We start from the raw sequence: 68,355 nt of genomic DNA, 5'->3' as shown, positions 1-68,355 counted from the left end.
AGTAGTTTTCTTTATTCCTTGGGCGGATTTTATAGGTGATTTTTGGGCAGAAATGCTGATGCATGGCGAAGGCAACACATGCAGCGAGGCACCGGTACACGCGCTGATATTGCTGCCGAGCAAGAAACATGTGCAACCATAAACCACAGCCTGGGGAAACGGGCTGTGCTAATCTCAGACCTGAAATTGGGAGCAATGGGAGGTAAGAGGTAAAAGCTGAGATGTCCCAGCTGTTGCCTGCCATGCCTTGCTAATGTCACGGGGAAAAGGCATTTCTGTAGGGTCGTGGGAGTGATTTTATGTCTGGGCTCCTTGCTGTCCGCGGGGCAGGTGGAGGGGACCGGGCCAGGCTCTTTCCAGCAGATTTTTGCCTCCGGGTCTCCTCCAGCCCTCCCCCGTGTCTGCCCAGACTGCACAGCTGGGCTGCAGCCCCCACCGCCCTTCCCAATACTTGTTGGGGCCAGGGAAACCTCCTGGCTCCTTTTCTGAGCTGCCTCAGCCCCTTTCCGAGGCTCCCACGGCCTCAGCGCCGATCGTGCCTCCCTGCTGCAGGGAGTCGGCAGGGAAAGCGGAGAGGGAGCGGGCTGCGTATCCAAAAACCGCAGGATAATCCGTCTAAAATAAATAGGAGGCAAAAACCCAGCAGCGCTGGGCAGTGTCAGGAAAGTGAAGTGATGCTCCAGCGGAGACAGGACAGGCAGCCAACCCGCCGGTGTCTATGAGGCCATTTCCCGGGGGGGGTTGAGGTGGGGAGGGGGTCAGGGCAGCCCTGCCCCATCCCTGCAGCCCCCAGGGAGCGGAGGGAGGGGGCTGGTGGGAGCACGCCCTTCTCCAAAGAGCATCCATGCAGGAAAGCATCCGTGAAGCGAGCCCGAAGCTCCCGCGGGATTGCCTGCACCGAGCCCCAAACGGGCAGCATCATTTGTCCGCAGCTCAGTTTTTCCCCCCTTGCTCCAGATTTTCTCTCTCTGGGTTGGCAGAGGAGGTAGAAAGCTAAACCCTGAGGTCGTTGGTGCAAAGGCAGGGTTGGAGGATGGACTGGCTTAAAGGTCATCAAACACGTCCCCTCCCTCATTTATTTTTGGTAAACAGGAAGCTGGGTTTTCATTTCACCCCAAATCTTCGCAGAATGTGGCTGTTTTTATAACAGCTTTTATTTATTTGTTTCTTCCTTTCTTTGGGAACCAGAGATTTTGCAGCTGACGGAAAGCAGGGGAAGTGTCAGCTGCTAAAAAACTAGAATTATAAGTATATGCCGTGGCTTTCACTGAAAACCTAAAACCTCCTCCCAAGGGGAAGTAGGGGGGAAGCAGGGATGGAAAACGGGATAATGTTTCCTCCCGTTCCCACTTGTGCCAGTGCTGGACTTTGTTTGAGAAGAGGTGATGATTTACCTGGGGTGATCCCCGGGCCGATCCTCAGGCCGGGGGCCAAGTGCTGATTTAGGAGCAGTAAAACTGAACAGTCTTGTCTTCATCATCGGTTGTTTGGGGTTTTTTTTCCCCCCAGAAAATCTCATAGATGTTATCTTCCTTCCGGTAAAAATCCCAACCGAGCAGAAAAGCCCTCCCAGCTACTTACAGCCTCCTCTTCCCTGCAAAATACCATCTTGAACCCCGATTCCCACCATCCGACACCCCACGCAGACCCAGCCAGGGTCGTGTAGCCAAAACCCACCGCCCACCTGCAGCTCCCCGGTGGTCTGGCACCCTCCTTGCAACGCCCGGGTGATGGTTAACGGAGCCGCATCCGCCCTTCCATCCCGACCCCGCTCACCTGCATCCCCCGGGACTCCCTGCAGCACCTCTACCCAGCCGGGGCTGCCGGGAGGGAGCCAGGTGTAGCCAGAGTTTAATTTGTTTTAAATTAATGTGGGAGGTGTGGGGAAGGTTGGAAGGCGAAGGGAATATTTTCTGGGAAAAACGGTCTTCTCGGTTTCTTCGGAAAGCTCTCGCTGCATCCGGCGGGGAGGGAGAGGTCTGCGAGTTCACTTCAATTAGGAGTAACAAAGCTGTTTTCCTTCCCCCTTGGTCCTAGGGAAGTGTGGCATTAAGGCTGTAATGGGTTTAACCTGCTGCTTATTCAGGTGAGCCTTCTCCCATCCCAAATATCCAGAGAGAGCTCGCGGTCGGTGGCGGCAGGAGAAGCGAGAGCAGGACCCGGGGAAACTCCTGGAGATGCAGGCAGGTATGGTGTAAAGCGACAGGGTGCTGGTCGTTCGCGTCCCGTGGTGCTTCTGCTAGCAAAGAGGGGAGAAAATTAAAAAAAAAAAACCCCGTGTAAAATCTTCCATGAGCTCTGCAAGTGCAGCTATGTCTTTGGGATGAGGTCCCGCAGTTGGATTTTCCTGGGATAAGACTCCACTGCTGGGGATGGGGATGCGTTTTGCAGCATTTAACCTGCTGAGGCTCTTGGAGGTGCTGTTTTGGGGAAGGTTGGGGATGCCGAGGCCCGTCCCCTCGGGGTCTGCAGGCAGAGGTTTTGCCTGGATAGTCAAGGGAGATGGGGGGAGCGGCGTGTTTTGGGGGGTGCCACGAAGGTGTTGGGGAGGGGGACATTCCCAGGCTCTTCCCTGCTCTGGAGAAAAAGCAGGACTTGGCAAAAGGTGTTTTTTTGCGCAGCTGCAAAGCCAGCCCGGCGGGGAAAGCATGTGGGGTGACGTGGTGTTTGATCAGCGCTGAAAGCCTGTTGGGGACGGACAAACTGCCGGCTGACATTTTACCGCAGCCCCGGAGCATCGCGATTTGCTTCCCGGCTCCTCGGTCCCCCGTGCCCCGGAGCAGCCCCAAGGCTGGGGCTAAATTGTTCCCATCTGCTTTCCCTCCTCACAAACCGGGGGGGGGCTGATCCTGCTGCAGATGGGAGGATGCTGCCGGCAGCGTGTGCCCCGCCGGCTCCTTCGAGGCACCGGCCGTTCGGGGGCTAAGAGCTGAAGTGACAGCCTGAACTGCAGATGCCCACGGGTCCCGGAGGCAGCCGGCGAAAGGCTCTTTCAAGACACTTTGTCTCCCAGCTCAGGCAGCGCTGACGCTTTCCCAGTCCCAGCATCGCCCCTTTTTTGCACACGACGGCGAGACCCCGTGGGGACACGGTGCCGTCACGTCCCCGCGTACATCGAGCAGCCGGAGATGTTTTAATTAACCGTCGTGCAACAAAAATCACAGAATTGCCTCTTGGCGCTGAATGGAAAAAGGCGGCGCTGGGAGCAAGTCATCGCTTCCCCGCCGCCCCTAGAAATGCGTGAGCAGGTCTGGATCGCGGTCCCCGTGGTCCCGATCGCATCCCGCGGCTCTTCCCAGCAGCATCGCGCTGCCGGGGCCCCGCGGTTGGTCAAGGAGGGTCTGGGTACGGGGGTTTGTGTCGCTTGAGCCGTTTCTTAAGGAAAGAGAAGCGTGGCAGCGGGCAGCGGGAAATCGGAGCGAAGCTCTGGCCCTGGCTGGAAAGGATTTACATCCGGAGGCAGGTTGTGTCACGCACTTTTCAGTGCACATGTGTTAACCTCGCTCCTTCTTTATACTCCGGCCATTCATAGATGGGATGAGTCAGAGGGGCCAGGGAGAGATTTCTCAATTCAGATAAAAATTTGGAGGTCGTTTTTCAAGTCCCTGCTTTTGTGGCTGTGGAAAATGCTGCGGGAGAAACACAAAACCATGTGAAACTCGTTGAGGTTTCAGCTTTGTTATGAGCACGAAACTCAGACCAGATTTCTGCAGGGGCTGTTGCTGCGCTCGCCGCCCTCCCCGCAGCCTGGAAGTCAGAATTAGACCAAGTTTTTCCCCTTTTCTATTTATTCACTGCAAAGTCTTTAAACGCCTTCTATTTTTGATGCCTTTCATTTAGCCAAAGAGCAAACCGAGTCACCTGACGGATGAAATATTTTCTTGATAAGACACTTTTTTCCCCTTGTTTTGCTCCCCGAGGCTCCCAAGACCGGTCCGTCCCGGCCAGCTGCTGGTCCTCACGGAAATATTTGCTATAACTAAACGTTACACAGCTGTTTCTCACTAGGGCATTCTTCAGAGGTGGATTATTTGTCATTCCCCAGCTTAATAATAGTAATCCGTTAATGTATTTGTGTCATCCAATGAAGGAACAAAATGCTCCCATGTGTTTTTACAGCAACGGTGCTTTTCCACGCATGCAGATGGGGTTCAGGCTCTCCCTGCGCCCTGGCCCGACTAAATGCACTAAACAACTCCCGCAGCGCCAACTATTAAGTCTTATAATATGACAGGGTGGGTCAGAAGTGTATTAAAACCACTAACTAACAAGCATATAAAAGAGATGTAAAAGGGAAGGGAAAAGCGAACGTTTCCGACATGCCGGTGGCCGTGGGGATCCCCTCCTCCCCCCCCCCCCCCCCCGACTTGTGCTTCCTGGGAATCTTGTGAAAATATTTGTTTTTAATTCTGCGCTGGATCAGACGCTGTCCCACGAACGGGAGAGTCTGCGGTTCCCTCAGTGCACGCTCGATGTTTCGCAGCTGGCGGGCTGCGGGCAGATGTCCTCGTCCGGATCCATAGATCCATATGTGCTGCACCAAGCTGCGGCTCTCACCTTCCACCCCCCCCCCCCCCCAGCTCCGGGGTTTTGCCAGAGCAGCATCTCTCGGGAACATCCCGAGCACCTCTTAGGAACAAAGTCATCCGTTCAGTGGGTTGTTGGGTCTCTGATGAAAAGGGACCGCGCTGCCGTGGTCCCTTCCCTTCCTCAGGTAGGAGCGGTCCGAGCCCAGTGCCAGCTGCTGGCAGCAGAAATGGGGCATTTTGCCCTTTTTTTTGTTGTTTCCACTGTTGCCAGTGCCCTGGAGCCAGGCAGGGGCTGGGGACGAGGGTTCGCCCCCCGCCTTGGTGTAAGGACGCACCTACAGCTGCCATCAGCCCCCCGACTGCAACAACTGCAGCATCGTACGCTTATAACCTGGCCAAAATCCTCCTTGGCAGGCAGGACGGAGTGCGGGAGCAGGCTGAGCATCTCTCCGAGCCATCGCTGCCAGCAGCAGCCGCGCCGGCCAGCGAGAGCCGGCCTCGCTCAGCCCCGGCTGCCATCCCGGCGGTCACTGCAATACAGGGAGAGCCCTGGCAGAGTCGCGGGTGTGAGCGGGGATGGCTGAGCCCCAGGGCGTTTGGCAGGGTTCCTCGGGAACGTTGGGTCCTCGGCTGCATCATCCTCCCGGCCAGCGCTTCAGAGCCAAAACTCAGCGGTTTGTCTGCAGTTCCCGGGTCAGTGGCTTTGCCAGGACGGAGGAGCCAGTGGCCAGGGCTGCGGAGGGTTTTGGAAGCCCCACCTTGAGTTCTTGCTCCCCCAGAACATGTGGGAGCCAGTCCCACGTGTTGGGGTAATGCAAATACATGCGTTAAAGTTTCGGGGACACAGCCAGGAGCGAGGGAGGTCCGGAGGTCACGGCAGCACCTTGGGTGGTGGCTGCTGAAGCTGTCCCTGCGATGCAAAACTTCAAATGAGGGGTCAAATTCACCGACATCGAAACTGCTGGGAGCTGGAGGCAGCGTGTGAACGCAGCACAGAGCAAGCATCGATGCCAAAATTCGGGCGACTCGCTGTGCTTCAAGGAAATTAAAAAGCGCTTTCTCCTGTTCTTGCTTATCCAAACGCTCACAGCCTCAGCTGGCCCGGTATGCTGGAGGAATCAGCATTTGGAGCAGGCTTGGACTTTGATTTGTTTCTTACGGCTTCCTGTCCTGATGAGAAAGGAAAAGTTATTTTGGGAACCTCATGAATGAAACCCAAGAAGCGACCGAAGCATCAGCAGGGCGGGCGGGAGCAGCGGGAGCAGCCAGATACAATATTTCTCCTACCCACAGGAGAGATGCTCTGGAGGCTGTTTGCCTTTGATTCCTTCTCCCCGCTGCTTCTTGGTGGAATGAAGAGCAATTATCCTTTCCATAAAAGCCTCCTTATTTTGGGGGACTTCCAGTACTTCAAAGAAGGGGCAGGTTTCTCTCGGGAACAAAGTCATCGTTTCGGTGGGTTGTCAGGTCTCCGATGAAAAGCACCATCTAACGCTCGCTGCTGGGTGCTGGATCTCTGCTCTGTCCCCGTACCCCTGGTTCCGTTCAAAGCACGCGTCCCTGGAGGAAGATGCTTTCTATGCACTAATCCTACGCTGCAGGAGCCCGTCCCCAGCCGGGCTGAAACCGGGAGCACTGATACCCACCTCGCATGGAGCGATGGAGATGCCCACAGCCACGCAGGGATCTGCCGCGTATCCCAGTCCTCTGCCACCAAAGGGGCCGGTGGGGAAAGCACGGAAACGCCCGGCTTTCCAGCTCCTCCATCCCAGACAAATATTGCTGCTTCTTCTGAGGAAAAGGCAGCGTTACCAGAGCCGAGTTTGGCCAAGGCTCGGGATGTCAGAGGGAGCAGCGCTCGGTTGGATCGATGCTTTTTTTTCCTCCCCAGCCCTTGTTCTGAGCCTCCAACTGTGTTGAGAAATAACCTTTCCCAAGAGCCAAGAAATGCTGTTGCGGCTGAGGGATGCTTTTCATCCCGCCCTGGCAGAGCACCGGCCCTGGGCTGCTTGCGCGAGGGCCGAGTGGCATTTTTGGGCTTGTTTCTTGCAATCAGGAGGTGCTTCCCAGGCGCTGTGGGGACCATGAGGGGCAGGCTGAGCTCGGGGCTCAAGGGCACCAGGTTGGGGGGAGATGGCCGTGGAGGAATTAACCTGTATTTAGCCAGCGCAGCAAGCGCTCTGGGATGCAGCCTGGTTTCCCAGGGTGCTCCCATCGCCGGGATTGCCTGGGTTTGAGCTGCTTGGCAAAGCTGCTGAGCCCATTGTGGGATGTAACGTGCCAAAGGAGTTCTCATTCCGTCCCCTGCATCCAAAGGGGCAGCACGGCTTGGGGAAGCATGGGAAAAGCTGTGCAAGGACCAGGCGAAGGGGAACGGCTGTGGTTTTGCCTGGAGCCGGAGCCGCTCGGGACTGTGCTACCCGGTATAGCGACAGGAGGGAGCGGGTTGAGTTGCAAAGAGGCAGAAGGCACCGGAGAAACGCTCTGGTTTCGGGTGCCAAAGGGCCGAGCCTTGTCTACCTGCTGGCTCTGATCTTATCTCTCCAGGCAGTCTGCTCAGGGCAGGGGTTATCTCTGCTCCCCGGGCTGGTGGGGAGGAGATGAAAGCACCGTGGGCCAGGCTGCGTCCCCGTTTGGGGACCCCCAGTCCCCTGCCGCCAGCATCTTTGTCCATGGGGTAACCGTAGCTGGTGGCGGGGGCAGCCGGTGAGGGATGAAGCGGGAAGGAGAGGGCGAGATGGGTGTAATTTGGTAACTCAACCTCCCCGCTTTTCATCTGGACAAAGGGGGTGATTACAGTCGCCCAGGCTGGGATTACAGCGAGGAGGTGCAGAAAGGTCGGTGACCCACCTTGCCTCCCCTTCCCCTTCCCCTTGCATCCCCCTCCTTGGGTCCAAAAAGTCTCTGCTCCCCCCCAGAGTCCAGCAAGATCTGTAACCCCTGCGTATGGCAGGAGGTCAATGAAACACGGACTCCCCTGGTTTTGTGCTGATGCTCTGCAGCTTCGACCAGCCAGTTCCTCTAAGCCAAAACTCCCTGGACTAAACCATCACTGCTCCCCCACCTCCAGAGTTTGGTCTCTGTCTCTGGATTTCAGAGCCAAACATCCCGTATTTTCCTAACATCCATTTTTCTCCCGCATCAGCATCTTCCCTCTCGACGCAGCGCTAAGGCTTTGCATTCACTCTACAGCAGGGATGAGCGCAGCAGCCCAGAGGTGATGAGCTGCCAGGGAATGGGGGGCTTGAGCGGGAGATGGGGATGGGTAGGAAATCTTGGCAGAAGCCCACGAACCCTTGTTAAGGGTTTCTGGCACCCTTAATGATGCTCCAATCTGCTAATTGTCTGCATGCAGCCCCGGCTGAGTGCTGGCTTCCAGTTCGTGCTTCACTCACCCAGACACAGATGGGTGTGGGAACGGCTGGGGGGATCCACCGCATCCTCACATTGTATTCACCAGGGAGAAGGGGGCTGCTGAGCAAAGCAAACCCTGTGTGGGGAGACCGCAGGCATCTGCCCCATCGCCCTGCCCGGCAGCCGGGCCGGTCTTAGCAAAGCCACGGCGATGGCCGTGCAGCAGCCGCTTTCTCCCAGTGTGTCCCGTCATCCAGCTGGAATTCCCTTGACTGTGATTTAACCTCTTGCTACTTGTTTTGGCCCAAAAGGCATGGAGGTGATGATCCTGCAGCAGATCCACACCACAGGGTACTCCCCGGCTCCATATACCTCTCTGTCCTGGGTTAAGCAGCCCTGAGACCTTCTGTCCTCCCTTAAAGGTGGAGATTTGCCCCTTGGTTTCTCCATCCTGCCCTTCTCCTGCACAAGGGGGGACTCAGGACCCATCTCAGGTTTTGCAGCAACCTGAGTTGCAATCGCCTCCCCTATGGCTGAGCAGCAGGGGAAGGGTCATATAGCCACGGGGCTGGTGGGGGAGCCCCGCGGGGCTGGCGATGGAGCCCAGCTGGCCCCGCTTGCTGCCCAGCCTGGGCAGGAGGCCGGGGGGGGGCCGGGAAGGAAAAGGGGAGAGGGAGGAGGTGGTATGGTCGGGGACTGCTTGCTGGAGGGGATTAAAGGCTCAATCTTGAGTCAAGAGAAGGAAATTAAAATCAAATCAGCTTCTAGCGCCTGCTGGAAAACGGGGCAGGATTTATGGCTGGGGCGAGGTGGGTTGGGGCATCCCGCGGCCTCCCCTGATGGTCCTGGCGGGTGATGAAGGGGGCCATGGTCCCACCGCTGTGGAGGGTGGGGGGCCCGAGGAAGGGCCTGGGCTGGAGGTGACCCCCCCTGCTATGGGGACCGATGGGCTCCCTGCGATCTCTGGACCAAAATATCCTCAGCGGTGCCTGGAGCTGGTGGAAGGGGCAGGAGGTGGCGAGGGAGGGATGGAGAAGGGCGTCAGCACTGAGCTGTGCTGGATACGGCCATCTGCAGCCCGCCGCGTCCTGCAGGAGCCGGGTTCCCACGGGCGCTGGGTACAGCTGTGGTAGGGGAGACAGGGGATGCCCCGATGCCCTGGAGCAGCACCCGTGGGTGCCACGGGTGTGGCTGGTGGGGACTCAGAGCTGAATCCCAGGGGCTGAGCATGGGTGGGAGCAACGAGATAAAACACATCACCTGCTGCTCCCTTATTGCTCTTCTCTGACATTCACACCTTCCTTTTTCCCAAGCAGGCAGCTGTGTTTGCAAGCCCAGCACCAGGTCCCCCCTCTTCCCCGCTCCCTCCCTCCCCAAATCCTGCATTTCCAAACCTTTCCTGACCCCATTCATCACTTCTCTCAGCCTCCAACCCTCCTCCTCCTCCCTCTCCTTCCTGCCTGCAACCTCTCAGCTCAGCATCCCACCAGCCTGCCCAGAGGCTTGTCCTCCCCATCACCGAGCGGGGCTGAAGCATCGCCGTTTCCCCACACCAGCACCCTGGGGTGCTCTGCGGCTCTGCCCCCCCCCCCCCCCGGCCACATCACCCCCTGCACTGGGGTGGAAATGGGGCACCTGGCAGGAACCGCCTGTAAAATGAAGAAAGTTAATCACGGAGATAATTGAAACCAGTGGCCATGGCTGGAGAGCGAGCAGCTTTTTCTGAGCCGAGGGGAGGAATGAAGGGGGTGGGAAGCTGGAGCTGGGGGGGGGGGTGTCTTCGGGGTTTTGTGTTTGTGTTTTTTAAGCAGGGAACAAATCCATATGGTTGCACAGGCAATTCCCAGGAACTTTTAGCCTGGGCTCAATCATAAATGTTTCAATCCTTTCACTTCAAGTGTAAAATTGAGGCTCTTTGGAAGGAAATGGGTTGGTTGGCGGCTCTTTCCTGGGGCTGTGCAGGCAGCCCTGGCTGGGGGGGGTCCCGGAGGTGTGTGGCTGTGGTCGACACCCCCCAGGCAGCATCTGCAGGGGCTAAATATGTTTCTCACCCAGCCTCGGAGAGCGGGACTGTGCTGCTCACCCAGCCCGTGTTCCCCTGAGTGCCCTTAACCTGGGCTCCCTCTGGGGAGTGGGGCTGGGGGGTGGCAGCACATCACCCCCCCCATCCCCAGCCACGTTCCCGGGCACGGTACGGGACCGTGGCACCCATCAACCTCACCTCGCTTTTCATTCCTCTTCCAGCATCACCGGGTGCCTGGGAGCACCTTGCAGGAGCAGCAAAGAGCGGGGAGGAAGGTAAAGCAACATCTGGAAGGACCCCTGAGCCCAGAGCCTGGCCAGGGGGGTGGCAAGGGGGTGGCCCCTCTCTCAGAGGACGCTGCGGGTACGGGGGTTCCGTGCCTGGCTCAGACGGGCATTGCCAGGGCCTGGTGACTTTGTTCCCCTCCCCGCTAATTTTCCCACAATTTCGTTCCACCGATCCTGCTTAAACCCCCCAGCCCAGGCTGCCCCCAGCCGCATCGGGGACCCACGTCCCCCCGCATCCAGCACCTGGCCCAAGTGCGCAGGTACTTTAGGTTGCACCAGGTTTTAACCCAAAAATGCCATTTTGGTGCCCCTGGCCTCGGGTCACGGGACTGGGCGAGGAGCAGCAAGGATGCACATGCCCTGCGTGGTCCAAGCGCGTGGGTGGGATGCTGCTTCCCTCGGGCTATTTTGGAAAACCCCGGCTTGGGCTTTAGCTTGGGCTGGTGGTGGTGGTTATCCGCCCACAGATCTGCAACTGTTTTACGCCTCTGGTTTTTTTGACCTTGCAGTTGTGTATGTGTTGCCTTGGGTATTTTCCAGGGTTGAGCTGAAGCATCTCTCCAGAAAGCCCTGATTATTCCAGGCTGAAAAGCAGGTCTGAAGCAATTAGAGATGGAACAAAACCCTTCCAGCTACGGAGCGGCGCAAGGGAAACAGGGGGGAGAATTTGTGTGGGATGGATTTGAGCTTAAAGACAGGCTGGACCTGCATGCAGGGAGGGAGACTTTCCTCGCCGCTCATGAGCTGAGCAAAATCCTCGCTGGCCTCACATCAGTTATTGCTTTTCACTCTTCAAGCTTGATGAATATTAGCGAGAATTGGGGTTTGTCATGAGGCTGCCGTGGTGGTGACCCACCCCTGGCAGCACAGGGACATGAAGCGACGCAGAGAGCTGGAAAGATGTGGCTGCGCCAAGATTTGGCTTGGTTTTGGAGGACAGGCTGCAAAACCGGGTCCTTCCCCAGCATCTGTCCACCGCCGGGGGGGGACAAGGATGTGCCCAGGGATGGGAGGGGAGATCATGCACGAGGGTCAGTGCTGGTGCACTGGAGTTGGCCGCTGTTTGCTGCCTTCCCATGGCTCGCCTGGCGCCCAGCCCGGCCTCCCTAGTTGGAAAACCAGAGATCTGTATTTCTGAGTACTTAATCTGGCAGTTTTGCAAAGCGGAGTGCAGCCTCCGGTCCTGGCTGGTGGTCACTGGGGTTTTGTGTCACAAAACTCCGGCGACCGTCAGCCAGGACCGGAGGCTGCGCTCCGCTCGCTTTGTTCAGAGGAGTCTCATTTTGCATCTAATGAAAATTTTATTCCGATTTTTTTGTTTTGTTTTGTTTCTAAAACAAAAAGACATTTCCAACACCCAGCAGCAGGAGATAAAAAAAAAAGGAACAAAGTATTTATTTTAAAATGAGTAATAAACTAACCTGGGAGCTTGTTTCTGAAGAGTATTTATATTCACTCTGTTTTTCAGATGGGGAAAATGAGTCACCAACGAATGGCCAAGGGGAGCTGATGAACTGGAATGAATTGCATGGGGTTTTTCATCTTTTAAGGGGATTAAAACCTCTTTACCATCCTTCCAGTCTGGGTCTCAGCCTGGTTTTGCACCCAAGTGGTGCAATTTTTCCCAGGAGGGGGCTTGCATGCTCACCCTGGGAGCGAGGGACCCTGGAAGGCTCCTCTGAAGCAGCAACGTCCTGGCTGAAGCTCATCTTCAGTTTGCCTGGGAATGAAAGTCTCCTTCATCTGTCCCATCCTCCCTTGGAAACAGGAGAAAGTCAATTCTTCCAGAGCCCTCTGAGGCTTTTTCCTGCTCTCGGTGATTTTGTCTTCAGCCGCGTTTGGAAGGAAACCAACCTGACCACTTTCTCCCAGTCTCTGTAAATCATTCCCCCGCCCCTTCCCCTTTCATACTCAAATAAAGGAAATAATTAAAAGACCAGGAAAATGAGCTGTTGGCAAGTTTCCTACAAAATTGCTCAGCGCTACGGTGCTGTGCAGAGCTTGAAGCCCTTCGCGGGAGCAGGGTAGACTTTCAGGGAGCTGCTGCAACGTCTCCATCGGAGGGATTTGGCCGCTTCCGTGGCTCTCTGCTCCCTTCCCTGTGCTCCGAGATGGCAGTTTGCTGTCTCTTTTGCCAGAACAAAAGCACTGCTCAATACCCAGGTGGCTTCTTTTCAGCTCCAGATGCAGCCAGCCTTCGCACAGGAGCCTGCAATGTCAGTGGAGTTACCAGCCAGCAGCAATTTGCATCTCAGAGTGATGCTTTGAGGGAAACCAGAGCGTTTCCCCCATTTATCCCACGGCTCGCCTGGCTGGAGGGTTACTTTGGGGTTCCCTGGGCGGCTCCATTGTACCCTCATTTTTTGTGTTGCTGGGCTGGAGATGGGTTTTCTCAGCATATTTTGGGCAACGTCTCACACCCTCTGTGCCAGATCCTCTGCGCTGGGTCTTGCTGACGTGATTCAACAGCAGCAACAGGAATTGCATGTGCTCGGGGGGAACCACTGCCTTGCCCTGGCTGCTGTATCCCCTCTCACGTTGTCTCCCTTGCTAACTCCCCCCAAACGCATCCATCTGGGGCTGTTTAACCTTTCCCTGCTCCCTCCAGGAAGGCCACATCGATTAAAGTAAAGCCCCATCACCACCTCTCTTGGTTTGCACCCAGCTGCAGCAAAGCAGGGTCACCTGGGGGAAATTTGGGGAAGAAGAAGAAGGGCAGGGCAGGGTTTTCCCTTCCCTCTCCTTTCCCTTTCCCGCCTGTCCCCGCTGGTGGTGGTAGTGCTGTCCCTCCTTCCCAGGTGAGGGAGGGAGATGCGATATCAAGATGCATTGAATTAGGGCTGGTTTCGAGCAAGGTGGCTGCAGGGGTTGGTCTTGGCTCTGCCACTGCTCAGATGTCCTTATCTTGTGACAACCTGTGCCAGGACACCCGTGCCCCACTCCCTTGTGTCCCCTGCCCCATATGAGGTTGTGGGGACACCCTGAGACGCAGGGACTCTTCCCACCTCTGCCCTGCCTTACCAGGCACCTGAGCGTGTTGCTTTTACCCTTTCCTTACCCGCTGGCTTGTCCCCTTGCCTTTTGGGCCAAGTTTATCCTGGGCCAGGTTTATCCTGCTCCAGGCACAGCCCTGGTTTCTGCTGGAGCTTCTGGATGCTGCAACGGCATCCACAATTACTCGAGTTTTGGACCGTGCACGTGTTTCCCCGAGCCTGGTCGATAGAGATGCGGTGATGGGTTAAACCTGTGCCTTGTGACGCCGGCTCAGCCCCATCTCTCCCCATCAGGGCTGCGGGGCTGGAAAAGCCTCGGGCGAGGAGCTAAGAGCAGGTAAAAAGAGGAAGGCTGCCACACAGCTCTCCTGAGGGCTGTTATCTCCCACCTCGATCCTGCCGGCCTCCGAGCAGCACTCGCGCTCACAGGGCACGAGGCAGCCTCGGGGACGGGCTGTGCCCGGCGCTGGCATGCGGCCATCGCCCTGGCGCTCCCGGCTTTGCCGCCGACCTGCTTCCCATTATTTGGGAATGTGGCTCTCGCCGGCATATGGGAGGCAGATTTTGCCCGGGGTTGCAAAGGAGGGAGATGGGGGTTGCTGATGCTGGCGCTGACCCTCGTGTCCCGCTCGGGGCAGGTACCGTGGGCCTGTTTGCAGGTCAGGGTTTTCTCTGGGGTCTGGAAATGAAGCATCTCCAAATCCCCCCTCCCTGTGGTCAGCTGCACCCCCAAATCCAGGCTAAATTGCCGGCGGAACCTGCAAGAACGCGTGCTCGGCTCGCTTCTGGAGGCAGACAGATGGACAGGGAAGAAATATAGGTGAGATTAGTGTTTGTCAGCTGCAGCTGGGTGCCGTGAGCTGTTGTTTCACTTGCAAAAGCCCTGCTGCTATTCTGGAAGCTCAGCTTTCTTTTCCCATCTTTGTCCCTCCGCGAAGGGAATGTCCCGGCTCCCCATAGGAGCCAGGAGGTGAATGAAAAGCATCTCCGTGCATCCTGGGGTTTTTTTGGTTTGGGTTTTGTTTTGTTTTTTTTTTTTTTAATCCGAGACCTCATGCTGGGGATGGCGAGTGGTTTAGCAAAGCGGTGATTCCTTGCTGGGGGTGACGGTGGCCGGAGCGGGCGTGTGGGTCCAGCGCGGTCTGTCCCTGTGCTCCCATGCCGGTGGCTGTCCTCCTCTACCTCCCGCCCCCCCAAACCAGCCCCCAGCCTGGGGGAGCCCCTCCAGAGCTCCTTACGGCAGATGCGAGATTAAACAGGGGGCCGCTCTCTCCCTCCCCAGGCACCCATAAAGAAGGGGAAGGAAGTTTCCTAGGGCCCTTTCCCCAGCCATGCTCACCAGCCGATGCAAACATCAGGCTCCTTTCCAGCTCTTACTGTCTGGGGGGGGTTTGGGGGGAGTTTTTTTGTTTGGTGGTGGGTTGTTTTTTTTTTTTCTTCCCTCCTGCACTAACCATAAATCAGGTTGCTCTCCCCAAGGACCATCTAGTGCAGCTGATCCCACACATGAAGACCACCTCGCAAAGCTCCTTCCCTCCCTCGCCCCCCAGCATGGCTTCAGCCTGGGATGCAGGGAGAGTGGCGGGGGGAGAGGATGCTCGTTGTCTCCCCCCCCTCCCGCCCCCGGGTCCTGCCTGCTGGCTCCAGGCTCCCTTCCCAGGCATTGCAGGCAGAAACCCTTCAGCTCACGCTCGCAGCCCGGCTCTGCTCCTCTTCTCCATTCCAGCTTCTTTCCCAGGGGAGGATGGGGATTAAGAGGAAGCAGATTAAACCTAATGGATTGATTGCAATTATTTTCCCTTGTTTATTTGCAGTACCATGTGGGAGCCTGAAAAAAGGAAAGGGAGCGTTCTTTATGTGTGTGCAGTCCTGGTCCTCATTACATTTCCTGCTAGAGAGCGACCCAGGCCAACCAAAAATAAAACCAGCTACATTTGAGCATCTTATTTCAAGCTCTTATAAACTGCAACATGTAAATACTTCTGTGTGCAAACCCACACGCAATCCTGGGCGAAGCAACTCCAACACCAGCCTCGTGAGGTCCCAGCTGCCCTCGCCCACCTGCCCCACGTTCACTGGGGGGACACGTACCCTCCTAGGAGCCATCAGAAGCTCTTTGAGACAAGAGCCAACTTCTTGTTTGGGGGAAGTTTTACCTGTCACTGTGCCTGGGGGTTTCCCCCCCCCCCTAATTTGGCTGCCCAAGGGCTGTGTGAGTATTTAGCATCCGAAATGTGCCCTGTATCCCTTTGCCTACGCGGCAGCTGAGCCCTCCAAGCCCTTCCTGGACTCATTGCAAAAACTTTCCCCCACCTAAATAAATCTTCCGTGGGTCTGGGGGTTTTGTGTAGGATCCCGGGAGGCTGATCCTGCACCTTGGGGTTCCGAGGCCAGCATTGCTAACAGCACCGGGGTGCAGAAATAGGCGCCTTGTGCCCAAAGCAGCAAATGCTTCAAAATAAGAGGACTTGAGCCTTTTAATGCTCTTTTACAGCAGCTGAAGTAACTCAGAGGGGCAGGAGGAGGAAGCTACCCTCTCTTTCTGGGTTTTTTCCCAACATCGAAGGTCTCTCCTGGAGTGCACCGGCTGTGCTGTCCCGGGGAGCTGGGTGGGAGCATGGTGGGCAGCGCTGGGGGGATGCTCGGGATGCTGCCCGGCACCGCAGCCGCTTGTGTAACTGTTGTACAAAGCTGGGTAAGTCGTGTGAAGCTCCCAACGCTGCATTCCTGGCCGAGGTCCGAGTCTCCGCCACGTGCTCCCAAGAAATCCTCCTCGACCAGATAAGATCAGACTTTACATTCCTGCCATTTATACAGTTAAAATAGGAAGATGGGGGAGAAAGAAGAAAAAAACCCCACCCTTGAAGGCTTTGAGGCCGTCTTTCCTACCATGGATTCACAAACCTCAGTTCTTGGGCGGGGGAAAAAACCAAGCGACACGCCAACGTAGTGATGCTCTTTATTGGCATCCAATGGATACACAAAGACAGCTACCCACCCGGCCGACGCAGCGGCCCGCCACCCCCCGTGCATCACCCCCCCCCCCACCTCATGCTGCTCACACCCCACCCGCAAACCCCCCAACTCCTTCTACGACGGCTACTTCTTCACCGTAAAACTTCCTAATAAATCGGCACTGGCATTACACAGGGGTGAGTGGAGAAACACATGTTCTTTGTACAACAGAAACATTAGAAAAGGACACAAAACATACAACGAGCACTAACTTTGGCTTGGTTTTCTCTCCTTTTTTTGTTGTTTGTTTTTTTTTTAATTTTATTTTTATTTATTTCCTGCAACCAGGGATTTGAGGCATCCCCCGGCTTCTCTTTGGATGCTGAGTTTGTCTCCGTTTCCTCAGCCCTGAGGAAATCCCTTTACTATGGCAATTGAAACCTGAGACCATGGCAATATTATCCTGAAGAAAAGCAATTTCCAGCTGGCAAGGTATGGCCAAGTTGGCTTGTCAGACTGAATGGGGCAGTTTGTTTTGCTTTTGATCTGGGCACTTTATTCCAGTCGCCCTTAGTTCGTATTTGAGTCACTTCACCAAAAAAAGGGATCGATGGAAACAACCTGACGATAACCAACATTTAAATTCATCCAAAAGCATCCCTGTGGATGGCTCGGTCTGCAAGGAGCCGGCGCCCCAGCTGGGGGCTCGCAAGCTGGAGTCGCCCACTGCAAGTGGGGTTGCAAATTTGGGGCAGTTTCCTTGGATTTTAGTGATGGGAGAGGGTCGGGACTCAGACGTGGGACTCGCAACCCTGTCGAGGCCAAGTGTTTCTAACCAACGGGTTTGGCATGGGCAGCCAGTGGCTAAAGTTGTTCCTCCAAAGAGATCTTTGCTCTTTCATTGCATGAGGGCAGGAGGCATCAAATGTCCCATCCTGGAGATCCAGATTCAGCCCGTGCTGCTTTATCATCCAAAGCACAGGGGGCAAAACTCCCAAGTGTTTCTGAAGGACCTGGGTGCTTGAATCCTATTGACGCAGGCTCCAATCCCTTGGAAAGCGCTGAGCTCTCCCTGCTGACGCCCGGCAGCTCTGCTGGGACAGCCAAATCCCTCCATGTTCCCAAGTTTCTCACGGACCTGCTGCAGCGATTTCTGGGGCGTGCGTGTTTCCCTGCCTCCCCATCGAGTCTTTAAGGCCAGAAATGAGGTGGGACCGAAGGCTCGGCCTGCAAAACGAAAGCTCGCCTTGCAGGCAGAAAGGCTGTGAGGAAGAGCAGAGGAGCTGGCGTGGGCACCATCATCCCCTGTCACACGTAGAAACATCAAAGAGTTAATAAAATGACATGGTATTATTTACAAGTCTTGCTTATCTCCTTGAAGAAGGGAGGAAAATCACCTTCTGCCTTCAGGAAAGAGTTTCTGGCTGAATCCGGAGGATAAGGGAGAGTCCGTAGGCGCAGACATACTCAGCACCGGTGCTGTGCACTAGCTCGCTTTGCAGTCATTTCTCTGCAAAAAGCCCCTGACGCTCCAGGCAAGCAAGACGCCAAAGCCATAGCTGTGCTGGGGACATCCCCCAGGACCGCACTGGCTGCTCGGTGGCAGCTCGCAGGGGGAACGGGGTGCTCGCCCACCCGGCGGCTGCTCTCCAGCATCACCCATGAGTGAGCTGGGTGCTGGGTGGGGAGCTGATATGCCAAGAAAATGCACTTATAGCTCTGGAGACGTGGAGGTGGTGAGTGATGTCCCCTCCCGGGGGCTGCGGTGGGGTCCCGGCAGAGGGAGGTGCTGGGGCCACCCGAGGACGCCCCGGGGAGGCAGTCGCTGCACCAAGGGTGGGCAGCACCCGCTGCGCGCCCGGACGGAGGCAAAGGGCCTGCAGGGGAGTGGGCAGGGGCGTTTCTGAGCCCCCTTCACAGCGCTGGAGGAGAAGGAGCCCTTACAAGCAGGGGGTCGGGACCGCCAGCCCCGGCCGGGTCTGCGGGTGAGGGGGGACAGTGCAATTGCGGCAGGGTGGCTTTGCTCCTGGGTCGGTGCAGCGCGGGGACGCCGGGGCTGGTGCCAGGGGAAGGATGAGCAGAGCCCTTTCGTCACGTCCCCACCACAGGCAGGCACTTTTTTAGCCCTTTAGACCTTCGGTGTATCCCCTCGCGGAGCTCCAGCACCGGGGAGGCAGTGGCACCCAGACCCCTGGTCCCCGACGTTGGGGTGGTCCCCGCCGCTCCTCACCGAGACCAAACACTGGCAGCCCTGCAGAGCATGCGTGGGGGCTGTGCCCCCCAAATTTCACAGTGTAGGTTGGGCTGCTGGAAGCCAAGTCCTTTCCCCCAGCCCACCCCCCCGTAGCACAGCCCGGCCATAGGACCAGACCCCTTCCCAAATCCTGGTACAGCAGCTCCAGATCTCTCCATGCCCGTCCCAGCCCTGCCCTTCGCCTGCGGTTTGGGGAAAGCAGCTGGATTTCAGGGCATTGGAGGGGAGCAGGAGATAGCGGCAGGGTGGGCCAAGGAGGAAGGGCAGGAGGAAGGGGAGAACTGGAGCCCCAGGGAGGAAGGAGAAGGGGCTGGAAGGGGAGAGAGGAGAGGGCTGAGAGCGTGGTGCTCATTCCTGCGTCCGTCCGTCCAGCCTCACGGGGCTGCAGAGGATGCTCTGGCGGCAGACGGGCTTTGGGCGTCGGGCGGGACTGAGGCCCGCACCCGACCCGCTTACGGGCTGCCTGGGGGAGGCGGCGTTGGGAGGGGGCGATACCGAAAACAGGAGCTCAGTGCATACAGGACAGTAAATTGGGGGGGCCCGGGGAGCCCCCGCTTCCTTCCCACCCTCCTCTCCAGGGCTCTCGGTGCCGGGGAGGGGAGGGGCGAGGGGGCGAAAGGGGAAGGGGACCCCGCGGGGCTGCCCCGGGCCACCCTTCAGACGGGAGAGGTGGCGGTGGACTCGCTGTACAAGCTCTCGGCGATGTCCCCGCGCTGGATCTTGCGCAGGGCGGCAAGCAGGGCGTCGAGGGTGGCCGTCTCCTTGGAGGACCAGTCAGCCAGGAGAGCCCGGGCGGGCGATTCCTCCCGGGTGAAGGAGTCTATGAGGTCCTCTTTGTAGCCCAGCTCCCCAGCCAGCTGCCTCCACGTTTCCTCCGTGGAGCTGCCCAGCAGCTTCTCCACCTCCTCCTGCTTGCTGGGCGGCAGGTTGGCGTAGAGGTTCCCATCTCCCTTGGGCGCTGGGAAGGACGAAGCAGCGTTAAGTCCATCCCCGGGGTGCCCTTGCCCACCCTGCAGCACCGGGTTCGCCCTACCTGGCCCCTGGGTGCTCTGGCTGGGTGGCTGCTGGTCGTGCAGGCTCTGGCTGTCCACCGAGATGCCGCTGTCGCTGTGCAGCTTCTCCCCCTCCGGCGAAGGCGTCTGGTTCACCGGGCGGTTGTTGGCCCCTTGCTTGTTCTGTTTGCAGTTGTTCCACCTGCAGGGAGAGGAGCGGGGAGGTGACAGCCAGTGGCAACGTCCCCCAGGCTGGAAGCAGGTTTGTTGCTTTGCCCCCCTTTCTTGGGACCACTTTTCCCAGGGAGAAGCGTTTCTCCTACAGCCTCTGGCTCAACCTCTCCAGCACAGTGGCTGGATCGGTTTAAATCGTCATTTGCAGGTGCTGAGTGGGTGCTGAGCACCCGAGCTTTGCAAGGGACCAGGGCAGGGCTCCCTTCTGCATGGATCTGCTGCAAAAATGCAGCTGTGCTGCTGGAGCACGCAGGGGTCCCGGGGCTGCCTGTGGGTCCCCCACCACCCTCGGGGTACCTCCAGCCTGGGGTGCCCGGGGAGCCACCGAGCCAGCCCTGGCCTGCCCGCGGCCAGGTGCAAACCCAGCACGCCAGGGATGAGCCGCTGAGCGTGATCGGCCACGACGGCCGCCCGCGGCGTGCCAGAACGAGCAGGGGCCGGGTGGGGGGGGTTGCAATGAGGGCTCCCCCACCCTGCACCCCCACCCTGCTGCCATCTCCCTCTTTCACCCCTCAACTGCCTGATTTCTCATGCATTTTTGGAAATCCACCTCCTATCCACCCAGCCTGGTCCCTTCCCTCCCTTGTTGGTGACAGCTCCAGCTGCGGGACCTCCAAGGGGTAGGTCACAGCCTGTTTCCCACTACCCAAATCCTCTGCCATGATCCCACGGTGCTGCCTTGGTCCCCCACCTTTTGAAAGCGATGTAGGCCACCAGCCCCACCACCACGGCTGCCAGGATGGAGCAGTAGACGGGGATGAGGTTGTCGGCGGTGCCGCGGCTCACAACGGGCTGCGAGCTGCCCATGACGGTGGTGACAGTGTCTGCCACGGTGCTGGGCATCACTTCGGTGTTGAAGGGGTCCCTGGTGATGGGCTCGGGGCTGTCAGAGACCACCAGAGACGGCGTGTGTGTTGTCCAGCGAGGGTGGAGGTCTGCCAGGCAGACAGGGGAAAAGAAATGAGAATAATTAGCCATGCCTCCAGCCATGCCTTGTAACGGGCTGTGGCAGGTGAACTGGTGAAGGGACAACGATCTCTGCAGGGATCTTCTTCCAAAGGCTGTGGGGCTTGCAGAGGTGACAGCTCTGCCCCATCCCCTTGTTCTCAGGCTTGTCCTTGCAAACCACCTTGTCCCCTGGCCCCAGTCAGCACCGGCCTCCCTGGTCCCCAGGACAAGCTGAAGCCATCCCCTGCCCCAAATGGCTGATGGTGCCGGCTCATGGCTGGACACGGACATGGCTTTGTAAGCTCTTCTTTCCCAGCACTGGGTTTGCTCGAATCCTGCAGCTCTTCCCCCGATGTGCAAGCTGCAGACTGAGCCCTGGGCTCCCATCGCTGGTACCGAAGCCCAGGGACGCGGCCCCAGCTGCCTCCCATCCACCGCACATCTGTACCGGGACCCATGTAAGGCAACCCAGCTGCCTCCGCAGCTCGCACAGAGCCGGGGTCATCTGCTGCCAGCAGCACCAGAGCCCGGATTTGCCCCTTTCCCGGCCCCTGCCTGCAGCCGTGCACCCCACCAGCCCGGCCCCGTTTGGGAGTGACCCTGTTCCCACCACACCCAGGCGTGTCCCGCAGAGCAAGTGGATATGTCTTGTCTTGCCCCAGGGAAACGCTCTCACCTGCGGCTGCCCCATCCCCTCCCCTGGGTGCTGGCTCCCTCCCAAGCCCCCCCCCCCCCCCCCTCTCCAGGGGCTTGTCCTGTGCCTGCTGGCAGCGAGCCCCGTGGGGCTGTGCCACGTCTGCCAGCCCGGCGAGGATGGAGCGGGTGCCACGGCGGGGAGCTGGCATCTCGCCCTGCCGGCCCTCCCGACCGTGGCCCCCGGCCAGACCTCGCTGCCCTTTTGGAGCGGCGCTTCGGTGGCCATCAGGGCTGTTTCCGGCAGGGCCCCGCTGCCGGCTAACAAAGCTGGCCCTGTGCTCCTTGACTTATGGCTCCATTTACTCGACCCTTTCAAGGGAGCTGCGCCGGCTGCCCCCGCGCTGTGAATCAGTGGCGGCCGGGACAAAGCTCTTTTCTCCCCGGCCGGGCTCAGGGCAGGGAACCACGCTGCTACTGCCAAGGAGCAACCGGGGCGTCCCCAGCCGAAGCAGCTCTATTGCTCCTTCCCGGGGCTCTGCACAGCAGCGGGGTGCAGGCTGGCACGGCGGCGGGCTGCTGCCGGTGAATGATGCTCTCCCCCTTCCCCTGGGCACCGAACCCTCCTGGGCTGCGGGGCCGGCTGTTCCCCGGCTCTTCAGGGCAGTTAATTCCCATCAGAAACCCATTGGCTGCCAAGTTCCCTCCTGATAAAGGCTCGGGTGGCAGCGAGCATAGCATCCAAGACTGGTGAACCTCTTGGCTCCGCTCGCTGTTCCTGGACACCAAAAGCCACCCAGCAGAGTGCCTGCACCCATGGAAGTGTCCTGCCAGAAGCTCGACTAAGGAAGCCCCTGGAAAGGGCTGGGCAGACCCTGGGGCTGGGCATTTGCAAGGGAGACGAGGGCTCACAGCAAGTGCTATGTGGTAGGAAGCTACACGCTGCAATGCCCAAGGGCTGGGGGTCTCAGCTGGACACCAGGGTCCTCTCCTCCAAGCCCAGGGACACGCCCCTGCCTCCCCATTGCTGTGGTGCAATGGGAAACTGAGGCAGGGAGCACTACAGAAGACCTGGTGAACCCAGCTCTCCCCTCTGCAACGTCTCGCCCTGGAAAAGGCAGCGTTACCTCTGCATTCGGCATCTGAGATGGCCGTGCACTCCTTCACCATCACCTCGTTCTCCTCGCAGGTGGTGCAGGGCAGGCAGGGGTCCACGAAGTTGGCTTCGCTGGAGAAGGTGCCCTCGGGACACTCCTCGCAGACCGTGTCCTGCGAGTCCTGGCAGGGGAACATGAGGCCGAAGCCCACCTCGCACACCCGGCACTCCCTGCAGCTCCCGCTCGGCTCGTCCTGGTAGTAGCCGTAGGCACAGCGGCACACGGCGTCGTCTGACTCCACGCAGGGCGCAGACATGCTCTGCAACCCCACGCACTGTGTGCAGGGCTTGCACGGCTCCGTGGCGCTCACCGTGTCCGAGTAGGTGATGCCTGGCAGGGGACAGAGGGTGAGGTGAGCTGGGTCCCAGCATGGCGTCCCCATCCCCGTGGCCACCTTGCTCCCCGGCGCTGGCTTCGTCCCATCACCAAATGGTGCCGGGCTGGGGAGATGGGCTTGTGCAGCAGCTGCTGGCTGGGACCGTCTCCCCTTTCACCATTTTCCCCCACCTCCGGGCCAGAGGTGGAGGCGTCTCCCCCTGCAGCCGCCCAACACCATCGAGCATCCCCCAGCCTGCAGGCTCCGCTCCCCGTTAACGGCTGCACCCTTTCTGCAGCAATTCCCCAGCTCAGCAGGGATCCAGCCTTTGAGCTCCTGCAGCCTGGGCAGGGCTGGATCCCGCCCTCAACGTGCCCATCCCAGCGCTTGGTGCTCGTGTCCCTGGGCGAGCATCCTTGTCCCCAGCTGGAGCACCGTCCACATTTTCAACCTCTAGATGGTCCCCGTGGGCATCCTACAGCCATCGCTGCTCCCCAGCATCCCAAACACTTTCTCCTCTGCATCCTGCCCAGGGGGTCCCTCAGGGCATCGCCGCCCTGTGCCCCCCTCCTCGGCCGCGTGTCCCCGCTGGGCTCGGGGAGGCCGGGAGATGCGGGGCGTGATGTGAACAGGAGGTTACAACACTAATTGCTGACTCTCCTCTGATCCCCAGGGCTTGCTCTCCGGTTTCATCCTGCAGGACTGACTCTGCGGGGGAAATCAATCCTCCTCGTGCAGCCAGGCAAGCCGCCCCCGTGCCCCCTCCCTCCCCCTGCCCGCTCCCAAAGGTGTTTGAAGATATTTTTAGCCCGGGAAAACGGGTCAGCTCCCATCCTGGAGGGCACAGCTGCTGTCCCTACGTCGGCTGCCTCCCATCGATCTCCCCAGAGCCCGCGCTGCTGCAATGCCCTGTCTTCCCTCGTCCGAAACACCAGGGGAAAGTCCAGCCTCCTTGATGGAGAAGGTGTTGGGGAGATCAAGCACAATCTCTCTGCTAGCCCTGCTCCTTGGGAAGTCAATCCAGCCACGTGCTAACCTTTAATTACCTGCCTGTCTCCGAGGATGATTGTGGGAGACGGTAATTCCCACCCTCAGTGGCCTCCAGCTTCCCTGGGTGGCCAAGAGGAGACTGAGCCATGGACAGGCTCAGGGCAGAGCTGTTCTGGTGCTTAATTTTTGGCTGCTTTCAAGATAAAGGGGAATGAAGAGCCCCGAGTCCCTGGTGATGGACAGGGTTAGAGGGATGGAAGTGCCATCCCAGCCTCAGCAGCTGCTTTCCCACCGTGGCTCAGGGCGAACCCTGAGCAGCGACAGCCATGACATTTCCAGCCCCCCAACCATCTCCCCCTGCCCCATGCCTGTGGGTGGGCAGGCACCCCCTTGGGTGTCCTGCTCCTCTCTCGGGGCCGTCCCCATGCCCTCCCTGGAACTGCAGGACCCCAGGGACGAACCTGCTCTGCTGCTGCCGGCCCCAAGCCGCTGCCTTGGCTCTGCCCCGGGCTGGGTGAGCAGTCCCTGCCCCGCTGCCCGGCCGAGCGAGCAGAGCCGGAGCAGCACCGGGTCGGCCGCCAGCGTGCGCAGTTCCCATTAACCTGGGCTCATCCTTTGCATTATTCTGAATTATTGATAGGCACCATTAGAGCGGGGAAGTGGCCAGGAAAGGCATACGGCTGAGTGGGCACATTTTCAGTGGCAGCAAGGTATCTGAGCTGAGCAATTACAGCTGAGATTCAAACGGGGCCCCCTCCTTCCCGCCCGCAGCGATGGAGGCTGGCGAGGAGGATAAATAAATCATGAGACAGCAATCAGGGGTGGCTGGCAAGGGGGGGGGGGGAGAAGGAAAATTCTAATAAAAAAGGCAAGTGGCCATCTGGGCTAATGCAGGGACCATCTCCTCTGGCCCCTCAGCCCCCGTGGGCTTTGGCAGGGGTGGTGCTTTTGTTGTAGCAAATTTTTGCAAAACAATTTGGCTGGTGAATCGGGAAGACATCCAAGGCAAGAGCTCGGAGGCAGCCCGGGGTGGAGGTGGGGATCTCGGCAGCCCAGGGCCGTGCCCGCATTCCTCCCCGCCGGCTCACGCTTGGCAGGCAGAGCGCTTTGCCGGGACCAGGGCTGCCTGCACCTGCCCAGCGCCTGCGGCAGCGGGATCCGGTGCGAGCCCAGATCCAAAAGGACCCTCTCCCCATCCCGGCAAGGGCTGACAATGGGGTTTGCAGGTCTCCTTCTCTCCCCACCCCGAAATCCCACTCTGGGCTCAGAGAAGAGCTGGGGGAAACATTTGCCCCCCTTGCAGCACCTGCACCCGTGAGTCACCCCATGGTCACCCCTACCCAGCAGCTCCCAGCTGATGAGCTTCTGGGGATTAGTCCATGCTGCCATTAATGAATGAATGAAAGGCTACAGCTGGGGCAGGGCTGGGCGTATAAAGCAGGAGGGTTTGCAGAAGCTTTGCCCTGGTTGTGGTTCTCCAGCTTGTCTGCTGCTTCTGTCTTTGAGGCGGTGAGGGAGGTGGGTTGCCCTCTTGGTGCTGCTTCTTATGATAGCTGCCTGATCCTGCCCTGGGGCGTGCACCGCGCTGCTGTGCAGTTAGGTGAGTGAGTGGGATCTCCCACGGTAGATATTCCCAAGCAAGGGGTAGCAGGGCTGTGAGCTTCTGGACTGGGAGGCAGGTGAAGGGCTGTGGGGGAAACTGAGGCATGGAGAGAGGGACTGGCAGTCCCAGAGCAGTTGCCTGGAGGCCAGGAGCGCTCAGCTGTGCTGGCCCATCAGCAGCAAAGCCAAGCGAGGTACAAAGCGCTGCCCTGGGGTTTTGTTCTTGGCCTCTGTGTGATGCTGAGAGGCCTTGGGGCTGCAGTGTTTGCTCCTGGCTGCTCTCATCCCCGCAGGGATGGAGGAAGGGCCCAAACCCTTTTGTCCTGGTACTTTCCAGCTCAGCTCCCTGACCTAACAGAGCTGCTGCTTGATGTTAATCACCTGCAAAAATGCAAATGCCTGTCCTGGGGCAACATGGGGCTGGGCAGGAGGAGCTGGGATGCAAACCAGAGCAGTGGCACTTGCACCCGCGCCCCAGCTGATGCACATGTCTTCCAGCACTGCACCCAGGTCATGGCCCTGGTCTGTCCGTAAACTCCACACCCTACGTCCTCCAGGGATGGTGGAAATTCCCTTTATCCTCTCAGTTCCCAGAAAGAAACCAGGGAGACAAGCCATCTGCCAGCCCGAAAGTGCAGGGGGTTACAGGAGACTGGCTTATCTGAGCATCCCCAGGAACGCAAAGCAACCCTCTGAATTTACAGCCCTGCACGCCCGGGAGCTGGAGCCTGACGCCCCAGCCAGGTTCCCTGCAGGAAGGGCTCACTGGGATGGACGGCGCAGTGGATGCCCTGGCACCTTGCAGCAAGATGGGTCTGAGCCCGTCGCAGCCCGGGAGGGAGGGAGCCTGCCGTGCCCGGCGGGGTTATCCTGCACAGCGGCCCCGAGGTTGCAGCCGGTGGGGTTCAGCCCCTGCAGCCAGGCGCTGCGAGGGTAAGCACTGTTCATCGATTTTGCAGGAAAGCAAGAGGTATTTTTAGCACTGCCCTGATGCTGTTCTGTCCCCTGCTCCGTGCTGCCGCTGCTCTGCTTAGACTGCTTCTCCCCCGCCCCGGACTTTGCCTCCTCTTTGCTCCCCCGCAGCCATAGTCTGTCCCTTCCCCCTCTCAAATCACATCCCTGGAGCAATCTGGGCTTGGCTGGCACAGCTTTTCTTACAAATGCTTGTCCTTAGGCCTTCAAAGGGTTTGCAGCAGTAAATCTGAAGGGCAGATTGCTTATGCCTATCATGGCATTGTTTAAACAGTAATAGTTGAACCACTTCATCTGTAAGCATTTAAGCAGGTCTCCAGCACACATCTCCAACCGACATTTATGAAGCATTTGACATAGGCAATGTGCCTGGAGCTGGCCAGAAGAAAACTGTTCCCCTCTCTCTCAGGGCCCGACGTGATTTGCTTCTCCCCTCTCAAATTTTGCAGTCTTTACAAGGTTTTAAAAAAAAAAAAAAAAATACAGGTGGCTCACTGGGAGACATCCCTGTGGTTGGATTGGAGATCGATGTGCAAGCAGCGTGGGGAGGGGAATTTTTTGGAAGGCAAATGTTGGCCACGAGCCAGTAGCCAGGGAGCCATCAAGAGGGGAACAGTGCTGGAAGTGGGATCTGCAAAGGTGCCTGGCACCAACGGGTCCCAAAACGGGGGGAGCTGCTGCATCCGCGGCTGGGATTTGCAGGGCAGATGCTTTGGTGAAATGCTGGAAGTAACCCTGGTGTCAGTGCAGAGATGGGTGGCCTGGGAAGGCTTCGTGCGGGGTGGAGCTCATCTGTGCAAAGGCTGTGCCCGAGACCCTTGGGCTGTGCACGGACAGATCGAAGCAAACAGCACAAATTTTGCCCAGGCAACGCTTCAGGAGGGAAAGAGGACGCACGTGGAGAGACCCAAGTGCCTGCTAATGCTCATGGTCCCCCAAGCCCCCCCCCCCCCGTACCCCGTGCCAGCCCCTTTGCGGCGCTTTGCGGAGGGGAGCGAGTACTCACTGTCCAGGCAGGGCTCGCAGACCGTCTGGTTGACCCCGCAGGGCTGCACCACCCCCTCTCCCAGGTTGCAGGCTTTGCAGCACTCCCCGCCAGTCGTGTACATCTTGGTGGGGCACTTGTCCTTGGAGCCCCAGGCAGGTCCCTGGGAGAGAAAACAGAGCCGGGGGGGGGGGGGGGGGGGGGAGAATGACCCTCGTTATGGGGCCCTCCTTGCAAGGAGAAGTGTGTTGCATCCAGGTAGGGTCCCGCTCTGGGGTGGACATCCCACGTCGGGACTAAAGGGGGGTCACAGATTAAATACAGGTCTTGGGAGAAATTACTTTCCTATGCAAAACTCGCTCATCAAGAAATCCCCTGCCGAGTGCTGCTACTGGAGGGAGGTCAGGAAAGCCCATGTCTCCACAGTCTGGGCTGGTGGGTATTTTGGGGGGGGACGTGGGCTTTTCTGTGGGGTTACAGCATTGTTTGCCCTTGCCTGTCATCTGAGTTGTCTCTTCTAAGCATGCTTTGCCATCCTGAAGGGTTCAACCCTTCCTACCCTGGGGGAAGGCAGGGCATTGCCTACGGGCTGGCGGTGGGGTGACCTGCCTGCCCCGATGGAGGGGTTTGGAGAGCTTGGGTGGCAGCTCTGCACGGCGCTCTTGCTGCACATGGGGATCTGAAATCAGACCCCACGATGGAAATTAAGACTTTAAAGGGAGCACTGAGAGCTTCAGCAACATTACTGTCTAATGGAAGTAAACGTATCTGCTTATAAAACCTGTCGTCACATATGGAAGCAATAAACATGCCACGAGCGGTGGGGTCAGAGCCACCCTGCACATGCACTTTGCAGCCTGGGGAGCTGGGAGCATTTGCAGGGTGGCTGCTCCCTAAAACACCTCTTGGCCAGGGCTGTGCGGTGCGGGAAGCGTCTCTGCCTGGGTGCAGGGCTGCTGAGATGCTCACGGTGATCTGAGCTCTGCCAGGGCTCCTTTTGCTCCCTCTGCTCGCAGGCAGGTGTGTTCCAGGGCTGGACCATACCTTTGCCATCCAACTAAGCCTGATTTTCGGGGAAGAAGCTCAGCTAACATTTGGCAGAGCTCCCCCTCCCCATGCATCTGGATGCCTCGTCAGCCAGTTGGCCGCCTCCTTGCACAATGCGGCGTTATGAACTCGCTGTGCATCATCCGGCAGCATCCGGCCCGGCTGAGACAATGGAGCGCCAATTATAGGCATCTGAATGACAAAGTGCTCCAATTACCCTGCGCTTGAAACCATGTGCTCTCCTCCCTGGCGCTGCTTCGCCAGCCCAGGCTGGCAGCCCGCTCCGGCGCTGGGCCTCAGCTGCGCAGGCAGAAGGGCTTGGCCGGGGTGGGGGGGCACTTCCCAGCACCCCCAAACGACAGCTGGGAAATGGGTTTGGGGGTGAGGAAGGGGCTTGCTTTTGCCTCTCCTGGGGGACAGATCCAGCTCGTGGGGCTTTGCAGCAAACCTGGTTGGAGCTCACCCCGCTGCTCCATCCCCTGCAGGCCCGACTTGCAGTGCGTCTCCCCTGCTTGGGCAGGGGTTTGCCCCCCTCCCACCTCCCCATGGTTGTGGCAGCAGCAGCCATGAGCAGGGCTGGGGGAGCAGCCAAACGTGCCTGGCTATAAATAGTGCTGGGAAGGCTGGGGCAGCGCAGCTGGGGCCGGCAGCGGCCAGCTCTCCCACGCCGCAGGCAGCTGCGAGCGGCTCCGTGCGCCCGCGGGGATGGGACCCAGCCGCACCGCTTCCTCCGTGCGAAACCCGGACCCCCGGCAGCTGACCCCAGGGACCCTCTCTGGCCGCATGTCCCCTCCCCATAGGGCTGCCAGGAGCGGCCGATGCCTCCCCCCCTGCCAGGTCCCCCCCTCCGCACTCCTAAATGCTGTAGAAAATGCAACTTCCAGTCCCAGGTGCTGCACGCTCCCTGCTCTGCCTGCGTTTCCCTTTCAGTTCTCCGTCTCGAGCACTGAAACCCCCGTAAAGATTAACACGCTTCTAAGAGGGGCACATGGTCTGCATTAGCCCGCTGAAATGTGCATGTTATTAACACAACTCCTGTTGACAAAGCCACAGGTATTAACACCATAAAGCATTTTGACAGCTGGACCAAGCAGTGGGGCACGGACGGAGGGTGCGAGCAACACCTCTGTAAGCTTTTCATTGCTTTCGGAGTTGTGTCAGTGGATTTTTGTGTCCTAGCAGATGCCGCCGGTTGAGGAGATGGCCTTGGAGGGAGCTACGCGGAGCGGGAGTTCGGCGCAGCACCATTAGCTCCGGAGCCCTGGCACAGAAAATCGCTTCTCATCGGACTGGGGAAGGGAGGGGATGCTACAGCTGGAGATGGGCCCAGCGGCAAGCCTGGATCCGAACCACCCGCGAGCCTGACAGACGGGCTCTGCCTTTCTTGGCGAAGCACCCTGTCTAGGAAAGGCCAAACCCCTGGCCCCGAGCAATCCCCAAACTTTGGGCAGCAGAGAAAGCCACGTCTGAGGTCTGCAGGTCCAGCCAACCCTCGGCACGGCAGGACTGGGAGGGCTCTCCCTTTTCCCACACGTAGCTACCAGCCAAGCGGCACAGGTAAAGAACAACGAACATGGGGTGCCCGGGGTTTGGGGTGGCCCCGGGGCTGCGGCCACAGCTGTGGGTGCACATCTGGACCTGCCTGGGCAAGGGCTCAGCGGAGCAGCCAGGCTGCCCCTGTGCACACCCCCCAGACCCCCGACTCGGCAGGTGTAATCCTGGGGGTCAGATCCAGCCCCAAGGCAGCGGGTGCCCCGGCTGGCAGCGGCTGGGCTCAGCCCTGACCTGGGGAGGCGGCTGCGGAGATTCGGGGGACACCAAAGCCCAGCCCCGCAACAGTAGGCGGGGGGCTGCCCGAGGCGGGTAATTCCCTGGGGTGAAATCATTTAAATCCATATGGCTGGGACAGCTCTTGCCTTTTCTGTCACCTGCCCGCCACCTCGAGCATCCCCGGGGAGCTTGGCCAGCCTGATCCCGTGCCCGGCACAGCGGGTGTACGGGGGAAGCAGATCCTCCGGCACAGAGCCGCAAACACAGCTCTCCTCCTCGGTCTCTGCATGAAACCACTAAAGCACCAGCTTTAATATCCTGCCCGAAAGGTGTCCTGCTGCTTAACAAAACCTCTGGGACCCCCATCAAATCCTCCCCCGACAAAAGCCCTGTTTCTGCCCCAGGTAGGTGGGTCCATCCCCAGGTGCCCACCCGGGTGCCCTGCTCCCGGTGTTTCCCTCTTCCCTGGCCCCCCATGCCCCGAAGTTTTGTCTCGGGCACACGCTGAGGCTGTGCCCGTCCCGGGGGCTCACACCGGGGGGGAAGAGGGTCTCGCCCTTCACTCTGGACAGCGAGTTTGGAGCTGGGGAGGTCTAAGGGAGATTTTGGGGATGTGGGATGGGAGGAGATGAGGGCACTGGGGTTGTTGGCAGCTTCTCTCTCCCACCACCTATTGAGTGAGGGCTGTCATCCGATTTTTCCTGGGTAAAAGGGATGACAGAGCTCGGTGCAGTGGGATCAGAGGGGCTGCACAAGCCATCCCTGTGGGTCCCCCATCACCACCCACCTCCCCGGGCTCCCTCCCTCTGCCCCCAGAAGTGCTCTGCCTGGCACCCCCGGGCCCCCCGCCCGGCTCCCCCCCCCCCCCCCCAGCCCTGCTGCCCGGTGCCTCCGGGACGCTCCAGCCCCGCACGGCAGAGAGCCCCGCATCTGCCAGCCTGGTACCCCCGGGACCCTCCAAATACCCCTGCGTGGTGCCGCCGGGATTCTCCATCCCGGTACCGCCGGGACCCTCCATCCCACCCCTGCTTGGTGCCTCCGAGACCCGGTACCCCGGGGACCCTCTGCGCTCCTCGCCCGCTCCCCCCGGGATCCTGCACCCCCGCTCCCTCCGCACGCCCCGGCCGGGCCCGCACTCACCGCCGGGAGCAGGAGCAGCAGCAGCAGCAGCGGCAGGAGCCCGGCCATGGTGCGCGGGGGCGGCGGGGCCCGTCACCCCCCCGAGAGCCGGTGCGCGGCCGGGCTGCCCTCCCTCTGCCGCCCGCCGCCTCGGCGGCAGCCAGAAAAGGGCTGCAAGTCCCTCCTCCTCCTCCTCCTCCTCCTCCTCTCCGCCCCCGGAGCATCACGGCGAGCGGCCGAGCCAGCACCCTCCTCCGCCGGCACACAAAGCCCAGACCCCCCCAGGACCCCCCCCCCGGACCCCGCCCCCCTCCCACGAAGCACTTTCAGGGTGCGCTCAGTCTCCAGCCAGCCAGCTCTCTCCAGCCCCTCAATTATTCACGCCCATCCATCCATCCATCCATCTCCATCCACCCTCCTCTGCTGTCCGTCTATCCGTCCATCCATCCATCTCTCTCCATCCCCTCAAATACCCACGTCCATCCATCTGTCTGTCCCTGCACACCTTGCTCCAGCCCTCCTCCGGCCACCGTCCCCGTGACAGGTTCATTAATGATATTGCAACCCTGGCGAGAGGCTCCGGGCAGGTCAGCGGCCGTGGCTGGAGGGATGGGGCTGGGAGGAGGTAACAGGACCTCCTCCGGCTGCATGGGACAAGGGACAACATCCCACGGGTGCCTGGATTGGTGACACCCCCAGGACCCAGACCCTAAGGTCTGTCACTGCCATCCGGGCGACACGGAGAAGCCCCCAGCGGGGAGCAGGCAGGTGATGCTGCGGTGCCCGGAGTGGCAGCTGCCCGCTCCTCTTTGTCAATCCACCCTTGGCAGCAAAAAAAAAAGCCCCATATTGACGTCCTTCGGTTCCTAAAAAGCTCCCTGCTCCCTGCGTGCCACTCTCCTCTGCCCCTGCGCTTCCAGCTTCTCGCAGGACGACGCTGCCTGGCGTCCTGCCCGGCCTAGACCCCACGGTGATGGATTAAGCTGTGCGTGAGCAGGGGGGCAGCTGGAAATGTCACGGCCTGTCCCTGCCCCGGCGAGGCCCCCGCCCTGGTGCGTCAGCGCCAGAAACGCTCTTTGTGGGGCTCACTGGAAAAATGAAGTGGGTTTTCTGGTGGCGTTGGTAAGGCAGGGTAGCTGTAAACGGCCCAGACACGTTGCTGGCCCCCAGGGTGGCTCCTGAGGCCGGGACGGAGGAGAGATGCCTTCCCTCTCCGACTTTGTTCCCCGCACCGTGGATTCGACCTCATGTCCTGCCAATGCCAGGCGTTTCCTCGCCCCTCCGGGCTCTGCAGGTGGTTTTGGGGTCCTTCATAGCGATGCTCGGTCCAGCCTTTCCCACCACCGCAGCCGTTTGAGCCCCGCCAGCTCCCGACGGCCCCACGGGCTCCTCCCTCGGGTCACATCTTCCCCTCTGGGCAGCAAAGCGCCCGAGGCTGAGCGCAGCTCAGCTGGATTTCCTCTTGAAAAGCAAATTATCGACCTCCTGAAGCGCACGAGGTCGGCTGCTCCCAGCCGCCTCGCGCTGCTCCGATGGGCAGCCGGGAAGGGCTTTAAGGCAAGTCCCTCATTCGTAGCCTTGCCTTTCAATAAGATTAAACCGAAGCCAAAGCTGCCGTTTGTTCTCTGGCACGGAGACACGGGAACACATGTGCAAACCACATGGCGATGGCTTTGCTGGCCAGAAAGCTGTGCCGGGGCCAGGTGGGGACGGGGCAGGATGCGCCCTGGGGCCGTGGGGTGCGGGATGCCCACCCGCAGGTCGGCTGGGCAGGGAGGGAAGCGATAAGCCAAGCATCCTCCTCTCTTTTTAAAGCACCGATGAATGGAAACGGGGCAAAGCTGCCTGCAGACATATGGTGGGGCTGGGCACAGCGGGGGGGAGCAGCCCGGGTCTCCTGCAGTTAATTTGCCTTTGCCGCTCTGCCGCAGTGAGTGGCGAACCCAGCTGCTTTCCTTGGCCTCTTTGATAAATCCTCCCACCCCACAGGGTTTTGGGCTGTGGCCTCCCGCCACGGGATGCGCTTGCCGGGGACGCAGGGCTTGGGGCAAAGCAGTCCCCGAGCCTCCCTCCCTGCCACCACACCGAGCGCGGGTGCTGCACGACGGCCTGATGCCACCACAGGAGTCACCCCGGGAAAAGCCCGGTACCAGCGATGTAAAGCCGAGCCCGGCAGACAGAGACGGCCGCTCAGCTGGGCTGCATCTGCGCGAGGCTGGGCCGGCGGCCAGCGAAGGTAAGTGAAAACTTCTGCTCCCATCCTAACCCTCCGCGGCTCCTTTGGTGAAGGGACTTGCTAGCGCTTTTCATTAAATCCCCCGCACGCTTTTTTTCCCCCCCCTGTCCCAAAAAGGTTGCGGCCCTTTCCTGGCTCCATGAGATGACAAAGAGCCTCTTAACAGTCTGCTGTCGCCTCTCAGAATTAAAACCAAAGGCTCCAGGGGTTTATTTGCTGGGGGAGCATCCTTTAGGCTGCCAGTGGAAGGCGGCACTCTCTGCTGTATTGCAACCCCTAAGGTCAACCGAAAGCTACATCCACCCGCAATCGGCTCTGGGTGCCAGAGTACGGCCTGTCACGCTCCCGGGGCGGCTCGTGGCCATCGAAGGGGCCCAAAATTGCGTCTCAGCGATGCCGCTGGTCCCGCTCTGCCACAGTGGGACAATGCCACAGGGGCTGGCACGGCGCTGGCCGCCGGCAGAGCTGGGTTTGCCTTGCTGAGAGCAGGCTGGGGAGTCGTTTGGCTGCAAGCTGCCGGTTTGTAATAAGAAAAAGGGTTTCGGGTATTTTTCTTGGCTCCTGACCTTCCTTCAGGCCGAGGGGGGTCACACAGGGGGGGTTTTCCCCGCCAGAGGGGCAGTGTGGGGCTCCCGGCTGCTTGGCTGCCAGCACCCAGGCGGCATCGCTGCCCGGGAGAGAGACAGCTGTGCACCGGCGTGCCTCCCTCCCCCCCGAAAAGGGAAGGTTTAATTAGCAAAAGCCCAATTACAGCTTGGTGAAATATTGCGTTAAGTCCCTCTCAAGGACAGAGCACGCCGCATCCTTGGAGCGACCGTCTCTCTCCCTCGTTATCTTTTTTCAGGTTCGTCCAGGTCTTCCCCCAACCACTTCCAAAGGCCAGAGGTGTCCGAGCAAACCCGGGTGACGCTTCCCCCCTCCCCTACCACCCTCAAGGGCTCACCAGAGCCCCCAGAAACGGCACAAGTTAAACACTCGGTGCGAGCTCCTGCCTTCAAACTTTTTATTGATTTTACTAAAAAGCATAGGTAATTACTTTCCCGACAAAGACAGTAACACAGTAATGGTAAGTTATAAATAACGATGAATAAATAATACACATTAGGACAATATCATCCCGGCTGTTCACAGCCAGAGCTGAGAGCATAAATAAAGGGCTGCAAGGAAAAGCCCGGGGGGAGCGAAAGGGCCCCGGTGACCGTAGGCTGGGACCGTTTTCGGAGCAGGGGATGGGTCCTGGTGCGTGGCAGAGCCCGGCTGCTCCGGGTGGAGGCGAGGGGGACCCTGCACTGCCCGTGTTGTACTGGGAAAAGTCCGTTTTGTGGGGGAAAGGGAGAAAATTTGGGGTGGAAATCAGGCTCTGGGGTTATTGCTGCTGACTTCAGCGAGGGGCTTCACTTCACCGGGAGCCATCGGAGCTTTCCTTGACGGAGAGTCTCTGCAGGGTGGAGAGGAATTTGTGGCAATAAGGCACCGTTTAGAAAACTCTTTATATTTTTTTCAATGGAAAAAGGAAAAAGAAGAGAAAAAAATCATTTCGTTTGAACTCTCTAGGCCAGCTTTGCTGAGAAATTTGCACCTTGGGCCACTCGGCAAGGGCCAGGCCCACGTCTAGAGAGCAGGAAGCCGAGGGCTCCCGCGGTCCTTGGGCCCCTGGTTCTCCTTGCGATCGATGGGATTTAGGCACTTAAGAGCTTTTAAGGATGGAGGCCAAGGTCAGCTCTCGTGCAGCGGGCACACGGGCGTGCTCTTCGCTCCCATCCTCTGCTCGGCGTCCCTGCCAGCTCCAAAACCACCCATTTGTTCTCCGTGACAGAGGGATGGGAAGATCAGCTCCATCTCGAACCGCAATTTAAAAACTGCCGAGCATCTTTCCCGGCTGAAGCGTAGTAAACGCCGGGCGGCTCCGGGCTCGTACGCCCACGGCAGAGTTTTACCATTCAGGGGAAAACTGCTCTCTTGATTTAGACAGCCGGGGAGGGACCGCCGTTAATACCTCCCCCTTTTCCCTTGCTCGAGCCTTGTGCCTGCTCATCCTATCTGCGCTGTGCTTCGGATGCACGCAGCCTGCGAAACACGGGGAGTGCTCTGTAAAATCAGTCTGTGCTCTGCAGGGAGTTATTCCCGTGGGGACGGGGCTCGGCCGGACCACGGCATCCAAACCAGGCAGTTCAGATGTCGCCCTCCTGGCTCGGGGTGGGAGACGACACCGTTCCAGCGCCGGCTGGGCCAGGATCAAACCGCAGCCCCGGCCCTTTGTACGTACCAGGAGGGACGCAGCCCGCTGGTGTCAGCGACGCCGGTGCAGGTGGATCAGGGAAGGATGAGCTGACGATTCATCCGTTGGCGCTGGGGATGTGCACGGCAGTGGGGCGAACTGAAGGGCTTGGGCACACGTGGGGCACGTGGCCGGGCGCTACGTGGATTGGGGCCGCGGGGCCACCCCCGTGCTGTTTGGGAGCTCCTGAGCAGAGATTTCACTTGGGTTTTGGCCCCCAGATACCCTCGAGGTGTGGATGTGGCCCGAAATCACTGCTGAGCACCTACCTGGGGGAAGACTCAAAGCACCCCAAAAGCACAGCTCCGGGGGAGGAGGGATCCAGCATTCCCCAAACTCACAAAAACCCCTGACTTCCATTACTATCGAAGTGTCCCAATCTGGTTTCCATTACACCCCTTGATTTCCATGCCTGTAATTTCTCTTAATGCCTCTCTCCATCCACCCCCCCCCCCTTTTTCACTTGCTAATCCCCAGCCTGACGGCTCCCAGCCTCCCTCCCTTCCTTTTTTTCTTTCTTAAACCGTCTTTCCAGCGTGATCCATCACCCTGACTGCAGCAGGGGGGATTCATCGTAGCGGCTGAGATGAATCTCTGGTTCCTTATAAGGACCGACCGAAGGAATCTCCGGCAAGCGGAGACCACAATGTCCGGGAAACTCAATCCCTCCTCGGGATGGAGCCACGGCAAAATCGTGAGACAGTAAAAATAGACCGTGGTTTCCCTCCCTGAGAAAGAAGCAAGATTTTATACAATTTAAAATAACACTGGCAGGGCCAGGCAGGGGGGAGAAAATCGCTTCTCGTGGCACATATAATAAAGGACATAAATATGTCCGCGGCAGCAACATTATCAATATTTTTCTGCTTAAGGTATTGATTGATTCCACATGCCAGGGGCAGGGCTGGCTTTCTTCTCACCGGCCTGGCTTTTGGGAACTGATTGATTCAGTTTTGTTGCTGATGGATCAAGAATTCTGCTGTTAGGAGGAAATGAATGTCAAATCCGTCGTGGCATCGATAAGGATGGAGCAAGGCAGGCAGTGCAGGCTGAAGCAGGACTGGGGGGGGTATTTTTTTCCTTGACTCGTAGCCGGGCTTTTTGCTGGTTTTATTTTTATTTTGGGAGTGGACATTTATCTTAATTGCTTCAATGCTTAGCCAGTTGTAGAATAGAATAGAATAGAATAGAATAGAATAGAATAGAATAGAATAGAATAGAATAGAATAGAATAGAATAGAATAGAATAGAATAGAATATTTCAGTTGGAAGGGACCTAATGATCATCTAGTCCAACTGTGGGATGCTTTTCCAACCGGCTTTCAGAGTGCGCATAGCCCAGACAAGATCCAGCGGGTTTTTTTGCCTCCCTCTTCCCTTCTCCCAGCATCTGGCCCACACCAAGCAGGGATGATATTAGTGGTTGTGCTAGAAATATCTCCTGCTAACTCTGCCATGACTCCATTTCCCCATGTGTAAAGCAGGGAAGCTGATCCCTGCCTCTCTCACCGATATCTGGAAAGAAAAGCTGTTTATTTGCCAAGTGCTCAGAGATACTGGGGCTCTATTTATTAATTGGTGAAACTGGAAATGTCGGTTTGCAGATCAGGGTGTTTTCTGCTCTGCTGGTCCCAGGGCTGTTTTCAGGCTCTGTACGGGCGCGTCGGCCGTGAGGACGGGGACATCCAGCCATCCCGGCCAACTAACGCAGCCCCGGGAGGTCGCTCAGCTTTGCTGGAGCTTTGCTGGAGCTAGACGACCATCTGCAGGGCGTCTGTTCTCCTCCCCAGCCAAACTTCAGAAAACCCGGAGGGCATCCAGGCAGCAAAGCTTTGCCCCTGCTCCTGGCTGTCAAGAAACAGCCAAGGCTCCTATCTGGGGATGAGATTCCCCTCTCTGCTCCCCAAAACCTTTGCTACCAGAGTCATGAACGCATCGGCTGCCGTCCCGCCGTGGCCACCTGCACGTTTGCACCGGCCACTTCCCGTGGCTCGGCCCCATCCCGGCCCTCTTCCGACAGCAAGATCCATTGCTGCGACCGCCCCGCTGCCCATCGCTCATCCTGCCTCCCCAGGGCACTGACCCTAAAGGTTGCGGGTCTTTAAATCACCCTCATTTCCCCCCCTCCAGGCATTCCTGGCAGCGAGCGAAGGGGGGGCGGCTGGTTTGGGGCAGGAAGAAAGGGGCAGGGGATGGGGATGGGGGGTCCGAGCCCCTTCCTGGAGCGTGACGAGGTTTCTACGAGGCTGGCCCAGGGAAGAGCAGCTCCAGCAGCGCCGGGGTGAGGGGCTGAGCTAGCCTGATGGTTGTAATCGGCCGGGGATGTGCAGAACAGCTGCAACGCTCCAGCCCCATTTATTTTCCTTCTCCCCGGGGGTCCCCTGAGTGCCCCGTTCGGTTTTGCTCTCGCTGAAGTCGCTGGTGAAATCTTCATCGGCTGCTGAGCGGGGCAGGAGGGGATGAAATGCTCCATCCTGTCCCCACGAAGACCCCGGTACCCCCCGACACCATCCAGCCCAGCCCAACCCAGCACCCCTTCCCTGCTCGGAGAAGGGAAATGATGAATCCCTCCTCCTGGGGCCGAATGAAGCCTTTTCTCTGAGATTTCCTCGAAGCCAGGTAATAAACGGGGTAATAAACTTGACCAGATTACAGCGTCCTAACAAACTCAGGCCTCTCCTCGCAGTGACTGTCCATCCCAGCAGCTGAAGCCGTTCGGCGCTGGATGGTACCCTGCTCTCATGGATGCAGGGCAAACCTGAGCAAGAGGGAGCTCAAATATAATCCCATCTTCTCCTTTTGTACATCCAAATCACACAGCCCGCGAGAGTGGAAGGAGAGAGCAGGGTACCACGGTGTCAGAGGGCTCCTGCCTCCTCTGCTTTTGATTAAAATGAAAAACATTTTGGAGCACTTAGGGGGAAACAAAGAGATCTAGAAAGCCGCCTTAGTTTCCCCGGGATAATGATGTCATCGACGATGTCAGCTAACAGGGGGGTCTCGAGTGACCCCCGACGGCCCCATTCCTCAGATCACTATGTGGTTCCGCCAGCTCCGTCTCCCTGATGGATGGCCCTTTCCCATCGCCTTTAGCGAGGGCAAAAGGTGCTGCCTGCGCCTCCCCCCGGGATTTGGGGTGACTTTGGGCTTTCCCTGCCTGGGCTGGGTCGGAGGATGCTCTTCCACCCCGCGGGGCAAGGAGGGGGCCAGCGCGGCTCTGACTGCTGGGTCTCTGCAGCCCAAACCTTCGCTTTCATCAAGGGATACGGCTTTTTGGGAGCTGTCTGGCCACATTTCCCTTCGCTGCCTCCTCCGTGCTCCAGTCCACGCTCGCCCCGGCGGACCCCATCTGTCCGTCCATCCATCCATCAATCCATCCATCCATCCACCCATCCAGCGCGGCGGGTGCAATGCTTTCCAGCATCCAGAGCTTTCCTCCCGCACCCACCCAATGCTCCCCCGGTGCAGGGGGATTCGGCCCTGGCAGAGCTGCCGAATCAGGCTCCTCGCAGAGATACTGAAAGGGAGAAAAGGGAAGGAGAGGAGGCCAGGATTGCAAATGAAGCCCGAGCTGCCGCTCAGAGATACTGTCCCTATGGCAACTGCTTCCAGCGCCCTGGCTGCAGCATCCTCTCCTTTTCATCTCCTCCTCTGCGCATCTGTGCATAAAAGCGGGGCAGAAAACCTCCTGGGGAGGGTGGAGGGGGCTGGCGCGGGGCTGAAGATCGGGTGCCATCGCAGGGCTGCAAGGAGAGGTGGGAAACCGGAGGGTTTCTGCCCCGAGAGCCGTGGGGGAGCCAGTCTGGGGGGCCAGCAGAGCCATGACCCCCCCAGCTGCAGCCCCACGTGCTGCTCCGGGAGATATTGGATGTCCAGACCCCAAACCCTTCCTTCCACCTCTCCTCTGCCATCCCCAGGAGGCTGGTTTGGGGACAACCTGGGGTTTAAGCCTTTGCATCACTGAATAGAGACCCCCTCCCCTTACTTTTCCCCCAAATTTCCCATTTCTCCAAAACGTCCCATTTTGGAGGATGCTGGGGACCTTCACAGCCCGAGCTGAGTCAGGCAAGCCCAGAGGTGGGAAGCCCTGCAGGGTTTGAGCCCAGCTGGATTGAATTAAGGACATTTAAGGCAGATGGGAGACAGGAGATGATGCTGGGAGGGCAAAGGCATTGCACCTGATATAAAAGCAAAACTTTTCTCACTGTTATCGGGCTGTTGTTCCAGAAAATCTGCAAGCTCCTTGCTCTAACCTTTTGAAAGTGTGGAAGGTTGGAGCCTCAGGGCTGTGGCGAGTCCTTCCCGGGGCTCGGTTGGCTGCATTAACCAGCAGCGATGTGGTTGGGAGAAATGCATTTCCATCCATCTCCCCGCAGGAGAGCGGCTCTGATCAGCGCCTGACAGTGAAGTGCTCATCAAGGTGAAGCGTGTGGGCGCGTAATGGGGAGGGGGGCTTCTCGGTGCCTTCCAGGCTCGTTAATATTCCTGTGGGGAATAAATCTTCAAGGAGAATTACTGCTCCATGCTGAGAGAGGGAGGGAGGGAGTGGGCTGGGGGTGAAAGATGTGGGCAAACGCATCTGCTCTCCCCCGGGGAATCCCCCCTGGGGCAGGAGGGTGAAGCAGGAGCTGTCGTCCTTGGGGAAATGCTGAACTGGGGCCAGGTCTGACTTCTTCCACAAGCAAAGCGGGGGCTTGAGGCTTCCCGTATTTAAATCCATATGGGATCTGGCAGAAACGAGCCTGGAGATGAGGAGGGCAAGTGCTGAAGGCTGAGCTGCCACGGGTGAGCGCAGCGTGCTGGTGTGAGACTGGGCTGACTGGGATGGCGGCTCTTGTCCCCATGAGGCTGAGCCCAGCGTGGCTCTGGAGCGGGTGCTCAGCGTGGCAGCCGCTCCCCCCTCCCTGTGTCCCCGGAGCCTCTTCCCAGCAACTGTGATTGAATCAGAAGGGAGCTAATTTCCCAGTCTGCTGAGATGATGAGGTAAACTAATTGCTGCCTTCATTCCCTATGCAAATCAGCCAGCCACCGGCCCTTGCAACAAAGCCCAGAGCATCTGCAGGAGCGGGCTGAAAGCGGGGCTGGGAGCTTCCTGGCTCCCCCATTTCGGGTGGGAGCTGCTGAGCTTCATGCACTGACTTCTGCTAACCCAGCACCGCTGCACGCATAGCATCCATACATGCCCCCTGTGCATGGTGCCTACAGCTCTGTTCTCCCCCGCCCCAAGACCTTGCCCTGCCCGTACCCAGCCCAGCTCCTGCCCCCTCAGCTCAATCAACTCAATTAGAGTGTTCGGTTTTTTTGAAATGAACCGTTTCCCAGTGGGTTATGGCAGGTTTAGTGGCCGTTTGCTGGCGAGTCAGCTGCCCGTATAGAGCAGAGCCAAGGAGGGAAAGGAAGGAAATCGTACGTTGCAAACGTCTTGTGCTCTGGAAATCAGGTGAGAGCTTTATAAAGGTCAGATAAATGAAGATCAATTGGATAAGGGTAATCTGATTGGGATGAGCAGCGCTGTCTCTGCAGGGAAGCGGGCCTTTCAGACCTGCTGGAATTCTCCAAGTAAGTAAACGATGCCAAGGACAAGGAGGAAATTGGTAAAGGCAATTTTATTCTGGCTTCTAGAAGGGTTTTAATGAGGTCCATTACACGACAGTGATACGGAAATGCAGCTGGCGTTTGCAACAGTGGGCTGGGCAAGCGGGGGAGCAGAAAATCCACCTGGGAGAAGCAGTGCCTGTTTTGGGGCGAGCATCTCCTGGGTGTGCTTGGTGGATGTGGCGAGGCCAAGGCAACCAGCCCCGGGATGCTTTAAATGGGGCTGCATCTCGGGATGCACGTGGAGGTGGATCCCTCCAACCCCTCAGGGTCTGCACCCAGATTTGGTGACCTGGCGAGGTCCCGTGCTGGGCTTGCAGGGGCTCTGCCAGAACCATGGGATGGGGAAATGCGGGTGCGGGAGGCTTTAACATCTTTATAAACCGTGGGTGGTTTGCTCCAAGGTCTCCAAGAGCTGCACAGCCCCATCCTCGCCACTTCGGAGGAGCAGGGATGGGATGCCTGGGCTGCAAGGCCGAGCCTTCAGACTCCCCGGGGACACGCGAGACATGCTGAAAGCAAACAAACCATTATCTGCCGTTGCTGTCGCCAAAAGCCTTCCCCTGTGTTCGCTCAGCCGTGCACCACAGCACAACAAACAAGCATGTGTGTGCGGGGAGGGAGCCGAGGGCTGAGGGACCCGCCGTCCCCGCGACTGCCTTGGTTTGGGGTTCTGGCTGAATTTCTGCTGGAATCGGCTGAGCTGAGCGCGGGAAAGCCGGGCGGTTTGGGGGAACACTCTCCAAGCCGGCAGGATGGAGAGGAGGAGGAGGAGGAGGGTGCAATGCTCAACGTGCGGGGCAGGGGGTGAGCTTGGGGGCTGGGTTTTCGGCTGAGATGTAGTTCAGAGCTGGGGACGAGCATCCCAGCATGTAAATGCAAGGAATTAAACCAAGCCGCCTATTTCACCTCTCGTGCTGATCAGAGGGTGGTAAGAGCAGCTCAGGGTGGCTTCCTTCACCTCCCTCCCTTCCCGTCCCCTCGCATGGGAAGGAGCAGGGGACACATTTGCCACCGCTCTGGGGGTGCTGGTGGCTGGCTGAGCCCCCAAGCCACCTCCTGCCCACCCCCAGCAGGGCTGGGGGCCACAGACTCCCTTATTTTGCCCTCTGGGTTCTGCTGGCAGCCCCGGCTGGGGAAGGGATGGATGTGGCAGCCCCGGCTGAAACCTGAGCCGCGGCCACTGGCAGTGACTGATCGGCTTGGGGGCTGGCTGCTGCTTTTGAAAATCTCCTTGTTTTAAAAGCATTACAGCTCCCTGGCTAATAAAGCGAGGGATTTGCTGAAGCCGCTTGAGGTCCCATTTTCTCTGGAACCCATTTCCATGGCATGAATCACCAAGTGGAATGAACTCAATTAGTTCAGACAGAGGCAGGAGATAAATCAGGGTCCCATTAGGAAACCCTGAGGTTAATTTATGGCCTCGAGCAGCTCTGGCTGTCTCCCTTCTCTCCCCATATGCAACCTGCTCCAGAGCAAGCCGAGAAGCAGGGTGGGATCGCTGTTATCTTTCCCCGCCGTGGAAGATGCACTGGAGTTATTCAACCAGCTCAGACCTCGCCTTGACCAGATGACCCAGATCCGGAGAAGCGGAGCAGCTTTCCTCACAGGGAGCCTCATTCATGCACTTGCTTATTCATCCATCGCAGGTTTCCTGCAAAGGGATGCTTGGAAGAATGCTGTGGCCTTCCAGGAAATCTGGGCTGGAGCTTCCCTCCTGGATGCTGGAGGCTTTGCCCTGTTAAATCCATATATAGGTGATGAGCTCCTTGGGCCACATCCTGCTTGCAATCTCAGGGGTGCTTGTTGGGTGATCGCATCCCCGTTAGCAGCAGAGGTGCTGCTTGGTGCTCTCCCTGAGCGCCCACTGATGGAGGCAGAGCTCCAGGAGTGGGGAGATGAACCTGGGTTTGGTTTCTCTGACCGATCTTTCAAGCCTTGAACCTGCAAGGAGCGTCTCAACAATGCTCTTAGCCATATGGTTTAGTTTTAGGTAGTCCTACGAGGAGCAGGGCGTTGGACTTGATGATCCTTATGGGTCCCTTCCAACTTGAGATATTCTATGCAGCGAGGTTGCTGGGTGCTTGGTGTGTGCTCTGGAAGCTGCATCTCCACCTCAGGCATCAGACTGAGATGCTTCTATGAATAATGTAGCTGCTGTGGTCTCCTTCCAGTCAATGGAGAGGGACAGGAATCTTCCGGGGGCAATTTGTGTCTTAGTTGGGCTGAATCATCGCCTGGGAAGAAAGAGGCATATCCATCCCTTGCTTGAGGGATCTTAAGGCAGCCAACCGCTCAGGGCAGCTTGGAAGGAGGATTTATCTTTGTGAATGCACGCAACTTCACTTACATTCCTGAGACAGGGTTTTCCAGAGCACGTAGGATGCCAAAAGCCTGCCCTTTGCTGTAGAGCCAACAGGAAAGCCCTTGGAAAAGCCACTGGCCAGCTCGGGGCAGTTGAGCCCTGGACCCAGACTTCTCCACAAGTGGTTTCCCTGGAGCAAAGGGTGGCCTGGGAGGCTCCTGGGGAAGACTTGCTCCTTCCACACTTGTTTTAGCCAGGAAGGTGCTTGTGTGTCCTGCCAGAACATCCCTGGTGATGGTGCAGGGTGTTCCTGGCCCTTGGAGGCTGCAGGCTGTGGTGGTCCCAGGGGGATCAGCTCTCTGGCTCGGGCCCCGGCGGTGGCTTTGCTCTGGAGGTCCCTGGTTGCTGTCACTGAGCTTGAAAAGAAACCACAGAGCATTAATGGCTTCTTCAGTCGAGCCCTCTCGGGACCAGGGCAAGCAGGGTGCCTGCCCGCTTCGCTCACAATGGGCAGAATAAAAAAATAGATGGATGGTGCATTTGAAACACCAGCATCCCAGGGATCTAATTACAGAGCATCCCGCTCCCTTCCTCCTACCCACTCCGGCGCAGCCTTGCGTTGCAGCCCCGAAGGCTCTCGGGGAGCAGGAGACCTCGGCAGAGGGGCCTCCGGCACCGGCCCCACCGTAACCTGAGCGATGTGGTGCAGGCTGCAGCCTCGTGCTGTTGGGGCGACTGGTGCCCCGTGGGCAAGAAGCAGATCCCAGCCCCATCCTTGAGTGGGTACGGGCTCCTCCGGGCTCGTGGCATCCCTCATCTAAGCCAGGTCCCTGAGGCTGCACGGGTGGGATAATGGGGGACTCTGCTGGAAAACAACTTTTCCCGTGACATCCTTTCTCTTTCGAAGAGATGTATTTAAAAACAAAAAAAAAAAAACCATTGCCCTCTACCCGAACCCACAGATTCGGAGCTTTCAGTCGGTTTTGACTAGAGGTCTTTGCTGAGGATGGGAATGTGATCCACTGTGTCAGGTCCTGTCTCTGCAGCTTGAGCGCTTGGCTTGATTATTCCGCATAAACAACTTGCCCAAAACGTGGCGGCTCTTCCCTGCTCTGGTTTTCTGATATCCCCCCTCGGCTGGTTTTCTGTCTGCCGCTGCTGTTTAGGCAGCCAGCTCTCGGGAAGCTTGTAAAGATGCTTTCTGCAGGTTACCCTGGGTCAAAGGCAGCTGCTGGGCTGTGGGTTGCTCTCCTGCTGCTTCTGCTCGTGGGAGGTTTCCTTGGGACACCCGGGGTAAGGAAACGGTGCCGAGGCCGAAGGGTGCAGGTGGGGGAGCTGGCGGCACGGCTGTTAGTCTGTCTGCTCCCGCGATGCTTCATCTTTGGGGCTCTGCACCACAGGTCGTTCCCCCCACGGTACCTGTGCAGCTCCTGCTGCCACTTCGTCTGGCTCTGCTCGCCCCGGCGACTGCTGCAAAGGAGCCGGGAGCCCTCGTGAGCAGGGACCTGCTCCCGGTTCAGACGGGGAGGCTGCAGTAAGCAGGGCGAGGTGCTGGGGGCAAGAGCCACGCTGCCTGGCTCAGCACCCAGCCTTGCTACGCCCTCCTGGAAATCCCATTTCCAGCACCTCCAAAGGATATTAAAATTAAAACAAACTACCCTGCGTGCTTTTCACCCCTACAATTGCATTTAATTAAAAAAAAAAAAAAAAAAGGAATCAGTGCAATACTTCCATCTGTACGGAGCTTTGGTGAAAGCTTTGCTCGCTCTGCACGGAAACCCTTGAGCCCAAAGCGCTTTGAGCGGCGAATTGCTCCTGCTCTAACCACGTCTGTTGGGCAGAAAGCGGCTCAGGCACATTCCCCTCGAGGGAAACCTCCCCTGGGTGTCTCCTCCGGTCGCTGTCCTTGCCGGGGCTCCTCCAAGGACACGATCACCCCTTCCCTCCTGCAATGCCATGTGGGGACCCACCTTCCCCCCCTCCCAGATTTGCAAGGTCCCGCTTTCTCCGCAGCCGTCGGGGCCCACGGGAGGTGGCTGGGGGGGTTGCAGTAAAACAGGAAACCTTGGGGAAAAACTCCCATGAACGTGTCCCCGGGCTGAAAGCGGAGGAACCCAAGAGGGCTCGGCCGTGCACACACTGGGGAAGGGCACCTCCATCACGGGCAGTTAACCCGTGCTCCCCGGGGAGCCGCGCAGAGCAGGGGTTCGGGCAATCTGCTGTGAGTTCCCAAAGATTTTAAAGCCTGGGGGGGGATTTTGGGAAAAGCAGCAGCTTTGCTCCTGGCTCCTCTGGAAAGAGCATCTCCCCCCACCCAGCAGCTGCCCGCGGCAGGGATGCTTTCCCCAAGAAAAGCTATAAAAAGGAGGGTGCGGGGTCCCCTCCAGGGCCAGGCAGGGGTGACAGCTTGGATGAAGCGTGTCTCCCCCAACCTTGGCCAGCCCCCGGGGCGGGGGGCTGAGCATCATTGGGCTCAGGAAGCTTTGGTTCATCCTGACCATCCCCATCCCCTCCGCCTGGTGGCAAGGTGGGTTGGAAAGGAGCTACTGCCGGCTGTATTCATGTCACCAAGCTCTGGGGTCACTGTCACAGCAGCAGCAGGGCAGTGGGGAAGGATGGGGGGGCGTGCAGGAGGGAGGAAGATGAGCCCACCCCGACGCCTGGGCGAAGGCAGAGCTGGCAGCAGCGAGGAGGGTCGCGTCCGGAGGGGTTACGTGTATCTACCGAGGCAAACCTCCGTAATGCTCCGTGGCCAAGCCGGACCCACGATGTGGCCAGGGGAGACGCTGCCAACCCCTCAGAGTGAGAACCCCCAAATCCCGCGCCCCTCCCCGCAGCCCCGCTCCCCCTGCGAGGCGCTGGCAAGTGGCATTTTGAACAGCTACACTCTCGATACTTATTAGCCCTCATAAAACCTCCATTCAAAGGCCCCGGGGAGCAAATCTGGTGCAGTGCAGACTTCCAAGACATCGCCTGGGGAAATAACCCCCCGGCGGGGAGGTTTGGGCGAAGCTGGGGGGGAAGGGGGGGCAGTTCCTCTCAGAGCAAAAATTCCCTCCAGTCTTTTTTGGCTTTTATTATTTACTTAGCAGCTTTTGTTTAAACCTTTTCACTGTCTGTATAAAGAGGCTGGGAGCATCGCTCTGCTTTGATGGCCAGGCAGATCAGCTCCCGGAGCGTCTGCTCCCGGAGGCACAAAGGCAATTTGAGCAGCGAGGGCTCAGCCTCCGTCTCTCCTCGCCCAAAACCCCACGCGTGGAGGGTGGAGGTCCCGGACCCGGTAGCGTTCATGAAACCCTGCTGCTCCCGAGCCACGTCCCTGCGAGCGATGGGCTGGGGAAGAGTGAGGGGGGTTCGAGATGGGGGAAGGTCCCCCCCGGGGTCTACTTGTGCCTGTGATGCTGACCCCTAATGCTGCCCAGCACCTGACCCCCCCCTGGCAGGATCCAGCCCCCCAGGACCCACCTTTCTGGGTGTTCAACATCCCCCCCCAGCCCCTCTCCTGCAGCCTCAGCCTCCCTCCTGCCAGACCTGGGGAAACGCTTTAATGAAGGATCAGCTTTGGGAGAGGGGAGAGCAGAGGTCCTTGCAATCCGTCTGTTTAACTGGCAGCGACCACAAGGTTTAATTGAATTAAATGATTTAAGGATTTCCCCTTCGCTGCAGGGGAGGTGGGGAAGAGCTGGTGGCTGGGAGCGGCGGGCTGCAGCCGTGTCCCGGCTTCGTGCAGGCTGCTTGGGGTGGGGGTTTCTGCTCCCACCCCGTGCTGCAGCACCTTCATGGACCATTCATCCTTCATCCCAGCAGTAAAAAGAGACTTTCTCTTTTGCTTCCGCCCCTGCAAAAAAATGTCTTTACTGAAAGAGTGGTTAAACATTGGAACAGGCTGCCCAGGGAAGTGGTGGAGTCCCCATCCCTGGAGGTATTTAAAAGACGTGTAGATGAGGCACTTAGGGACATGGTTTAGTGGACATGGTGGTGTTGGGTTGGTGGTTGGACTCGATGATCTTAGAGGTCTTTTCCAACCTTAATGATTCTATGATTCTATGAAATCGACAGTGGGCGCTGGGAGCGGCTGCCCGGTCCCATGGATTTGGCTTTGCAAGGCGAGGGCTCTGCCCAGGGCTGCCTGTGAAGGGCTCCACACCCCCCGAGCTGCCCCCAGCCCCTCTCGTTAGCTCTGCCACCAGCCTGCCCCATTGCTCAATCAGCAGCAGTTTGAAAACTGAGCTCCATCCCTAATGCAGAGCCGGAGCAGAGCCCGGCAACAAACCCCAGCCGGGACCAGCGCTTCTGGCTCCTGCGTGACCCACGCCGCGCCACCCCCCTGGCAGGGGTCTGGGGGAGCTGCCCCCCAAAATGTCTCTGCTGGAGGTTGCACAGCTGTGCTCCAAGCTGGGGTCCCCTCCCTGCCCGGAGCACCCACCCTGCCCGGTGCTGCAGGGACCCCTCCTCGGCAGCGATGGGGCGGTGCGGGGGCCGTGTGTCACTTCTCTGGTGGGGAAGGTTTCCTCCAGGACGCGCCTGTGGTGTCTGTCCTGGGGGGCTTTTCCCCAGCGCTGGGCTGAGCCCCCCCCAGCCCGGGGGACCCAGCTCCCGTCCCGCACCGGTGCAAGCAGGCAGCATGTCCCCAGCGCGTCTCCACTGCCACAACCTCCTCATGCCGTGCCATGGAGGCGAGGGCTGACCCTGGCAGAGATGTGATGTCCAGCCGGTGTCTCCAGAGGAGCAGATGAATCCAGACTTCCCCCAGGGCTGAGCCCCCCCGCTCCCTCCCTGGGACCCATGCAGCCCCTGAAGGTCTGGCTCCAATAAACTTCAAAGCTTCCTCCACGGGCAGCCATTAGCTGAAGTGTTTTTTCATCTCCGTTTCATGGCCAGAATCATTATTTCTGCTTGCTGCTGCCGAGGCTTCCCCAGATCGCGTGGGGCAGGGATGCCGGGGGGGCTGGGGGTACCCCCTGCCTCGCCTTGGGCAGCTTCGCAGCTCTGCCCATTGCAAAGCAAAAGGGGGGGGACAGAGCAGCATGTGGCCTCGCTGTGCACGGCCAGAGCCAGGGGCAGCAAGGAGTTATCCCATGGATGAGAGCATCGGGGGGAGGTGGGAAGCGGAGCCGGGGGGGGGGGATGCCTTCCTCAGAGCCACCCAGGTCCATCCGAGCTCAGCAGATTCCCCACGGGGCAGGATCAGGCCATGCCTTTGCCTTCCAAGCTTTGGGGATGTTTCAGTAGCAGCTTTCGGTCAACATGAACTCTGCTGCCGGGTCTGGGAGCCCGGCTGCGGAGCTGAGCCCCGGGGGCTGCCCCAGCAGACCCCCCCTCCACCCCGGCCAGTCCCCAGCGCCCGACCCACAAAGAACTGGCTTTCTCAGCATCTTTTCCCCGATGCTCTGTGATCTGGCTGAGCACAGCTGAGTTAAGGACAGATTTGTACGGCCCCCAAGCTGCCTCTTTCCCTGTATCTGCGAATTAAACATTATGTGTGTCAGCGGGGAATTTAGGGAATCAATTGGCAGACAGTTAAAGTGCATTGAAATTTGGGTGTATGGAGAAATAGGCAGCAAAAAGGTTTAATCTCAGAGAGCTCCTGGTTGCTAACGGTGCCAGAGAATGAAAACGCTGGGAGAGAGCCATGGGGGAAGTAATACCTGGGGAGCGATGGAGATGCATTTGGCAGAGAAAGCCCCCGGCCTTTTAGAAGCTGGAGGAGTTAAAGGGAAGGGCTGGAGGCGACGGGGCGCTCAGCCGGGGGGAACGGCTGCCAAACTCCCCCACGGCTGCCCGTCCGGGCTGCTAAAGCCAGCGGTGGGGCAGGTTGTGCTGGTGGGCAAAGGGCAGAGGCTGGGTAACCCCCCGATGCCTGCGAACCCCCCCAGTGCCTGCCAGCCCGCTGCTCGGCTCTCGCTGCCAGCACTGGTGATTCCTGCCCTGACTCACAGCGAAGGGGCCCTGCATTTTGTGTCCCCCACCCTGTTCTGCCTGCGGGACAAAAGGCAGCCTGGGGCTGCCTGACCTCGCCGGCGTTTCGGGGTGGTTTCTTTTCACCGCAGCTTCCACAAAGCGCCAGATTGTTTCCCCGCGGCAGCCGCCAGCTCCGGCAGCGTTCCTGCCTCCTCTGAGACGGGGGGAGCGGGGGGAGGCTTTTTTTCCGGGGAGCTGCTCCAGAGATGGCTCCTGCACCCGGCATTGCCCGTCCGGCTGCTGGCTCTACCACGTTGACGCGGCATGGCACAGCTCCGGGTGCTCAGTGCAGTTTTGGCTGTGGTGAGGATGCTCTGGCTGGTATCGCTTCTCCGGGGAGCTGCACTCACCGGGTGCACGTCTTGGGGGGCTGCAGCGCAGCATCCCCCCATCCCATCCCTCCTGCACGGGCACAGGGGGATGCTGGGGATGAGCTGACCCTTGGCAGGGACGGGAGGACCGTGCCAGGGACAAGGTCACAGGCAAGGGATGCGCACGTGCACACAGATCACCGCAGCCTGGCTCAGCGGTGAGAGGGGATTCAGCAACCTTCACCAGGAGCCGATCGATCCGGCAGCTCGGAATAGCCGGGCTGGGCTGGAGAGGCATCCGCCGGGGTCACGCAGACAAGAGCAAGCACCTGGGACTAATTGCACTAAATAAATGAGCAATTAAGGACATTACAGGAAGACTAAAACATCCCAGACCTTCCCCTGACCCCCTCGTAGTTCCCCTGGAAACAGCCGCCCGGCCAGCAGGTCCAGGATGCTCAGCCCGACTGTTCCCAGTGGGATGGGGGCATCGCAGCCCCCCCCCCCCCCGGGGGCGGAAGGGGCGCAGGGCCGCGGGGCACGGCCCTGTGGGCAGCTGCTGGCGGCGAGGCGAGACTGAAGTGCTATTGTCCCAGGGGCGGATGGGCTGCAGCAGGAGAGGGCAGGATTTGTCCCGGCACGGGATGCGGCATGCACCGAGCCCAGCCCGTCTCCCTGGGAGGATTTCGGCTCAGGGCTGGGGAGCCCCGAGACGGGGACAGCGATGGGGCTGGCAGGACATGGCGGTCTCAGTCCGGGACCATCGGGATGCACCAACCGCATCCCTCAGACCCGACCCCCACCTTGCTCCGCCGAGCCATGCAAAAACCACCAGGAGGGTTTTTCCTCCCTGTGGGCACCCCGGCAGCGGAGACGCCCACCGAATCCTGGCCACGTCACCCCCAAAACTGTCAATTTTGCTCTTTTTTTTTTTTTTCCTGCAAATGAGCCGGTGACTATTCCTGCCCTTCCAGAAGACTCAGGCAGCAGCACACAAATGCCGTCTCCCCGCAGCAAAGCAGCTCCCACTGGCCTCACGGGGGTCCCAGGGCTCCCCAGGCCCCCAGCCTCCACCAGCCCAGGGTGAACACCCCGTCTCAGGGTCACGCCACGGCTTCGCCCTCCCGTGCCGCCGTGCCAGCTCCTTCCAGCGCTTTCTGTAACGCACCAGCTCAGATGAAAAGGCTTTCAGAGCCCCTGGGCGGAGGGGAGCAGGGCTGGCCATAAATCCAACGTCAACGGCAGCACGGAGCCATTGGTCACCCGGCCCCGCACAGGTGGGCTCAGCCACCCCCCATGGAGCACCCACGGCCGGTGCTGCCTTTTGGGTGGGTGCAGCGGGTTGGTGTCGGGGCAGCCATGAATGAGCAAGGGAAGTGATGACTATGCCAGAAAGGGGAGTGTGTGGGGGGGGAAGAATGTCAGACAGAGCCCAGGGTGGGCTGAGTGTTATTCTGGTGTCTGTGGGACCCCCTGTCCCCCCATAAAGCCGGGGGGGGGGGGTGTGAGAAGGTGCTCGTTAGAGGATGCTCTTGTGGCTCAGGACACGAGCAGCCGTGTGGGTGCCTGGGTGGGCACAGCCGGGCTGCGGGGAGGGGAAAGCCCATCCTGGAGCTGCTCCCCATCGTGTGATGGGGAATTAATTAGCAGTTAATGAGGAGCCCCATTAGCCCTCCTGGTTGCTCTGGGGGGCTATAAGGTGTGGGGGGAGATGCTGCAGCAGCACGCAAACTTTGGGGGTTTGTACAGCTCCTAGCACCCCAAAAATCTTAACTTAAGTCTTAATTTAAGTCTTAATTTTCTGCAGTACTGCAAATCCTCATCATCAGAGGAAAGGAGCGGGCGCCAACAGCGCGGCTCCTTGGTGTGCTGGGGCTCAGGCTTCAGGTCAGTGCTGGTGCGGGATGGGGTGCAGGGGGGCTCACCCCCTCCAGGCTGGGCTTTACCCGCCCCCCACCCTCCAGAGCCCCACTCGCTCCCCCCCAACACACTTAACGAGCAGCCAATTTGCTGGGAAGGAAATAAAAAGGTATGCAATTAAAAAGCTGGTAGCCACAACCAGAGAGGGTCAGCGGTTCACGTGCTAATGCAAGCAGATTTTGTTATGATTCATTAAGTCATTAACTCCTTTTTAATTGGAGCTCCTTTATGGAGATGCCATTTTACCTTTGCAGAGAAAATGGGAGTTGGGAGTGAGGGGAGGATGGGAGAGACCCCCCTTACAGCACATGAGATATCCCCGACACGCCGGGGTAGTCTTCAGATCCCCCCGGGGTCACGTTTTGGTGCTGGAGACCGGAGCAGCCCGTTTACTTTGCAAATTTGGTGGAAGCCAGGGGAAGGGGATGGGGAGCAGCTGGAGGATGCGGTGAAGTTAAAGGGGCTGTGGGTTTTGGGGGGGCTGAGGTCTTCCCCGGCCCAGCCCCAGCCTCCTCGGAGCTGCTGGCCGGCAATTACCAGCCATTACAGCCTTCCCGGGAGCGGCGCAGGGCTTAATGCAGCCGGTTTCAGCTGGCTGCTCACTTCCACCGAGGAGGAAACTTTGTTAAGCGGCGATAACCATCGAGGAGAGCCGAGAAACCCTGGTCCCAGCGCCCGCAGCGCTGCTGGGACCCCGGGCAGCAGAGAGCCGGGGTGCTCCGGCTAACCGGGCGTTGGGGAGCCCAGCGCGGGTGGCTGCAGCTCGCTGCTGCACGGAGCTCGACCCCCAGATTATTCCCTGATGGGATTAGGGATAATCCCAGTTTTCTCTAAACCCTCCAGGATTTTTCATCCTCAAACCCACGGCCGAGCCCCGTGCCTGCCCGGGGGTCACAGCCCGTCCCTACCACCCGCCCGGGGGGTTTTTGCTTCTCCGGGATGAGTCAGGTGAAGTTGCCCAACTGAAAGACAGGCTCAATTTTAAAGCAGATTAATTAAACTGCATTACGGGCCTGTGTGGACAGAGTTCAGAACGAAAACAGCCTTAATTCGATTTCTCTGACTTGCAAATCGTGGCAGGGAAGTCAGCTGAAATCACATTAAGGCCGTTTCCACTCTGAACCGTGTCCTCGCAGGGGTTTAATGTAGTTTAACTAATTTAATTTAAACGCTTATTGAGACTAACTGGGTTATGTGCCAGGCGTGGGGCTGGAGCCGCCGGGGCTCAGGCTGGGACCCCCGTGCGGGGCCAGGTGGGTGGGAACGGGGCGGCAGCATCAGCCCAGTCCCGCCGTGTGTGAACCAAACCTATGATTTGGGTTGGAAAACCCCATTTCTGCCAAAAGCCATTCTCCTCTCGGGTGGCTCTGCCGCTTCATCCCTGCAGATCAACGCCTGCCTTCACGGCCCCGTGTCCCTGGGGTCACCAGCCGCCGAGTGCTCGGATTCTCCGCAGTTTGCAAACTTCATGCCATAAATTTTTCGGGGGCAGCGCCGTCCAGGGACGCCCGGTTGCGGAGGGCTGGAGAAGAGGAGGCTTTTTGTTCCTGTGCCGTGGTGCCAGGCTGCTCGGCCCCGGCCGTGCCGCCCGAGGACAATGAGCCGCTTCTTGAAGCCGCCGTTTCTTTGCCCTGTGGAGGAATGTCCCCCTGAAACATGATGGATGGCAGCAGCCTCGTTAAAAGACTCAAGCAAGGGGCGCAGCTCGTTGCCATCGCCCGACAGCGGGGTCTCAGCCCGGTGCTGTTTTGGGGTGCATCTCCTTTCGGGGTGCATCTCCAGGCTGCCTTCGCCCTGTTCCCCGGGGCACAGGATGCTCCTGGCTGCTTCGGGTCTGCTCAGCCCCTCGCCTCCATCCCGAACCCGTCGAGTCACCAGCCACCAAGGCATTGTGCCGCATCCCCCAGCCCACGAAGCCAGGGACGGTCTCGGCGGGCGGTGGGGAGACGTGTCAGGTCCCCCCATGCCACCAAGCAGCGTGTCAGCCCATACCACCGGCGTCAGCCCTGGCTGAATCACCCACCAGATATTCCCCACACAAAGGACCCATTTTCCTCTGGTTTTGCCATGCGGGTGTCACCGACTCCAAGCCGGCGGCTCCTGGGGCTCCCACCCTAAAACCTGGGCCCTGGACCAAAAATCCCCATTGCCACGAGCCTTTTTCCCTTTTTTGCATGAATGGGAAACTCTCATTTTACACGGCGAGGAAAAGGGAAGGGGGCTGCACAAACCCAGCAGCAAACACGCCCGCAACGGTCGCTATGAAATGCAAAGCGCGGGGCAATCCTGGGCAGGGGGGTGCAAAGCCCCGACCCCCGGCTCCATAAATCCCGAGCTTAATGATTGAATTGTGCCCTGCGTGAATCTCACATCAAAAGGGAATAAATCTCTCAGTGTTTATAGCCGCGGCTTTGTCACCAATTAGGATGTTATTGGATTAGATGCAAGTAGATAGAAGCCTCCCGGGACAAAGTCATCCTTGGGGGAAAGCCCAGTGGCTGGTGGGGGGACGCACCGGGACAGTGTCGGGGATGGGGGCTGATCCGGCCGGCTGGGCCGGAGGCGGAGGCAGATGCTCCCGGGGTTTATCCCTGGAGGGAGGCACGTGGCCGAGGGTGGGCGCAGGAGCACCCAAAATTCAGCTTTACACTTCCCAATTGCTGCAGTTGAGGGTTGCCAGGATATCTGGCCCCCAAATCAGTTTGCGGTGACTCAGGGTTTTGGGAACAATGATCGCAAGGAGGGCCAGGTCCTGCTCAGGGCAGCTTTTAGGGCTTGGCCGTGGCTCCCTGGGGCACCCCCATTTCAGCTGGGCTTCAGGGGGTCCCCGGCAAGTCTGGCCGACGCTGAACACCTTCACCTCATCCTGGTCCTCTTCGGCATCCGCTTCCCAGCGCTGCCGAGGCACAAAAGAGCTTTTGTGGCCTCGGAAGGAGTGTTGCCAGACACAGGACAGGGCTTCTACAGCACATCTGTCCGCACAGCTGTGCCGGGGACCCCAGGATGCCACAGGGGACCCAGGAGGGGGGGACCTTCCCAGGCAGGAGCTGCTCCAGCATGGCCACCCCGGGCACGCTGGGACGTGCCCTCACTTTTAGGCCCCCCGTCTATCACCGCACTCAAAGGGCAGCACAGGCAGCCGGGACGCTGTGGCACAGGAGTCTCCATCGCTGGGCTGCTGAGCAGCTCTGTGCCTCAGTTTCCCCATCTGGAGCAGAGCGGGGGGGGGAGGGGGACCCTCCAAGCTCGCGGAGGGGACGCGATGCTCCGTGATTGCTCCTGGGATCTGCTGGGCCTTAAAGGAGGGGGGTTCAGCACCATTTTCATCCTGAGATGCTGTCGGGGAGGATGTGGCTTGGGGGGTAATGAAGTCTCCTGTGCCCAGCGGCGTCACATCAGAGGGACCAGGGAGGGTGCATGGTGGGGACAGGACGGGGCTGCCTCGGGAGAAGGCGGCTCCTCTGGGAGCCAGGGAAACCCCCTGAGCAGTGGGTTTGGTTTGAGGGGGGGGTTCACCCCTTTTTTCCTTTTCAATCAGGATTCCTGGAATTGACGGGAGAGCGCTGCTTCCCTCTAGCGGCATCGGTCCTCCTGGTTGTGGGGTTGCTGGGCCAAAGGGGAGGCTCACGGTGAGGGACTAAGGGGCCTTTGTCCTCTGCCAGGCACCGGAGCCCCGCCGCGGGACGGGGGCTGCGCGGGGGGCTGCCGTGGGGGCTGCCTGGTTTCTCACGCCAAAGGGGACGAAGCGCATGGCGGGTGTCTGCCTGGTCCGGGGGCAGTGTCGCAGGCAGGCGGGGGATGTGGCCGGACGCCTGGGGTCCCTCCTTGGCATTGCCACCGCTTCTCCAAAAACCCGTATCCGCCGCTGTGTCGTTCCCCCCCGCCCTTCCCGGACCCGCTGCCCCTCTGCCCGGGCAGTACTGGGAAAGGCCAGTTCCAGGCCCGTTTTCTCCCGTGACAAGCGAGGAGTGGGCGCACGCTGGCCCACCCTCCCTGGGTGTTCAGGCAGCACCTCGGGCCCCTCGCAAGCCCCTGCACCGCCCCCGGCCCAGGGCGCCCCGGTGCCGCCCCCACGTGGCTTCCCTCCGTCAGGACTACAGCTCCCAAGAGGCCCTGCGGGCAGCGGGAAGCCGCAAGCCAATGGAAAGCGGCCTTGCTCAGCGACGGGGCCGCCGCGGGGCTCGCCGGGAGTTGTAAGCCGCCCGGCAGCGGGAGGGGACAAGTAGAACTACACGTCCCAGAATGCCACGGAGAGGCGCGGGGCCAATGAGGAGAGGGCGTCTTGGCGCGGCGCGCAGGCGCGCTGGGCTGGGCGGCCGCGGATTCATGTGGAGGTCAGGGGCGCTGCGGGAGGGGAGCGGGGCGGGAGGGCGCGGTAGGTCCCGGGGCTCGGGCCTCGGGCCTCGGGCCCGGGCTGCGGGCGGGCGCGAGCGAGCGAGCGAGGCCTTGGCTCACGGGACGCCTGTCCTGGGGGCCAGAGGCCTAAGAGGGAGCGGGGGGAGGGAGGCCTGGCGGGGGGGATCCGAGCTGCGGCTGGGCCTGGTTCGGGGTACGGAGGGCCTGTAGCGGGGAGCCGGGGTAGTGCAGAGGGGGCTGGGGGGCGCCGTGATCCGGGGGAGGCGGGGTGGGGGTGCTGGGGTGGGGGTGCGGCGGGGCCTGAGGCTCTGAGCCCAGGGAGGAGACGCGTGAGGTGGGCGGGTGGAGGAGGCCCGCGGGGCTGAGGTGGCTGTTGAGGGGCAGGGAAAGAGTTGCTGGGGGGAACACCGCCACCGCAGGTTGGGTTTTTTGGAGGAGGGGTTAATCCCCGGCTCCGTAGGTACCTGCAGGCAGGACCCCCTGCCCTTCTTGCTTGGTACGGTTTTAACAAGCTCGTGTTTTTTCGCAGGAGGGACTTCTTAAAGGGGCTGGAGCTGGACGTGCGAAATGGCTGCGAAGGTGTTTGAAGGCCTTGGGAAGCTTGGCCTGGGGCTGGCAGTCGTAGGTGGAGTTGTCAATTCTGCACTTTACAATGGTGAGTGGGAGAAGCCGAGCGCTCCCTGTTCACTTTATCTCTTTTTGTTTTGTCAGCGCCTTGGCTGCTCTGTGGTTTTTATTGCTAACGGCATCAGGGGAAAATAGACGTGAAGCCCTGCTGGGCCGTTTTACACCTCGTGCATTGCACAAGCAAGAGGATTGCAAGGTCCTTTCTCTAGAAAGCTGTCGATCAGCTGCTGCCCTTGTGAGCAGGCTGGGGGGGCGCAGGAGTCCTGGCTGCATCTTCTCTTTGCTTTGTTGCTCCCAACAACCCAATTAATTTCACCCGTCTCCTGTAGCAAAAGGCTTTAACTGGCCCCGACAGAGCGTTTCCATGGAGAAGGCTTTGACGGTGCGCAGGTACAACAGTGGCAATAGTGAAACCGCGCCTGACGCGCTGTTTTCTTCTCTAGTTGATGCGGGCCACAGAGCTGTCATCTTTGACCGATTCCGCGGGGTCCAGGACACAGTGGTAGGAGAAGGTACCCACTTCCTCATCCCCTGGGTACAGAAACCCATCATTTTTGACTGCCGCTCTCGCCCCCGTAACATTCCTGTGATCACCGGCAGCAAAGGTGAGTGTTTGGACCCAGCGACTGTAAGAGAACCAGGCGATGATGTGCCGTGGCTTATGCGGATGCTGCTCAGTTAGCAGCTGGGTGGACAGGAGAAAAAGCTTTACCGCCGTCAAGACTTTTATGATCTTTAACTTCCACAAAATGAATATTTGGGTGGGAGTTTCCCCTTCTGGACATGGAGATCCCACGTGTGCTGAGTCCAGTTTGGCACAGGGTCAGGAATGGTTTGATCCGTCTTTTTAGTTACGGAACGGATTAAGGGACCCTTCCTTCAGTCCTGTAAGTCGTCCCTTTAAACATAAAGTCTCTGTCTTTACAGTAGGGCGAGTAATTCCCTGCATCGCAAACAAACTGAAGCTTAAATCTTATCTGTAAGGAGGATTTGGATCCCAAGGTGAAAGGGGTAGTAAAAATAACTCGTCTTTGCTGGCGAAAAAGTCTGAATGTTTATTCTTTCTCACTCAGTTATCCTGGAGAGGACAACTTCAGGGTATCTCCTGTCCCTGTGGTTTGCCGCTGAACTCGTGACTCTCTTCCTACAGATCTACAGAACGTGAACATCACGTTGCGCATCCTGTTTAGACCAGTGACTGCCCAGCTACCGCGGATTTTTACCAGTATTGGAGAGGACTACGATGAGCGTGTCCTGCCCTCAATCACAACCGAAATCCTCAAGTCTGTTGTGGTAAGGACAGCGTGAGAGCTGCTGGGCTCTGCCAGTCATCTTTCTTTCCTCTTTTTAGTAGCGAGGGACCTGCTGGAGTGTGGAATATGTCGCACTCCAGAATAAAGCTTCTCTTAGATAGATGCAGAATCTATCACTTCTTGGAGCTTTCTTCTCACTGTTGTCCCTCCTGATTTCAGGCTCGCTTTGATGCTGGAGAACTGATCACTCAGAGAGAGCTGGTCTCAAGGCAAGTGAGCGAAGACCTCACGGAGAGAGCGGCGACCTTCGGGCTCATTCTGGATGATGTGTCCTTGGTAAGAGTCCTCCCTTTTTCAGTTCTTCTCTTTGGAGCGTGCCCAAATAAAAGCAGTGAAGAGGAGAATCCGTGGATGGCCAGAGAAGGGTGGGCTGGAAGTTTAGACATGTGGACTACATTTGTCTGTCTGCAGTTGCATGGGATGTAGTGATTACAGCTCAAGTCAGTACCTCTGGTTTTGTCGCTGGCCTTCGGTGACCTTGAGTAAGCCCTTGAAGGCTCCGCTGCACTGGCTTATCGACAGGCTTCACTGTTGCAGGGCTTTTATCGTTAAAATGAAGAGCAAATGCTTCTGTGGGTGATGATGGATAAGGCTGCACGTTGCTTTAGAGAAGGCAGCTGTTCCACAAGCACCCCGAGACACGGGGAGAAAGTGCTTAGGCATGACGAGGTAGGGCAAATGTACGCTTTCCATAGCTTCTTTTTTTCTATGAAGTATTAGTTATTCTCCTGGCTGTGTAGTCTTCTAAGACTATTCAAGGAGGGAGCTCTTCCCTCCTACCTCCCTATAAGCTTTGTAAATTAAATCTCTTGTAGTCTGGCTTGTTACGTGCACCTCTCCCTCTCTCTTTCGGGACTTCCCTCAAAAGCCTGCTTAGAGGAAAGGGAAACGAGCTCTTTCATTTGGCTTTGAACATATAGGAAGTCTTTGCAGGAAGGTGACTTTGTTTCTGCAAAATGTGAGTTTTTGACTCTCTGTTTCTGGCGCTTTCCACTGAGCACACTACTGAAGGAAATTCACCTTTCCCCTGTCCCATCCCAGGAGCCTGCAGCTGTCCAAGCAGCCCAGGCCGAGCACACCGGTGCATAACGGAGTATGAAAGGTGTGGGATGGCTTGGCAGGCAATGAGCTTCCCTGCCTCGGGAGGGGAGTGCTGGGGGGGCGGGCTGCCTCTGCCGGGTGCTCGAGCAAGCGGTGGTGGCCAGGGAGCGTGGTGTGTCTCTGAAGGTACTGGTGTTACTGGTCTGCTGGACTGGAGTTGCGCTTGTGGTGTCTCCCTTGAGACTTCAAAACTGGACAGGGAGGCCCACTTGTCCCAGTTTCTGTTCTTTTAGGGATACTGGCTTTCCATCTCCATTCCAGTTTCACTGATACAGGCAGGCTGCCTCCCTCCCCGGGAGCTGCGTGGGTCACAGCAGTGCTGCTGTAAACTGTCAGCGTTGTGGACTTTGCTTGATTTCTGCCCTGCAGACCCACCTGACCTTTGGCAAGGAGTTCACGGAGGCAGTCGAAATGAAGCAAGTGGCCCAGCAAGAAGCAGAGAGAGCCAGATTCATTGTGGAAAAGGTACCTTGTCCTTCTGAGAAACTTGGAAATGGTTTCTGGTATCTCCTTCCCACTCTAGCTTGCAGTGAACATCTCACTCACCTGTCCACGAGACCGGGCAGGTTGAATGATGAAGTCACTTAGAGTCATAATGCTGACATGGTTCTCAGCTCTGGCATATGATTGTTGGGTAGGTAAAGCCTAAGGTTGGTTTTGTGGGTCTTTTTTTCTTTTAATACCATGTCACAGTCTTACTGGAGTGCTGAACAGAAGCGTCTGCATGGAGGAGGAGGGAGGAAACAGCACTCAGGAGGAAGTGTCAGTTAGAAATGGGGCTCGAGGTTGAGATTTGCAACCCAAGTGGTCCTGCTGTCTGTGAATTTTGAGAGGGTGGTCGAAGCTTGCCATGGTGTTTGAGATCATGGGCATGGAGGTCTGTGTCCTAGGAGCGTTACTGACTGCATACAAGACCACATAATCTCGGATCAACCCAGGATCTCAGTGAGCATCCACAGAAACAATTTTGTGTTAAAGTACCCCAGTACAGCTGAGAACACATGCCTGTTGAGATTGCAAGAACCTGCAACTACACCCAAAATTAATCCAGTGGGTGCAGTAAGATGCATGTAATCATCCAGGATGATTAAACAGCAGAAGTGTTTATCCGACCTGGTTTTAACTCCACTGAAGTTCTCGAATCTTTCATAGACAATTTTCCACGAGGAGTGTCCTTAGGTGGGTTAATGTTTCATGAGGTTGACTGATAAGGCAATGTCAAGATGATTTTTCCACCTTTCTTCCACAGTAGGGAGAAAAACAGTCTAACAGTGTGCAGCTTTAAAATAAAATCACCTTCTACCTTAGCTCTCCTACTGGGGAAAAGAACAGTAGGGTGGTGAAGTGGGAATTTATATTTTAAACATGACAATAGCATCTTCCTTCTCTTTTGCTCTTGTTTTCTCTGTTGGTTATTCCCCTTCTCATGTTTACTTTCAGGCTGAACAGCAGAAGAAAGCAGCAGTCATCTCTGCTGAGGGAGACTCGAAAGCAGCTGAGCTGATTGCCAACTCGCTGGCCACTGCAGGTGATGGCTTGATTGAGCTGCGCAAGCTGGAGGCAGCTGAAGACATCGCGTACCAGCTCTCACGGTCCCGCAACATCACCTATCTGCCCTCTGGACAGTCTGTGCTCCTCCAGCTGCCGCAGTGAACCTGGCTCTGCAGCCATAGCTGGCCTGGTCACCTCCACCTACCAGATCATCCCTTTCCAAAAGAATCTTTGCAATTTCCTCATTGGTAAAAGCAGAGGAAATTAAAATTCAACCCATTTTGAATTCTTAATCAAATAAAACTGAACGCTCTTGACAACAAACCTGCATTCCTCCCATGTACGGTCAGAGCAGTGGCTCCACTGACCATTAAGCTAGGTTTGAGAATTGCCCCTTTCCAGGCAGTTTGAGCAACAGGAGCAGAGTTTTCATCTGTTCACTCCTGGGACGAACAGGTAGCCCAGGTGACTCCCTGACCACAAGAGTGCTGTATCAGTCCGGTTCCACAGCGATGCTTCAGTGCCTTTAGGCTGACTGAGCCAGGGTCGTTACAGACTTGCAGGTCCTGGACTATGGAACAGGGACGCTCAGGGCTCACTCTTCAGTCAAGCCAGTCTTTTTTCAGGTGTCAGCTGAGAGAAAGAGGACATCTCAGCTGTTAGGACAGTGGCTCTGCTGTGCCTGTGTGAACCATAGCACTGATAGCTGGAGGCACAGATCGAGTGGATTGTGGCTGGGGGTGAGAATAGCAGAGATTCACTTTACGTAGTAGATGGATTTCAGGCATGGAGAAGATACTTCCTCTGCAGGAAATACTTCTCACGTACATGCCGGGAATGGGGCATCTCCACTTCTCCCCCCACCGCTGCACACTGATCTGCTTGCTGCCGCTTGCCCTGTTGTGCAGCGTTGGTTCTTTCATCAACATCAGTAAAAGTGGCAGTTGGCCTATTCCAGATGGCACCTGGGACAAAGAGGGGATGACTCGGTGCTCCGTGGCTCAGGCAGTCGGAGGTGGGCAGAATTCTCTGTTACATCAATGCTCTTTTTATTTAGGGAAACTGAATTGTGAGGAGGATGTGATGGGTGAGATTGTATAACCAGCCTTCAATAAATGTCATGGTCCCAAGCGTAGTAGTGTGGGGTTTGTGGTTTTTTTTTAATACCTCAGAAGAATGAAGGTTGGGTCAGCGGAGCAAGACACCTCATGCTTGTGCTAGATTATTTGGATAAAAGTCACTTAGCACAGGCAAGTAAGTCTTGCTCCTGACAACTTAAAAGCTTGAAATATGATTCTTAGGCTGAATTCCTGCAACAAGGTAAGGCTGAGAGTATCTTGAGGTTATTGTGAGGGCTTTTAATTGCTTTCCATGCACAGTTCAGGCTGTCGTTTACTGCATGTACATACATTTTCCAGGGTGCTCTTTTGATGCAACACAATGCTGTTGGAAAGAATGGGGGTGTATTGTACCAGGTACAGTGAACTTCAAACCTGTCAGCAGCTGTCAGAAGGCATGGTACTAGCCTGGCACACCATTACCCCATCCTGCAAATAGGGTGTTCGTACGATGTCTGTTATCCCTGAACAATACGGTCTTAGGTGGGTGTCATGGCTACCCTGAGGGTGTTGAGCCCTCGGGAAAGCTTCTGTGAATGGTGGGTTCATTTCGTCATCGTACAGCCGCTTTGGGTTGTTGCCCTCGCCTCTGGCGAAATGGAAAGACTTGCCTGCTTTTTTTTCTGCATTGCCAGGGTATGCTCTTGCAGTGATGAGGTGCCTGAGCTTGCAAAAATATTTTAAGCAGCCGAGCAGTCGGGTCCATAACTCCCAAATAACTTCCAGACCTCTTCCCTCTCCAGTGCTCTTGTTCTTTATTCTTCTGGTTTACCGCTTCAGACACTTGTGAGGAAGCTTCCACTTTTTTCCCAAGGCTCCTTTTAAAGCCCCTTTAGTGTTTCCTGCATTTCTCTCCCTTAGTTTCATGCACCAGGTGTTGGGCTCAAAACAGTGTGTCTGAAATCCCTTCTCAGCTTCTGTGGCTCTGCATTACTTCTCCTCCAGTTCCGCATTTTCAGTGGAGTGTGGACTGTTCCCTGCTGCTTTTGCTGTTAGCCTCTCTGGAGGAGGTGTCTGAGGCTCTAATGGTGGCCCCCGGGTTTGATTAATCACCATTTCCTTTGCTTTTGGGTGTAATTCGTTTTGTAAATGTTCCCTAGCTGTTAACTGCTCCTTTACCCTCGCTCTGCCTCACTTAATGCCTAAAGCTGCCATGAACTCATCAGACTTCAAAGCTCCTCTTGAACCTGTAGCTGTCTCGGTGTGGGCTAGCTGAACCCCTTGTTTATATTGTGTTTATAGCTGCCCTTCAGCCTTGTAGATGATGTTGACCATCGAGCTATCTGGTTCCAGATGGGAACAGTGACCCTAAAATCAGGACATGGTTTTGTGTGGGCTGCACAGGGATACTGGGTGAGGAAACAGCCTTCCGCCTGCTGGAGGGATGCTGCTCTGAGAGCTGTGCAGCAGCGTGCGAGCACTGCCTGGCATCCTCTGCCACACTGCTCAGGTGCTGGTAGGCTCCTTGACGTAAAAACAAAACAAAAAGTCGAGATTGTGTAGTCAAGGGCTGACCTGTCTGGCATTCCTGGCCAAGGCTGGACTGAAGACAGTCAAAGGCTGAACTCTGCTTCCCAGGACGCTGGCCCTTCCCTCGCAGCGTTCGGGAGGTGTTAGCAGGGTGTGAGCACTCCCTCTCAGTGCTCTACTTGTCAGGGCAATAGAAAGAGCTTTGGGCTTGGGTAACATGAAGGCAGGCCGCCCTCGCTGCTCGAACAAACAAGGCGACCCACCCTCTCTGTTTGGCATTTCTAACCTTGTTGCTCTTAATAATCCAGTAACAAAAACTTGCTCGTGAAAGTGGAGCGCAACCTTGGGTGGAGAAACAAGAGCGAGGGTCAAGGCATGTAGCTTTGTACTGAGGCCAGAGAGAGGAGTTTTGTTGTGCAGGTCCTGGTCTGCCCTCCCAGAGAGCCTGCATAAATCATTCGATCAGCCTGGCGTCCTGCGACTGTCACCTGCTGCTCTGCGGGCCTAAGGGGGGCTGGCTCCCAGCTGCAGGGCAGAGCTATTGCAAGGGATGCCTGCTCTTTGCAACTCCCATGTGTACGAAGGTGCTGGAGATGCTCCAGAAACAGATCTTCCCCTTTCACCTCATCCTTAAGAGAGAGCAAGAGAGGGGCTGCCTTGTGACCTGGAGGAGCAACCGCTGTGTTTGACATAGTACTCCATGACCGCCACGTCTTTTGGGTAGGACACTTCAGCCCAAGGTAAGCCGTGATCATGGGTGGGAAGCAGCTGGATGACGCCACTTGAAGGGAGGTGAAGAAACTTCAGGTTTGTTTCTGTGAACAGAAAAGCCAAGGGGGGGCCGTGGTCTGGCTGTCACGCCTGGATTCCCACTGTCTGAAATGAATGGCACAAGTCTGATTGAAGAATTTCCTGCATTGGGCAGTTACACCAGTTCTGTGTTGTGTGGGCTTTCTGCTGCTTATTAGGGACTGCAGCCATGCTAAAACTTTTGATCTGGGGGGGGGGGAATGCTTTCTGTGGTCAGTTTTTCTTCATTTTTGCCACCTATTTGCACAAAACACTTTGAATTTAGTATATTTGACAACTTTTAATCCCCCATCAAATTAGTTTGAAATTGGTTTTCTCCAGAGGAAAGACAGCATGATTGCATAAAGCCAGTGCTTCCCCAGCAAGGTTGGATGTGTTACCGGGCTGGAGAAAGCATGCACTTCCTTAAGCAACCCAGCTAAAGTGGCCCAAAAATTTACTGAGAGAAAGGCTCTGCCCCAGACCTCTGCCTGGGTGTTCACTAGTCAGAAATAAATGCCCTTCTGTCAGGCCCGCCCTCCCTCCCCAGAGCTGACTCACACCAGCACAACACCAGGTACTCCTGGATCTTTCAATTTTCCAACAAATCGTTACACTTAGCACCAAAGTCTTGGGGCCGGGGGCGTTTTGCGGGTGAGTGATGGAGGCTGTAGCTTTGCTGCTAACCGTGACAGACCGCGTTAGCCAGGAAGGATGCTTGCAAAGAGGTCACCTTTTTCAGAGGCAAGATGAATACAAACGGAGGAGCGGCGGAGGCTGGCAGCCAGGCAGCTCTCCCACCAGATGGCAGCAGCAATTCTGCTCTCTGCACGGGGAGGATAGAGGGGACCAAAGGGTGTCCCTCAGCCTCCCGTGGGGACAGGTGAGCCGGGAGGTCACCCTGCCCTGGGCAGAGGACGCAAGCAGTGGACGTGGACAAGGGCAAACACAATAGCACAGTCTCTGGGTGAGGAAGAAAAAGCACAAGCTGGCACGAGAGCTGTCTGACAGGCAGTACCTCTTGGGCAGGCGGGTACGAGGGTTTAGTCCCTGTTCCAGGCTGTCCTGGTAAACCTCTGATGCCCATTTCACTCTGTGTTGAGCACCTCTGGTCCCAGCTCCAGGTTTTAACTCCTCTAGCCTGAGGTAGCACACTGAAAGGTGCAAATGCCTGTCTCCCTTTCTAACCCTGGTCCCAGGGCGGCTTGGCTTTGCAGCCAGTCTCCTTGCAGCCCTTTGAACATTCCTCCTATCCCTTTCCCACCCACCAAAGGCGGTCCCTAGTTTATCACTAGGACAGGAACAACAGAAATGGCTAGGCATGACTTCAGAGGTGCAGGCTGGTTTAGCTTGACACTAGAAAACAGCATTGAGTCTTTGGGTCCAGACGGTTAGTATGATGAATTCATACTGGAGGGCCCAGTAACAGTTACCCTGTTGGTAAAAGCTTGGCAGTTTTTTAATCTGAAGCCCTGTAGTTTTGTGGCCCCAGAGCAATTAGAATAATGGCAGCATGGACTCATCACTTGCATTTCTCTGAATACAGCCCAAAAACTAAACTACAGGGACCAGGTTTTGGGCAAACTCTGCTGGTAATAGGCAACATAAGACCTGCTGGGGCCACTAAAGGGCCCTGTTACGAGGGGGACTGCAGCCCCCTCTGCTGCCAGAACGCATCTCCCAGTTGAGACCAAAGAGCAGCAGTTGGTTGCCACCTTCACACATCAGAGCCCTACAAGCCAAGGTGAAATCTCCCTGCCCACCACTCTGCCTTGGCTGCAAACCACCAGAGGTTTGGGTCTGGTTTTGGTTTTTTCTTCCTGGGAGACTTTGCCTTGCTTCTCCTTCCTTTCATGCTAGTGGAAGAGCTTAGCTCTGCACCACCTGCAGCAGCTGGGCCAGCCTGCTAGCAACATCCAGACCAGCCAAACAAGCTTTTGTTCATGATAAACAAACAGGAAACTGCCTGATTTCCTCTGTGTGTTCACCCTCTCTCTTGTGTGCACGCTCTTTCCCTATTTAATAGATAACCAGCCTACCTGACTTGTAAAGAGGAGACCGAAAGCAACCACATGGACAGGCACGCTGGAGCAGTTGTAATTTGCAGCATGGCTGTTGCATTGAAATGGGCATCTGCTCCCTGACAGCCGCTGATGCACCAGAGCTGAAGATTCTCCAGGTAAGGGAGCTCCCCGAGTTTGTGATAATTTGTACCCTGCAGCAAGCTGGCAGCATGTCTGAAGTGGTTAGAGCAAGGGATGGGGAGGAGTTTCCTTATTGCTTCCTTTGTGCTGTTTATATCCAAGTGGATCTAGCAGAAAATGCCTCTGTCCTGAAACACAGAGGATGTGGCAGGGGGTGTGGGGGGGAGAAAGCACTTGTGGAAGTGGGTAGGAAATAATATCCTAAGCCAGGCTGGAGCTCAGCTTGGCTGGGAGATGGGGAGCAATTCTTAGGGCCAAATTTGGTTTAATTATTCCTTTCCTGGCACTAGTCAGCGCTGGGGGCTGAGACGTTCCTCATATGCCTGTTTTCCATCAGCAGAACTGAGCTGACTTCAGTCCAGCAAGTCCTGACTTACACTTGTGTAACTCTCAGAGGTAGGGTCAGGTTTACTTAGGGATGACTTGACTTTTTGTGCTTTGGTTTTCTACTTGGTGAAGCAGGAGAGGACTCTCACAGGTAGAGAGGTACCAGGGTAAGTGATGAAGGACATAAAGCGTACTCTAGCTAGGGGATGCAGAACAAACTTCCAGAGAAAGTGAAGCATCTGATGTCTGTAGAAAAATACGGTGGATACTTCTTTTAACCACATGCTCACCCACAGCCATGCTGGGTTCACTCTCCCCACCCATAGAAAGCAATAAAAAACCAAATCTATGCGGAAAGGACCTGGTGGAGCAGGCATCCAGTTCTTGCCGAACACATCCCCAGAAAGGAGAGGAACTAGAGAGGCTAGGAAACTCCTATGGGAGGCTGAGCTCAACTGCTGCTGTAAAAACAGCATTTGAGGTTCCCCACACTGGATCTGCACACGATGCTGATCCAGACTGAGTCAGAAACCTGCAGTGAGTTATCCTTGATCTCCGACAAGCCAAAGCTGTGCACGAGCATGGGGAATCGTGTCCCAGACTGAGCTGCAGGAGGGGAGTGCGGAAGGTGGAGTCAGTGGAAGATGCCAGTTGCAAGATATGTTCGCGTCCCCCATGCTGGTAGGGGCAGCAAGGCAGGAAAGGCAGGAGGAGGCTAGGAAAGAGTGCGCGCAGGATGCCTCTGAAGCGGTAGGTTAAAAATATTCAACAGAGGCAAGAACAGGAAGGAAGCAGGGGTTAAGCCTGAACAAGGTGAGTCTATCCCAGAGACATTAATTCAAACATGACTTTCTTGGGTGTAAGTCTTGCAGTGCCCCTTCTGCAAAGCTGGTAAACACAGCTCAGTTTCCTCTGTCACTTACAGCATCTTCCTCCCAAGCACAGCTTTTCATGGGTGCTTTTCAAACCCAGCGGGAAGTTTCTACACAAAAAGCTATGCTGGAAGATTGGGTGTGAATGGAAAGGACTCTAGTTAAACCAGTTTGTTCCTCACCAGCCAAGGTACGTGGACCCTACTTGCCCTGCTTTGGTAGGGGTTGATGCTGGTCTGAGCAGAGGTGCTCTTTAACGCAGGAACAGTAACGTCTCCAACAGCCTGCTATGGTGACATTTCTGTTTAACAATTACCCCAGCACAACTGTTAGAGCTTCCCTTATGCAGGCAGTCTGCTGGGGAGACCACCTGAGATTACAGCATAACACCAAAGCTGATTAAACAGACAGCAAAGAGTAAAAGCCAAATTCTGTGGGTTTCCCTCACTCCCACATCCTGCTCTTGTCCAACTGCCATACCCCAGAATCAGTATTTTACTTTATTTAAAAAAAAAAAAAGCACAAAACCAAGGCTCCCCAAAGAGAACTTTTTTATTTTTTTGTGGCATGATTTTTATGCAGAGGCTGATGGCTCTGATAATACAGTTATGTTACCACCCTGCCCCCAGTACCCCAAAGAAAGTTAATAACCCACACGTGGATCTGCCAGGCTTTTCTGTGTTATACAAGGCTGTTACTGCTGCCCTGCCCAGGCTGAGTTCAAGCCCTTAATGCACAAGGCCCTGTAAAACCATGCTGAAACCAGCTGGCCATGCTGGGTCCCTGAAGAGCTGCCCCTCAGCACCCAGGTGCTTGCAGCATTAAAATACTTGTCAGGGAGGGCTGAGTGTCTTCTCAGAAGGGCAGAGTTAAAGCCACTGGTACCACCAGTCAGTACCTCAGTCGGGAATTCTGCTTCTC

General features: G+C 57.7%; 2 protein-coding genes across 2 annotated transcripts; one reads left to right on the top strand and one right to left on the bottom strand.

Annotated features, from left to right (window-relative positions):
* Positions 1–18,517: 18,517 nt before the first annotated feature.
* On the bottom strand, positions 18,518–31,266 carry NGFR (nerve growth factor receptor). The gene is made up of 6 exons (XM_076356980.1): positions 31,182–31,266; positions 27,246–27,387; positions 22,330–22,689; positions 20,313–20,556; positions 19,429–19,589; positions 18,518–19,353 (listed from the first exon to the last, which is right to left on the bottom strand). Exons 1-6 carry the CDS (start codon positions 31,227–31,229, stop codon positions 19,052–19,054), a joined length of 1,257 nt encoding a protein of 418 aa, XP_076213095.1. The 5' UTR covers positions 31,230–31,266; the 3' UTR covers positions 18,518–19,051.
* A 24,768-nt stretch (positions 31,267–56,034) lies between these two features.
* PHB1 (prohibitin 1) lies at positions 56,035–61,789 on the top strand. Its single transcript, XM_076357066.1, has 7 exons — positions 56,035–56,100; positions 56,652–56,777; positions 57,193–57,354; positions 57,900–58,042; positions 58,222–58,338; positions 59,533–59,628; positions 60,604–61,789. Exons 2-7 carry the CDS (start codon positions 56,690–56,692, stop codon positions 60,814–60,816), a joined length of 819 nt encoding a protein of 272 aa, XP_076213181.1. The 5' UTR covers positions 56,035–56,100; positions 56,652–56,689; the 3' UTR covers positions 60,817–61,789.
* Positions 61,790–68,355: the final 6,566 nt, after the last annotated feature.

The sequence above is a fragment of the Aptenodytes patagonicus genome, chromosome 20, assembly GCF_965638725.1.
Source record: "Aptenodytes patagonicus chromosome 20, bAptPat1.pri.cur, whole genome shotgun sequence".
NCBI lineage: Eukaryota > Metazoa > Chordata > Aves > Sphenisciformes > Spheniscidae > Aptenodytes > Aptenodytes patagonicus.
Note: the sequence above shows the minus strand (reverse complement) of the source record. Positions and strands in the feature narration are given on the sequence as shown.

Excerpts from the sequence above, each read along its gene's own strand:
- NGFR (XM_076356980.1), bottom strand. The coding sequence starts at position 31,229 with ATGGCCGGGCTCCTGCCGCTGCTGCTGCTGCTGCTCCTGCTCCCGGCG. Across the intron at positions 27,388-31,181 it reads TGCTGCTCCTGCTCCCGGCG|GGACCTGCCTGGGGCTCCAA; the intron begins GTGAGTGCGGGC and ends TTTCTCTCCCAG. Across the intron at positions 19,590-20,312 it reads GCCTACATCGCTTTCAAAAG|GTGGAACAACTGCAAACAGA; the intron begins GTGGGGGACCAA and ends CTCTCCCTGCAG.
- PHB1 (XM_076357066.1), top strand. The coding sequence starts at position 56,690 with ATGGCTGCGAAGGTGTTTGAAGGCCTTGGGAAGCTTGGCCTGGGGCTG. Across the intron at positions 58,043-58,221 it reads AAATCCTCAAGTCTGTTGTG|GCTCGCTTTGATGCTGGAGA; the intron begins GTAAGGACAGCG and ends TCCTGATTTCAG. Across the intron at positions 59,629-60,603 it reads CCAGATTCATTGTGGAAAAG|GCTGAACAGCAGAAGAAAGC; the intron begins GTACCTTGTCCT and ends GTTTACTTTCAG.